Here is a 72,089-nt window from a genome sequence, read left to right on the forward strand (position 1 = left end):
GCAACTCTTTGATAGACTGAACACTGTATCTTAATAGTTGAAAAATATCTTCCCTACCAGGTCCTATTTTGTCAACTCTCAAGTGGCTTATATTCCAGAGAAGGACAACGAAAACACTTCAAAGAGACTCTGAAGGCCTTCTTGAAGCACAATGGCACTAACATTAATGACTGGGAGGAGCTTGCTGGCAATCCTGCAAATTGGCAACAACTTGCCAATCAAGTAGCATCACACTTCAAGTCCTAAAGCCTGAATGGTGAGGCAGAGTGGTGGCAGAGGAGAAAAGGAAAGGTAAAAAAATCCTGCACTCTGGATCCCACTCACTCCTGGCATGTCCTGCCTCTCCCCCATGTTGAGGGTTCTGCGTCCAGTCACATAGCGATCCATGGTAGAAACCTACAACCCTGAATGGATACCAACCTTGAATCGAGAGACAGCCACCATCACCAAATGTGATCACCAAATGCAGCTCTGGTCAAACGCTGCCCATGACCTGCCTCCTCTGTATAGTCCAGTGAGGACATTTAGCTTGTGGAGTCATGAAAAGGTTAAAGAATTTAGAAAATGTGTGTAAAGTACTATTATAAATAAAGAAAATAATGGATAAGACAATAATAAAGCCACATAATTCCTGTAAAAATATCTTACTACTGGGCAAATATTTAGATTCCAGTTGATTAACTTACATATCCTACAGACAATATTTAATATCTGTGCATTCTTATAATGCAGTGATCTCATCAAGGGTCAGGTGACATTATGAACTGAGTTAAAAGCTTATGCATTCTGTAACTGTCATCTGAACTGTGAGATGAGATTACAGCCTTGAAATGACACCCATTTTGTTGCTGTCTGTCACTTTTCTGGTAGACTCTGAGAATGGTAATCTCGAAGCTTTAATGTGTGAGTGTGCCTACGTTCAGTGTTCGAAAATTTTTTTTATGCAATCGCTTTGAGTATTTTCTGTTTTAGCTTTTAGACTCACCACCAGGAAATAACAGCTAACTTATATTGTTCGCAATTTGCAATGTATTATGGGACAGCAACACATGCTTTATAATAATGATTGCATTTCTTATAGTATTCCAATTTTACCTTTTCTTTTGCTATTATGGCTTTTGTGGTGGGCAGTAATAAACTGGAAGTTTCAGTTATCTGAGAGTCAAGAATATTTTTTCAAATGGCTTGGAAAATAGGGATGTCTTTATACTTCATGCAAAGCAATATCATGGTTTCTACTCTTAACAGAAAATATGTTAGATTCTGAGATTATATTATATGATGTGATATTAAATTACATTTTGTGATAATTTTCAATTTTTGATATTCAAAAATATAAGGTACATATAAACATGTGTGCATAAAATATATACATATAAGGTACTCTGCTGTTTGGGCCAATATAAAACCATATGGTTAATGTAAATAATAAAATAGTGAAGGATTATTTTATTTATGCCAGGGGCGTTTTTGAAATCTGTCCTACAATGTTTCTAACTTAATCAGTCTGACTGAAATCATGCAATGCTACTTGATAAATGGTCCAAGAAATCCTGACAGAGGATGGTTGGTAAGGTACAAAAAGGTCTGACTATTTTCCCATTAATCATCCTGCATTTGCATACTGGTCAGGTGTATTTCTTCAGAGAAAGAGAAACTGAACTGAACCAATAACAAAAGCTCCTCCTCATGTGTTCAGAAATGCTGATACCATGATGCCTCGCTCAATCGTGTAATAAAGGAGCTGTTCTTAAATTACTCCAGTTAAATTAAGCCTTCAATAGAGGTTGTCTCAGTAAACCTTATACTGCGAGATGATGTAGGATTTACGTAGTCTTTGTAATGACTTGAAAAGAATTTTGTTTAAACTGCAGTCTGGAACCAAAAATAAAGATTATTCTGTTAACATTATTACACTAAACTCATTGGTTGCTAGGAATAATTATTGTATCCAGGATGTCAGGTCGGGGCAAATTGTGGTCAGATGTTACACTGCTGTTTCAGTTGTGAAATTATTGTTAGGTTTAAAACCAGCCAATTGTCAGTCTTCCAAGTAATCTGATTTGGCCGTTTGACAGGTGGGGTAAGTCCATTGCATTAAACAGGTCTGCCTGGCTGGAGCACCTTTCAGACACTTCACTTCACCTGCCGACATGTTCTTTCATCAAATACTGCAATCAACTGCAGCTAATTGGAAGGTGATGACAGCACAAGCAGGCATTCAATTCACACCAACTTCTCTGTCTTGTAGTTTGCTGCAGGTACAATGATCACTGACCCTGCAGGAGAAAGGGCCACTAGTGAGTGAGTCTTGCTTTTAAAAATAAATGCACAAAACTTTATCGCCTGTGCCTGTTCTGAAAAGAGAAGCAGTCAGCAATGTTGCACAAAGAGCCATTTATAAGTGCAGAGTTTCAGTACAAGTTCTGCAGTTCGAATTTAAACAAGAGCATTGAGTTTGGTGGGTATATAGACAGAGCAAATAGCTCCTATTTGGAACACAAGACCATATTAGATTACAGGTAGTTGCTAGCTGCCAGGACTTAATACTTAGTGTAGTTTTCACCTGTTGTTATACATACAGATAATTTTAGCAAGTAATTCCAATAGAAATGTTATATGTGGTTGGACTGAAAGGGAAGCTTTCTTGCTGTTGTGCTTAACTGCTGTTCAATCCATTTTACAGACGGAGGCTTAGTTACAGCAGAGTCCTCAATTCAAAGGTCTGAACAAACCTGCACAAAGCAGTTTATTGTGTTAGAGCATCTATGTTGGGGCTGGAACAAAGGCCAAAAGCTTGCCTTCCACTCTTAAAAAGGTTTTGCATAATGTCATCTGGGGTGTTGATCCAGATTACATGTGTTAGATGACGTAGCATGATTTTTCATAACGACCTTCAATAGCATCCACAGTTGATATGCTTAAGGAAGTGACACACTTTACAAATTGTTAAATATTTAGCACAAATAAAAATTGGAGTTGGATTTATTTGAAAAGAAAATCATTTTTTCTTTAGTCTGATTCCTCTACTTTCTTTTCAATCCAAGTTTTTCTTCATATCTGTGTGACTTCTGTCATGCAGGAATGTTATCATTTAACTTTGTCATATTGAAAAGCAAATATAAGATTTTAGAGGAATTTAAACTGTTTCTTTCTTGCATAGGTAGTGCCTATAGATATTCAAATGTGGGAATATGTTTAGGAAAACTGTGTGAATTTACATTATGCTCAGAGTTTTAGTTTTGGAGTGGGTTTAAAATATTATTAAACACTGATGCTGAAATGATGTTGTGGACAACAGAGCATGAATACATAGCAGAAGAAAGGCAATCAAGCTTAAATGAGATTGTATTATTGTTACCATATGTACTAATATACAGTGAAAAATGTTGTTTTGCCTGCAAGACAGGCAGATTGTACCATGCAAGGTGCATCAGGGTAGCAGAACAGAGTGCAGCATACAGACTTACAGCCATAGGGAAGGTGCAGGGAGAGAGATTAGAATGACCATTTCAGAGGTCCATTCAGAAGTCTGATTATAGTGGGGTCAAATCTGTTCTTGAATCTGTTCGTAAGTATATCAAATTTCTGTATCTTCTGTCTGATGGAAGATGGTGGAAGAGAGTATAACCAAGTTGAGAGAGTTCTTTTGATTATGTTCAGATACCCTCCCAAGGCAGCGGGAAGTATAGATGGAGCCAATGGTGCAAGGCTGGTTTGTGTGATGGACTGGGCTATGCTGATGACTCTCTGGAGTTTCTTGCAGTCTTGGGAAACACTAGTTTCTATAGACCAGTTGCCATGCTGAGCTGTGGTGTATCCAGATGGGATGCTTTCTATGCTGCATTTATAAAGCTTGATAAGAGTGTCTGTGGACATGATGAATTTCCTTGATTTCCTGAGGAAGTAGAGGCATTGTGCTTTCTTGACCATCATGTCAATATGGGTGGACCAGGACCGATTGTGAGGGATCATCACTCCCAGTAACTTGATGCTTTTGACCTTCTTCACCTCAGCACCATTGATGCAGGCAGGACTGTGCCCTCCATTCTGCTTCCTGAAGTCAATGACCAGTTCCTTTGTTTTGCTGATATTGATTGAGGGACTGTTGTCTTTAGACTCAATCTCTTTCCTGTATTCTGTCTTGTCTTTTTTTTGAGATCCAACCTACAATGGTGGTATTGTCAGCAAACTTGAAAATGGATTTGGGGGTGGAGTTTGGCCATACAGTTGTAAGTGCATAAGGAGTATGGTAGGTATCCAAGTACGCAAGTTTGCAGGGCACCGGTGTTGAGGATTTAGTGGAGGAAATGCTGTTGCCTATTCTTGCTGATTACAGTCTATGGATCAGGAAGTCAAAGATCCAGTTACAGAGTGGGGAGCTGAGACCCAGGTCTTGGAGTTTGGTGTTGAGTTTGTTTGGAATTATGGTGTTCAAGGCAGATTTGTAGTCAGTAAGTAGGAACCTGACGTAGGTGTCCTTGTTATCCAGATGTTCCAGGGATGAGTGTATGGCCAGGGAGATGGTGTCTGCCATGGACCTGTTGCACTGTTAGGCAAATTGCAAAGGATCAAGGCAACCTGTTAGGCTGGAGTTGATGTGAGCCATGACTAACCTCTTGAAGCACTTCATAATTATGGAAGTCAGAGCCACCAGGTGGTAGTCATTGAGGCATACTGCACAATGTTTCTTTGGCACTGGGATAATGATAGTCTTTTTTGAAGCAGGTGGGGACTGCAGATTAAGAGAGGTTAATGTTAATCTGTTCAAATGATGAACATTACGATTGACATAGAGGGAAGAATTTCTTATGAAGCAATTTCAGGTGTGTATTCAGAATACTTTATTTTGGTAATGTTAGTGTAGAATATAATAGCCAAAGAATGACAAATTTACTGAGTTTTGTGACATTTTTTGAATGCAGTTTGCAGTGTTATCTATGATATCCCTAGTATTTTCAGCTTTTTGGTGTTTTATATTCTTAATGTTTTGCTTACTAATCATGTATAATTTTGTCATAAGTTATTAAAATCCCATGGTAACTTTTTTTTAATCTCTAATGACTTTTAATACAGATACATTTTGCTTCCTTCTGAGATCCCCAGCATCATAGATATCAATCTTTAACCAATTTGATTCACTCTGTGTGTGACATCAGGAAATGGTTGAAGACACTGGAAATGGTAAGGGCTATGGGCCGTGAGAACAGTCTGCCAATGGTACTGAAGGTGTTTGATCCTGAGCCGGCCGCAGTCCTGGTCAAGCTGTTTCAGTACAGTTATACCACTGGCATCACCCTTACCATGAGAAAAATTGAAGCAAAAACAGGAAGTGCTGAAAGTGCTTTCTTCTAATGAGGAAAGTTGCCCAGGTATGTCCTATCAGCAAAAAGCAAGAAAAATCCAATTCAGTTAGCATCCTATCAGTTTGATTAGATGTTTAGATTCCCTACAGTGTGGAAACAGGCCCTTTGGTCCAACCAGTCCACACTGACCCTCCGAACAGTAACCCACCCAGACCCATCTCCCTCGGACTAATGCACCTAGCACTATGGGCAATTTAGCATGGCCAATTCATCTAACCTGCACATCTTTGGACTGTGGGAGGAAACTGGAGCACTTGGAGGAAACCCACGCAGATACAGGAGAATGTGAAAACTCCACACTCACAGTTACCCGAGGCTGGAATCAAACCTGGGGCCCTGGTGCTGTGAGGCAGCAGTGCTAACCACTGAGCCACCTAATCTATTCTCAATCATTAGCAAAGTGACAGAAGGAATTGTTGACAGTGCTATCAAGCAGCACTTGTAAAGGAATAACCGGCTACCTGACACTCAGTTTGGGTTCAGTCTAGGGACCTCAACTCCTGACCTCGTTATAGTCTTGGCTCAAAAATGGACAAAAGAGCTGAACTCCAGAGGTGAAGTAATAGTGGCTAAGAGAAAGTGATGACTGCAGATGCTGGAGGTCAGAGTTGAAAAGTGTGGCACTGGAAAAGCACAGCTGGTCGGGCCAGCATCTGAGGAGCAGGAGGATTGACCTTTTGGGCATAAGCCATTCATTGGGATTGTGGAGGGAAGAGGGCTGAGAGATAAATAGGAGGGTGGGAATTGGGGTGGGGGAAGATAGCTGGGAAGGTGGTAGATGCAGGTGAGAGGACATAGTGATAGTTTGGAGAGGAGGGTGGAGCAGGATAGGTGGGAAAGAAGATGGATAGGTAGGACAAGTAAAGAGGGTGGTGCCGAGTTGGAGGGGTTGGATCTGGGATGAGGTGGGGGGAGAGAGTGACTATGCTTGATATCAGGGCTGCATTTAACTGAGTGTTGCATCAAGGAGCCCTAGAAAAACTGGAGAGAATTGGAATCAAAGAAAGCTCCCTGCTCATTGGAGTCATATCTGGCATGAAGGAACATGGTTGTAGCTGTTAGAGATCAATCATTCTAACTCCAGGATACCACTGCAGGAATTCTTCAGGTTAATGTCCTAAGTCCAACCATCTTCAACTTATTTTTTCTTCCACAGAAGTTGTGAGCAATCTTCACTGATGAATGCACAATGTTCAAGATGACTCCTCACATACTGAAGCAAACTCTGTCCAAATACAACAAGACCTGGGCAAAATCCAAGCTTATGCTGAAAAGTGGCAAATAGTATTCACACCACACAAATGCCAAGCAATGATCATCTCCATAAGAGACAATCTAATCATCAGCCTTGACTATCAATCCCCATTGAAACCCTCAATATCAACATCCAAGAAACTGAACTTGACTAGTTGAATAGTGGCTAAAAGGGCAGGTCAGAGGCTAGCGATCTACACTTAGTAAATCACCTCCAGACTGTCAACATCCTAGGGCTTTCCATTGACCACAAACTGTACTTGAAATGGAATTAGCCATATAAATATTGTCTCTACAAGGGCAGGCCAGAGACTAAGAATTCCATACCTTCACCACTAAAGCATTGTGGCAGCGGTGTGTACCACCCACAATATACACTTCTATACCTTACAAAACATCCTACAATAGCACTTTTACCATACAGAAGGACAAGTACAGCAGCTATGTCATAGAGTCATAGAGATGTGCAGCATGGAAACAAACCCTTCGGTCCAACCCGTCCATGCCGACCAGATATCCCAACCCAATCTAGTCCCACCTGCCAGCACCCAGCCTATATCCCTCCAAACCCTTCCTATTCATATACCCATCCAAATGCCTCTTAAATGTTGCAATTGTACCAGCCTCCATCATATTCTCTGGCAGCTCATTCCATACACTTACCACCCTCTGCGTGAAAAAGTTGCCCCTTGGGTCTCTTTTACATCTTTCCCCTCTCAACTCTGCCCTCTAGTTCTGGACTCCCTGACCCCAGGGAAAAGACTTTGTCTATTTATCCTATCCATGCCCCTCAAAATTTTGTAAACCTCTATTAAGATCACCCCTCAGCGTCCGACGCTCCAGGGAAAACAGCCCCAGCCTGTTCAGCCTCTCCCTGTAGCTCAGATCCTCCAACCCTGGCAACATCCTTGTAGAAACACAATCAACCCCAAGTTCCCCTCCAAGCCATATACATTCTGATTTGCAACCAGCTCATCATTCCTTCATTCCTACTGGGTCCAAATCCTGGAAATCTCTTCCTCAAAGCATCATGGGTCTGCTTACATCTAAAGGGACTGTAGCAGTTCAGGAAGGCAGCTCACTACCGACCTCTCTAAGGCAATATGGAAAATAAACGCTGTTAGAGCCAACAAATGCCAACATTTCATGAATGAATTAGAAAAAAACAAACCATACTTAAAACAAATATTTATCGTATGCTGAATAATTATAATTTACATGTGATAATATTTGTTTGCTTTTCCATTGCTCCATTTCACAAGATTATTAATTTGTGATAGGATGTGCTTTTAAGCATCTCTGCAGTCTTTTAATGCCTCGAATGCAAAATAGGCATCTTTACCAGACTGTGAACTGTGCATCCTTTTCTGAGAACAAGGGTACGACTTAGTATTGGAAGGATTGATAGTTCCTGAGATGTGACATGGTGGGTGATGTGTGAGTAATTATGGAACTGACATGGACATATGAAGAGGCATGGGGCGTGGTAGGGCATTGGGAAGTGGTGACTGTGCTATGGGGATCAGGTGGGATGAAGGAATGTTAGAGGTGAGATTTAAAGGGCCTAATATTGTTGTAAAATCACTGAGATTCCCATAAAATGAGACTGACCTTCTATAACAAAAACAAAAAAATTGCTGGTAAAGCTCAGCAGGCCTGGCAGCATCTATGGAGATAAATCAGAGTTAATGTTTCGGGTTGAGGGACCCTTCCTCAGAACTTCTCTAAACCCATTTAGTGCTCACCAGACCCTGGTTGGTGTCTACACTCTGCTTCCAGAGTCATTCTGGAGAAGGAGTGAAGATTGCACGTTCGGTCGCACTTTTCATCGAGGTTGGTCAGGAAATTTCACGAATCAAGCTATCTGCCTTGGGAACAATAATCCAACCTCCACTATCTCTGCCTTGGGAACAATAATCCAACCTCCACTATCAGGCTGCCGGTAGTGGAGATTAGATTAGATAAGATTACTTACAGTATGGAAACAGGCCCTTCGGCCCAACAAGTCCACACCGATCTGCCTAAGCGTAACCCACCCATTTCCCTACATTTACCCCTTCACCTAACACTACGGGCAGTTTAGCATGGCCAATTCACCTAACCTGCACATTTTTGGACTGTGGGGGAAAACCGGAGCACCCGGAGGAAACCCACGCAGACACGGGGAGAAAGTGCAAACTCCACACAGGCGGGAATTGAATCCAGGTCTCTGGCGCTGTGAGGCAACAGTGCTAACCACTGAGCCACCGTGCTGCCCACAGATCTTGTGTTCATTTGCTCTGAAATATTGGGGAAAGACTGTTGAAGACCAACAAGAGTCTCATCAAAGGGGTCAAAGCTAATGAAGAGATGATGAGGTTGAGAGCAGTGCATTGTAGCAGAAAACTTCAGTTGCATTGAAGGGAAATTTCCAACCTCAAGGACTTACTTTTCTCCTGCGATCAAAAGACAGGTCAGAGTTTTACTGCTTCAGCTGTCTCACAGCTACCTTGCAAAAGATAAAGAGAAAAATGAGTTACAGTAATTATGTCCTCTTATTAAACTTTTATCTTCCAATAGTTAGTACAGAACAGAATAGTGCCCAGAACAGAACTTGCTGGGAACGATCTTAAGCAAGTATTTTTGGGCAGGATCCCAATGGCTTGTCTCTTGCTGTGCTGAGTGCTGACCTAGTTCTGTATCTCAGCAAACTTTTATTCAACTGAATCCAACATGCCATCTGAACTTGGCAAGAGAAGGTGGGAGCCTAGATACACACTGAGTGTGTACAAGAACTCTCACCACATTGCTAAATTAATGTTTACAATATACTATTGTCATAACTGTGGGTGGCACAGTGGCTAGCACTGCTGCCTTGCAGCGCCTGGGACCCGGGTTTGATTCCAGCCTCGGGTGACTGTCTGTGTGGAGTTTGCACGTTCTCCCCGTGTCTGCGTGGGTTTCCTCCAGGTGTTCTGGTTTCCTCCCACAGTCCAAAGATGTGCAGGCCAGGTGAATTGGCCATGCCAAATTGCCCATAGTGATAGGTGCATTTTAGTAGGGAGTAGGTGAATGGATCTGGGTGGGTTACTCTTCAGAGGGTCAGTGTGGACTTGTTGGGCTGAAGGGCCAGTTTCCACACTGTAGGTAATCTAATCTAATCAAAAAAACTACTTTCCTGTTTCAGAGCCTGACATTTTGGAAGAATGCACATACAGCAAATAGTGCTGAATTGTCATATTTACCAGCGCAGTCACTGGAGAGAGCAGAAAATTCAGCAATCTTCCATTTTTTTTCTTTCCCTCCGTAGTGTTCTCTCCTGAAATAATTGACCTAGAAATCTGGCCCACTTTCAGACTATATGCAGCCTTCAAAGCCAGGTATGCGAGGTAAGAAATGCACGCTCATCACGGACTCTGGGGTGTACTGCCCATTGGAGTGCGAAAAGTGCAAAAATATCACCTTGCAGTAATCACATCTGAAACAGGAATCAGGACCTGTGTGCAGGCAAATAAAAGGCCGACATAGATTCCACTGCAATACCATCCTTGCTCTGAGCCAATGTCACTGAACTGGTAATCCAGAGACTGAGGCTAATGCTAACATGGGCTTATATCCCACTTTGGCAGATGCAGAAATCTTAATCAAAGTACATCTGGAATAAAAAGCTAACCTAACAGTGACAATGTAACCATTGTTGATTGTTGTAAAGCCGACCTGGTTCACCCATGCCCTCAAGAGAAGGAAATCTGTCGTTACTGTCTGTCCTGATCCACATGTCACTCTAAACCTCAGGATGCCTCTCAAATGCCCTCTGAAGTTGCCATAACAAGTCAGTCAGCTCAGACAGCAATTGGGAATGGGCAAAAAAATGCTGGTCAAGCCAGTTACACCCACGTCCCAAGAATGAATACAAAGAAAGTCACCACTGTCATCCAGCCATATTCACTGAATGAATTGAAAGAAAATCTCGCCCTCCGATCAACCATCCTCTCCCGTTTCCTGCTTGACTGCTTCCCATTTACCCAAGAGGTGATGCTAGAACCTTTATGGAGAAAGTGAGGACTGCAGATGCTGGCAATTAGGGCGGCATGGTGGCCCAGTGGTTAGCATTGCTGCCTCATAGCACCAAGATCTCAGGTTCGATTCCAGCCTTGGGCAACTATCTGTGTGGAGTTTGCCCTTTCTCCCCGTGTCTGCGTGGGTTTCCTCCCACAGTCCAAAGCAGGTCAGCTGAATTGGCCATGCTAAATTGCCCATAGTGTTAGGTGCATCATTCAGAGGGAAATGGGTCTGGGTGGGTTACTCTCCGGAGGGTCGGTGTGGACTGGTTTCCACACTGTAGGGAATCTAATCTGATTTGAGAGTGTGGCACTAGAAAAGTGCAGCTGGTCAGGCAGCACCCGAGGAGCAGGAGAATGGACATTTCAGGTATAAGTTCTTCATGAGGGATGAGGCTTGTGGGCCGGGGGGGAGGCTGAGAGATAAATGCTTTTCCCATCCATCCGCTGCACCCTATCGCATTCTCAGCTACCTTCCCCCCCAGCCCCGAGGCCTGAAAGGATCCTTCCACCTTTGACAGAAAGTTACCTGCACCTCCACCAATGTCATCTACTATATCCATTGCACCTGATGTGGTCTCCACTACATCAGGGAGACTAGACGCCAACTTGCAGATTGTTTCAGGGAACATCTCTGGGACACCCACACTAACCAACTTAACCACCCTGTGGCTGAATACGTCAACTCCTTCTCCCATTCCGGCAATGACATGTGGGTCCTGGGCCTCCTCCATCGACAAACCTTAACCACCTGAGGCCTGTAGGAAAAACGCATCATCTTCCGCGTTGGGACCTTACAACCACACGGGATTGATGTGGATTTCACCAGTTTCCTCAGCCCCCCCACCCCCACCCCCACCCCCACATTATCCCAGTCCCAAACCTCCAAATTGGCACCGCCCTCTTGACCTGTCCATCGCCTTTCCCATCTATCCATTCCACCCACCTCTCCAACCTATCACCTTCATCCCCAACTTCATGTACCTATCATATTCACAGCTACTCCCCCCCCCAGCCCCAGCCCCCTCCTATTTATCTCTCAGCCACCCGGACCACAAGCCTCATTCCTGATGAAGGACTTATGCCCAAAACGTTGATTCTCCTGCTCCTCGGATGCTGCCTGACCAGCTGTGCTTTTCCAGCACCACACTCCTACCCACAAAAAAGCCATTATGCTAAACACACTTTCCATAGACTGGTGAGGTCACAACTGCTGTGGTTCCATTATATTGCAGAAGGCTGGAGAACCTTAACCAGTCAGTTCCTACTCCTTTTACAGCAGATCTCAATCTCAAATTCAATTAACAATTAACTCAGCGTGCATTGCAGTAGAAGGCTGAGTGGGCAAATGCATGGTATGTTATCCACTTTCGTAGCAAAAATGGGAAGGGTCATTATTATTTGAATGACTATAAATGGAGAAAGGGAATGTTGAACAAGAACTGGATGTCCTCAAATACCAGTCACTGAAAATAAGTGCACAGGGATGGCAGTAAAGGAGGCAAACTATGTGTTGGCCTTGAGAACGAAAAGGATTTGAGTACAGGAACTGTTTTGCTGCAGTTATACTGGCAATGGTGAGGCCACACCTGAATATTGAGTGCAGTTTTGGTCTCATTATCTGAGGAAGCACGTTCTTGCTACAGAGGCAGTGTGCCACAAAGGTTCACCAAATTGATTCCTTGGATAGCAGGACTAACGAATGAGGAGTGATTGAGTTGATTAGTCTCGTATTCACTAGAGTTCAGAAGACTGAGGGGGGCATAAAATTCTAACAGGACTAGACAGGTTAGATGGAGGAAGATGTTCCCGATGCAAGGGGAGTCCCGAATCAGGGGTCATAGTTTCAAGATAAAGGACAAACCTTTCAGTACTGAGATGAACAGAAATTTCTTCATCCAGAGAGTGGTGAGCCCATTGAAGTCACTACCACGGAAAGTGGTTAAAGCCACAACATTATAAGTTTTCAAGCAGGAGGTAGATCTAGCTCTTGTGGCTAAAACGGATCAAGGGATTTAGCAGGACAGTGGGATTAGGGTATTGAGCTCCATTGAGCTACAATTTTTCACATAGCTTTTGCACATATGCATCCTTAAGTTAGAGATGCCACATTTGTTTTGAAAGAACTCAAAATTACAGAATTTCACATTTTCTTTGTTCCTAGTCAGCTGATTATTCCTTTGTTGACATGTTTAAAACTGTTCTCCTTCCTTCTAGGCTGCCTCTCTTTTTCCATTTTCAGAATCCTTCCCTCCCCACCTTCTCTCTCTTCAGTCTTCCTTCCTCTGTTTCTCTCAGTTTCATCCCTTCCAGCCTTCCCCACACTCCTTGCACCTTTTTTCATTTTTATCCAATACCCCAGTTAACCCCTACCCCTCTCCCCCTTCAAAGCCTCTTCCTTTCTATCAAGAATCTTTCAGCCTTTTCTCACCCCAGACCTCATTCCACCTTAACTCTTCCCCAAGTCTCATCCTAAACTCCTGTCCCATTTCTCTCTGTACCTGTCTACTCTGAGTATGTTCTTCTTATCTCATATTGTATATCACTTTGATGTTATTCCTTGCATTCGTCAATCATAAATATTAGACACAGGAACAGGAGTAGGCCATTCAGTCCATCATGCCTTCTCCGCCATTCAATATGATTCAAGCTGATAGAAAACATCAATATATTTTACACACCCCATCCCCACTTATACCAAACAAGTTAAATTAATGTTCTGTGTTATATTAAGGAATGTTTGAATCTCAGTGGGCAACAAACACAGATGAATCAGACTCAAGTCTAGCTAATTCTGTCAACGTTTGACAATTTCCAGTACTGCTACTTAACAGATTTCAAAGTGAGAAATACTGAGTGATCTTTCTCCTCCATCTGGGTCAGGGAAGTGGACCTTCCTTAACTGCCTGAGTTAACAACCAATTCAGACCACTCCAAAAACTGACTGTTTCTGATTCTGAGATAAAAACAGAAACCGTTGTGATAACCATTCATCAGAACAGAAAGGTCATGACCTGAAAGATTAACTCTGCTTCTCACTCCCTAGATGTCACATGGCATGTTAAGTATTTATGTCATATTCTGGCTTATTTCAGGTTTCTACCATTGACAGCATTTTGTATTTGCCTTCTGATTCTGTTCTCACCCTTTGTTACATTTGGCAGTACATTTGGTTATTGAATCATCAAAAGCTATTATGTCAGGATCAAGTTAGGTTTTTAAGTTGATTATGATAGTTTCTACTAGAAAGCAGCTGAGATTTGCTCCATTAGGTTAAATTAAATCGGCACCATTTCCTGGGCTAGATTATAATCTGACTTGACAGTGTCTATAGGAGAAAATGCTGCATTTGCAATGCAGTGTTGTCAAAATGCTTATTAAACTAATTCTGCAAAATGAAGAACAAAATAATTCCCCAGAAAGTACTTATTCAATGATAATTATGATCAAATCAGTGGAAAGGTAGCTGATTATGGTCTTTGATGGCATTTCCCATTTCTTGTGTTTCTAATCGAGCTAAATCACAGGGTCTTGTACATCTGATTATTTTGGTAGTGCAATCAATTTGTCTGGTCCTTGGCTAACGTTGCATGGAAAATACATTCTCATTGTCCTATTTTGGGTGTGAAAGAACCACTTACCAGTAAGGTAAGTTCTTTATTTTAAACTCACAATGATTTAGCAACATATCATCACTTTTTCACTGAATGAATGTTTCTACGTACAAGTTTTTTTCCAAATAACATTCAATACGATGAGAAATTACTGCCATAATGTTTTGTAAATCAGCAATTAGAGCAATTCACATTTATGTCGCACCTTTAACAAAATAAAGTGTCACAAAATGCTTTGCAGGTAGAGAATTAGACTAAAATTCATATCAAGCCAAAGAAGCACACATTAGGACAGAGGAGCAAAGGCTTTCTAAACTTTTCATGAAATTCTCAAAGTGAGGAGAACAAGTTAGGACAGGTTTGTGGAAGAAATTCCAAAGATTAGAGCCCAGACAGCTGAAGGCATGGGCACCGGGAAAAGACGGGACTGCACAAAACGTAGCAAGTGGAGCAAAGCAGAGTTCTTGGAGGATTGAAGAAAGTTGGAGAATTAAAGAGTGGCAATCCCATTTCCAGAAAGGATGTGAACTTTAACGTTGAGGTATTGGTAGACCAGAAGCCAGTGGGGACAAGCAGGCACAGTGGTGAGTGGTATCATAAACAATGAGAAATAACATTATCTTGTGGTTCAGTCTGACATGAAATTCTGTTCAAGAATGTGAAGTGCTCAGGATCTTCAGAAGTGACTATTCAATGAAATTTTCAACTTTGTAGGCATGTGTAGCAACTTTATGAAAATCTATTGATTAAGTAGTATGTTCAAAAAGCAACCAGTAACAGCCTGATTATTTGAGTTGCTACTTTATTGTGTCAATACATTAAGGTCCAGCCAGTGGAAGGGCAATCCTCACATAATGTAAAAACTTCTGTAGAATTTTGTATTTGAAAAAAAGGTTGTCTGGCACCAATTTAGGGATTCTAGTGTAAGATCGCTTGTCAACAACGTTTGTGTACAAAGGCTGAATGCACTAATTTGGCATAATGTTTTATTCAGTTCATTTCAAGCTAATCAATGTGTGTTAATAACGTACACAGAAATATAGTGGGAGCATAGTTTATGTGCTACTGTGCACTATGTGTTTCAAAGGTCTATCCAATTCTAGCAGGTAGTCATATTATTATTAAAAAGGCAGATGAGTCTGACTATGATGAATACACAGCTGACTATGGTCATCTTAGCAACTAATATTTCTCAGCCAACAGTTGGACCTCTACCACACTGACTGAATCCAGCCCATTTGATTGTGATTAGTAAGATGTTCAGTTTTATCTGTGTGGATATTTTGTTTCAATTCAATAGGTGGGGTGGATAAGGTTTCACAATCTCAAGTTATGTAAACACAATAGTAAGTTAAATATTAGGAAACTGTTTTGTTTGTTGAAAAAAACAGACTGCTGGCACGGGTGTAGTGTCTGTCGATTCACTGAATTATTTCAAACGAGAGCTGGACCTGCTTCAAGCTGAGATGGAGAATCACATCATAAAGAGGGTCAGTTCCCAACAACCTGAAGCAGAGGATCAGAGATTGTTTTCCAGATTTTGTTTTCCTCATTGCCCTGGGTTTTTGTTTGGTTTTCATCTCCGCCCAGGAAATTGGGATGAGATAGATTGTGATTCACAAGAAGCCACAGTTGTGAAGGATAGCCCAGATAGAGAAAGTGGTAGATGCAAGTACAGTTACAACATTTAAAAGACATTTAGACAGGTAGATGAATGGGAAAGGTTTGGAAGGATATGAGCCAAGCATGGGCAAATAGGACTACTTTAGTTTGGGAAACTTGGTTGGGATAAATGTGTTGGACTGAAGAGTCTGTTCCCATGTTGTATGACTCTATGACACTAATACTCTAAACATACTCAAAAACTGTCCCCACTGCCCTTCCAGGGTAGAAAATTCCAAAGGTTCACGATCCTCTGAGTAAAAATAAAACTTCCTCACAGAAGTCTTAGTTGGATCCCTTTACTTTTAAATAGTGCCCGGTTCCCAACCATGGAAATGTTCTCATTTGCATTTAATCTGTCTATCCCTTTAGGATTTTTGTTGACTTTGATGAGATCACCTCATTCTTTGAAATGCTAAAGAATATAGTCCCAGTTTGTCCAATGTGTCTTTATAGGTATCCTGGGGACAAGTCTGGTGAACCTTTTCTTACAATAGAGAGAGTGCAATAACATCTTTCCCGGGATAAGGAGACCAAAACTGCACACACAACTCTCGGTGAGAAAGTATGAAAAGATACAGTAGAGTTATAAAACCAGCCATGATGGTGCTCGGAAACCAAATGTATTGTAAATATTCGGCAGGTCTGTTAAGATGGTGGAAAGTGCAATCTACTGCTCTGAACCTACCTGGACAAAGCAGCTGAATTCCAGAGGTGAGATGGATTAGCTGGCTGAGACATCAAGGCCGCTTTAGATCATGTGTACCATCAAGAAGCTCTATCAAAACTGGAGTCAATAAGGCAAGGGGGTCTATGCACTGGTTGAAGAAATACCTGGTACACAGGAAGATTTTGCTTTTTTTTTGGAGGTCAGTATTCTTGAAACAGGTGTTGGGCCATCATGTTACAGCTGTACAAGACAATGGTAAGGCCACATTTGGAGTACACATACTATTCTGGTTGCCTTGCTATCAGAAGGATGTTACTAAATTGGAAAAGCTGCAAAAGTGGTTGTTAAGGATGTCACCAAGACACATGCACACCTTTTCACTAAAATTAAAACATTTCCCAGGATCTTTGCATGCTCAGAATGATGTGGACTACGACAAAAATTTGGGAGAATCATGTGAAAAGTCCAATGAGGCCATTCTCGATGTCAGGAGCAACAAGTTGAATTTTCCAACTGAGTTTCAGATGTCGAAATGAAAGTCTCTCTAATGAGGAGCGAGATGCCTTTTCACGGGGATTGTTACCTCTCATTACTGTCTAATCTCACCTCATTGCTAGGCAGATTTCTATTTCACCAGATAGAAACTAGACACCTAGAAATCTTGACATGTCAGTCAGAGTGGGGACCTGATGGTTCAGCTAACAGCTTGCTCCTTCAAACTACTGGCACGTGCTAACCTCTCTGCGCCATCATGGTACATCTCCGAGTAAGTAGCAGTGTGGAATACACTGGTAATTATAATTGGAATGATGTTGTAAGGACACTCTGCATTCTTTTACAGGCATCAGCTCATGGATTGGACCAGGCTACATCTCAAGGCCGTTATACACTTTTCTAATGATCACTCCCTTAGTACCCACCTGGATGAGACGATGCAGGGCTAGTAGTGTGGGGCAACTGACCGGGTGAGAGCAAATGAGGGAAGGTGTTGCAGGCAATAATGGAAGAGGTGGAGGATGAATGAAAGGTGAGTGCAATGGCAAAGATAGTATGAGTGTGAGGTGACAGAGATAAGATGTTGGCACTTACCCCGGTAGAGCAGAGAAGGTCACTGATCTTTGGATGGCTATGCTGGACATTTATCTGGTCATCTAAGGCCATACTGACCTGGGGTGGAAATCTCAGACCAGATTGGCAGAGTCTGATACATCTTCCTCTGACGGTTCTGTGGGAAGTTGACATCCAGCAGAAACTGCAGAGCCCTGCCCATAATGTGGGGGGCATTTATTTCCCCTTATCCCCTGCCATATCTGGGGCAAAAGTCACAAATCATACAGGCAGCTCCAAACTGCCAGTGTTTGACCGGGTGAACTACTTTCTTCTGAAGATGGCGGCAGTGCTAGTAATCCTGGAATATCCCAGTGTTGATGGGTGCTTCTGCTTATGGCAAGTGGGAGAGTTAAACTAAGATTTAATGAAAGGAGTGATGTTCCTAGTTAATGAAACAATTTGGGGACGATTGAGTGAGGAAACCTTGCAGAGAGAAACCCTTCAATAAATTCAACAAAAATGACACTTTGCCAGAACATAATGCAAGTCAGTCCAATGAAAAGGACGTGGCCCTAGATTTCTTACATCAAATAATCCAAGCAAATGTTCTTCAGGGATTTCTTGAGGAATACTGGAAGTGCATACCCGTTTCCTGGTGTAAGTGTATTAATCGCTTATTACTTTCTAGGTGCTGTGATTATAAAGATTTTGTCTCCCTAGATCAATATTTTATGTAGACTAGGCAGCCAGTTAAAGATTCTTCTTAAAGTCATCACACATTAAAATTGCTTGAATCTAGTAAGTTCTAAAGCTTACTGCAATCACTGAGGTGTGAGCCATTTGGTCTACTATTCAGCAGCCAAGCTATTCATACTCTGGGACCACAGAAGCCCACGGGAAGTGGCAGGTCAACTATAAATTAAAAGAGAAAACAGTATTTTAATATTTAGGTGGTAATTGTTTAAACTTAGGCTATTACCAGCCATGTAATTGAACTATTCAACCCAATGGAGGTTTCCTACCTAATGTACTTGTGAGTCCATAGAGCTTTTGTCAGTTCTACACTTCACAGTCCATCTCAGTCAGACTCTAAGTACAGTGCAATCTCAGTAGATGAATATCATAATCAGTCATAATCCTTTCCGTACAGACAATTTCAATGCTCTTTTCCCATTCATTTCCATTTCAGATGAGCATTAATCCAAACAAACATAATCCAACATTATTTGTGATCGCACACTTATATATGTTAAATTGATGTGTTGTGTTTATAGAAGGTGAATATTACAAATCTGCTTTATCAACATTCAGCAGGACAATGGAAAGGAAGATGGGAAAATACAGAGAATGAAAAATATCAGAAGCTCGTGGTGAGAAAGCTGCAATTTTAATGAGTGATGACTTTAAGAAGAATCTTTAACTGGCTGCCTAGTCTACATATACATTTTCCCCTCAAATCTTCAGTAGTTTCGACATGGGTAGGTATACGGTCAACATGGGCATAGGAATTTCCAAAGTTATGGGGTGGGCCTGGGGCCAAAGTGAACACCTTGATAGTGAAATGAAGGGTCTCAATGGGGAGGGGAGGAGCTGAAACATCATAGGCACTGCACGGATAGCAACTCAAAACTCCCATTTTGAACAGAGATAAGACAACATTTTTTTCTGCTTTTTGTCATTTTTATAAATGATTTGGATGTGAACATAGGAGGTATGGTTAGCAAATTTGCAGATTACACCAAAATTGAAGGTATTATGGACAGTGAAGAAGGTTACCTCAGTGTAAGGTTACTTCAGATCAAATGGGCCAATGGGCTGAGGAGTGGCAGATGGAGTTTAATTTAGATAACTGTTAGGTGCTGCATTTTGGAAAAGCAAATCAGGGCAGGACTTATACACTTAGTGGTAAGGTTCTGCGGGGTGTTGCTGAACAAAGAGACCTTGGAGTGCAGTTTCATAGTTCCTTGAAAGTGGAGTTGCTGGTAGACAGGATAGTGAAGAAGTGCATTGAGATTAGGTGTTACAATGTCATATTGCAGCTGTGCAAGACATTGGTAAGACCACTGCTGGAACATTGCATGCAATTCTGGTCTCCCTACTTTAGGATATTGTGAAACTTGAAAGGATTCAAAAAAGCTTTACAAGGATATAGCCAGAGTTGGATGGTTTGAGCTATAGGGAAAGGCTGAACAGGCTGTGGCTGTTTTCCTTGGAGTGCCAGGGGCTGAGGGTGACCTTATAGAGGTTTATAAAGTCATGAGGGGCATGGATAAGGTAATTAAGCAAGGTATTTTCTCTGGGGTAGGGGAGTCTAAAACTAGAGGGCATAGGTTTAAGGTAGGAGGACAAAAATTTAAAAGAGACCTAAGAAGCAACTTTTTCATGCAGAGGGTGGAGTGCATATGGAATGAGCTGCCAGAGGAGGTGGTGAAGGCTGGTACAATTCTACCATTTAAAAGGCATCTGTATGGGTATATGAATGGAAGGGTTTAGAGGGATATGGGCCAAATGCTGGCTAATGGGACTGGGTTTATTTAGGATATCTGGTCAGCAGAGACATGTTGAACCGAAGGGCCTGTTTCCATGCTGTATATCTCTGTGACTCTGAAGATGTGAGTCTTTTGATTCCCTTCCTCAAAAGGCAGTGGATGCAGAATCTTTAAATATTTTTTAGGCAGTGGTTGAGAGGATGAAAAACTATTGGGGAAGCACAGGAATGTTGGGCTGAGGTTAAAAACAGATTAGCTGTGATTTTATTGAATGGTGGAGGAGGTTCAAATGGCTTACATTCACATTCCTTATTTGTGTGTAAATGGAACATGATGAAAGGGGGATATACGTGCATCACACATACAGCCTGCTAGGTACTCACACTGAAATGAAGTTGGAGTGTTGCTATGATGAATTGAAAGTCAACTGCTGAATAAGTATACAAAATGGCCACCTACTCACGCAGAACGGCTGGACTATGTGATTTTTCTTTCTTTGGGGATGGAGTAAATCTTTTCAAATTCAAGCCATTGCAGTAACCAAGTTTCCACTCCTTCAGTAATGCCATCCACCAGGCTTCAATTCATCCATCAGCATCAAGTCATTGTCCAAGCATGCGCATTCAGATTTATGGCCTCCAGCCATCATGACCATGACATTCTGTGCATTAATTACCTTCTTGTCATGCTAGCTAACCAGATATATTGGTCAGTGTGATCGCTTGTTAATCGGGAAGTTGATGGTTCGAGGCCAGTCAGGAATGAAGTGTTCGGTGTTTTCAGCATGGATGTGTTGGACTGGAAGGCCTGTGTCCGTATTGTACGCCTCCTGACATTTTCATTTCACAAGTGCATTCTGTCGCTAATGCTGGAAGAGAACCCTTTGCAGCTGTCTCATTTGGACGCTGAAATGTAAGTATACAAGGACATAGTCTGTGATGTAGAAGGGACTTTTTTTTTGGAGGGGATTAGGTTTAAATGGTGACTTGCTGGTAAAATTCTAATCCCCAGTTGTAACCTGAAAACTTTGTTTGCACAGCATCTTCCTTTTCTTTGGCAGTTCCCTGGGATCGAAGATCACTTTCTTTCACCCCAGCTTAGTGTGCCCTGAGGTGACTAAATAGATCAATTTTGGAAAACTTGCTAGAAGTAAGGCAGCTGGTCTTTGCTCAAATGGGATGTTCAGTTTTCTGCATGCTCCTTCCGCAGTTTGTGCTTATTCTCCATTTGGTAGACAAGCAGGAGGTTGGAAGAACAAAGCCTCCTGCTTGACTTCCTTAGAGACCAGTAGCTGCAGGCTTTTTTTTTGTCTCTATTCTCCATGTGGGGACTCATTTTGCTACTGCATTTTGCAGGGAGGTTTTGAAGATATATCTAACATTCCCCCTGCCTTTTCGATAATCAATTGCCATGATGAATATAAGATTGGAGAGCTTATTTGATAGCTTTGTTAGGCACATGGTCAAGAGGCCCACACAAAGTGGCTGACTGATCGAAACTGGCAATGTTAGCCTTAGAGAGGTCACTGATATTGGAGCACTGATTTAGCCAGTGGATTTGGTCATTTAAGAAATAGTGTTCGAAACAAAGATTCAAACCTAGTATCAAGCAAGTGTTATTAACCCTTCTGTATGTGTTGGAGACATTGACAATGGACAACAGACACATTAAATCCTTTGTGCAATGTATACTTGGACAAGGTGATATATCTCAGAATTTCTTATCAAAGCAATAACATCAATCTCCTTGAGAAGCCTGTAGGCCACACTGTGTGAGGGCATAAAATGAGGCTTCATTGTGATGGATGTGAAGGCTTAGAAGTTCCTTCAATAACATGGTATTATCTTTGACATTCCCCACAGATTATCTACTCGTATATATCTACATATAAATAATTTAGAATTCTCCATCACTGGAGTCCGTAATATGGCTGCAAAGACAGCACAGGAAGAGACAACAATTGCTACTTTGTCAGCAAGCCCAGCTAGAACAGCAACTTCCCAGAGGGAGAAACAGCATGTGAAGAAACAAAGGAGAATGATAAGAACCCACATCTACAGATTTCAGTGTTATTTCTTCAACTATCTGAAGGGTAGAGCAGTCACTGACTAAGGATGCCCCAATGCATCATGACTGAACCGTCTCATTTTCTGGAATAAGACTTGTATTCAAAAAGACTGGCTAGTTATCCCATCCCATTGGCCATCAAGCTCATGGCTGCCTTGAATTTCTATGCCAGCGGCTCCTTTCAAGGAGCATCTCGTAATCCTCAACCCAGAGCACTGCTCTTCATATCCTTTCTCCTGTGATGGTGAGAGTCAAGCAACTTGGGAAGTGAGATTTATTGCTAACTTTCCTCAGGCTAAGGTCACAATTGGCTGCCACTGCATGATTTCGAGAGAGCCCTATCATTAATCTGTAGAATTTATCAAAGAGAAGGTTTCCACTCCACCAATCCTGAAAGGACATCTGACCATCAATGCCGCAGTTTGGAGATATATGGCTGATAGCTCAGGAAATGCCAGAACACTTGCGTATGAACAACGGACATGATCCTGCCTCTGTCCAGGACCCTCAGGCCGTACTGCGATGGTGTTGGGAGGCAAGGAGTATCTCCTCTAATGGCTGATGACTTCTTGATGAAACTCTCACATTGATGCAGACAGAAGTACAACACTATTCATTCTTCTCTCAAGGCCACAAAGTAATCGACCATAGGCCTCCTTAAGGCTTCAATCGTTGACCTATTCTGGTGATGGCTTGCAGTATACGACCAGAAAGAGTGAGCCACATCATTTTGACATTGTGTTCTTCACAACTGGGGCTGACAAAGGAGGGATCCTTAGGGTGTAGCTGAATTGGGAGTTTGACAGCAATCATCTGATGGTGAGACTGAGGATCGGAGCATTGACCAGGAGGGTCATTCAAGAGACATAGTGATGCATCATCGTCCTGAAATCCAATTTCAGGCTGAATGCATTAGGTTTGGATGTCTTTTAATTGCTTAACTTTGTGTTGGTTATCTGGCAAACAGCCCCTGCTTCATGTAAAGGACGTGTGGATCTTGTTACTTTTGCAGTCCATGACCTTTCATGTTGCTAATTAAATGTCTTATTATCCAACTAATTGTACACTTGATATCTTTGGGAAATCCACCTTTCAGGTATCTACACATTACATGTTTCACTGACCATTAGGCAAAAAAAGGGCAGTCAATGAGGTACAGTGTTAACATTTCAGGATGCTGGAATTAGGCAACTCTTGTGCTTTCTGTCAGGAAATAATATCCAAGTGTTGGCCAGTGAAGTTTCCCCGATAGCTACAGATTGAGAGTAACCCTGAGTAATCTCCTTTGACACTTCCATCATCAGGTCACCTTCAATGCTTCTGAGTGCATGTGGACTGCTAAATTTCCCTGAACTGCTTGAGCATAGTATCACAAATTCTCTATACTGTGGAAGCAGGCCACTCAGCCTATCGGGTGTGTACCGACTTTCCGAAGAGCATCCCACCCAAACCCACCCCCTATCCTATCTCTGTAATCCTGCATTTCTCATGGCTGGTCCACCTAGCCTGCACATCCCTGGATACTATGCACAATTTAGTAAGGCAAATCCACCTAACCTGCACATCTTTGGACTGCAGGAGGAAACCAGAGCATCCAGAGGAAACTCCAAGTAGACAGTCACCCGACAGAGGAATCGAGCCCAGGTTCCTAGTGCTGTGAGGCAGCAGTGCTAACCACAGAACCACCATGTCATCCTAGAAGCATCCTCTCGTATTTCTTGTAATGTGAAGATAGTAAGAACTACAGATGCTGGAGAGTCAGGGTGGATAAAGAGTGGAGCTGAAACAGGAGCTGGAAAAGGTAGGTTAAGCAGAATCAGTGGGCGGGGGGGGGTCGATGTTTCAGGTCAGAACCTGGTGAAAAGTCCAAACCCAAAACAATGACTCCCCTTCTCTTCTGTTGCTACTTAACCTGCAATGCTTTCTCCAGCTCCACTTTCTCTTGTGAGGCTACAAAAGCAAGCATTAAATCTGATAGAAGTAGATGGAAGGTTGGTCGGAGGCAATTTATGAGGTGCTGAGGTGTCCCCAGTGAGTAAGATGTGCCAAGGACAGGAAGGATTAGCAGTTTGGGAGGATAAAGTTGGTGAGAGCCATTGAGTGAACACGATTCATATAATCACAAGAGATGCAGCCCTTGACCCTTTGTGAGTGGTGTGTGCGGTGGCTGAGTTAGCATGAGTGTGAGGTTCCAGAGAGAAGATGATGGCATTTACCCTGATATAGAGCACATAAGATCATTTTCCCTCTTCGTGTAAACACTTTATCCAGGACACAGTGCTGACCTGAGCTGCGATTTTATGTCTAGGTTGGCTGGGTGGGATGGCGTAGCGTTCTGTTGCAGTCTCCAAGGGAAAAGGTGTATCCTTCTCTCCACCAGCAACACCTCCAGACTCCTGCCCTCAAAGCAGGGGGTGAGATTTGCTTTGCTCTGAACAATGCCTTGAATGTTGAAGCTCGAGCCTCAAGCAGAGAGTGAGGCCCAGTTCCCAGCTTGCAGAGTGTCAGAGATGATGTGCAGCTGGGCTTTCACTATGGCACCAGAGGTGTGAAAGCCGGAAAGTGCCGGCTGTGGCAATCACTTACGCATCTCCGGATGTGCAATTCCCCGAGAATGTGGTGCATATTTAATGAGGATACAGCGGAGAATTGCAGGAGAAAAGTCAATCTGAGCCATGGGAGACCAGATGCCATGAATCTCACTTCACAAAACACTTCTGACTGAAAATGAGAAAACTCTGCAGAAGAGTCTTAATCGTATTGTTTTCCTGCCATCACAAAGCAACATTGACACAAAAGTTTGCAATGCGGGGTTCACAGAGTGAGTCATCCAAACTATTCTGTATCTAGTGGTTACGTCTGTCTTGATAGAGTTGTTTGTGCCCCCTTGTATAATAAGGCTTTTCAAAAATTCAGTGCTTGCAGATCTAAAGAAGAAAGTTCACTTTTCTGTGCTGTGCAAGACATTTCTTCTGGGCCACACAGATGCTGAATGCTTGCTTGAAATGCATTTAAATTCAGCAGATAGATATTAATTCATTGGTGCCAATCAGGGTGTGCTGCTGTGAAATACAATGCCCATGATTTATACAATTGTGAGATTCTAATTTATCTGAATGTGGCTTTTGCTGCACACCTGGATTCAGTTACTGTTAAACGATAAGTGCTGTGAGAAAATTCATTTGTCTCTGTAAGGAAATGTGCTAATGATGTTTTGGATGATTATGTAGAATATATAATGTATTCAGAGGTGCCATTGTAAGGCTTACAAGATGAATAGTATAGTGTTTGATTTTTCCAGTGAAGGTGTGAATATGTGGATGCTATCAGCCTTCTTGTAATGTGCCTACCAGCCATTTATCATGTGTATGGCAGTCAATGAGTGTCAACTAATTTATAATGAAGGACATCATGGGATAAATTTCATAAGCCATTGCTTTCAACATAGAGCCTTGTTTGACAAGGGATGGGGCATTGACCCAGCACTCAACATGCGTTCTTCTTAACTTTGCATTTGTTGAAAAACTGGGAGGGCAACCAGTCAGGCACATGCTATGCCCGATTGTCCAATGTTTCTTCCAGTTGAGTGAAGTTCAGTGTGAGTAGAACTAAACCACATTATTTATCCTTGCAGCAAGCCTGTTGATGTACTTTTATTGAATTTAGCTTTAGTTACATTGGTACAAAAGAAATGCAAGCAGTGCAGAGATCGTAAAGGGAAACAATATACTACAATGAAGTTTTTTAAAAAATTCTATTGTCTACAGAAAATAAATTTTGCTTGTGGAAATGTGCAAATAAAAGACAGAAGAAATTGAGATACAAAAAAGAAAGACATGATGATGCATCTGAACAGGACAGTTAGTTAGGTCACAGCTCGAATACTGAATGTAGTTTGGAGATCCCATTATCAAAACCACACAGGAGCAATAAAAAAGGTGAAATGCGATACATCTGAACAACACCAGAGATAAAAGAGTATAGTTATGATGAGACTCTTGCAAAACTGCAAGTTTAATTTATTGGGGCAATAAAGGATAAGGAGGACTTGATTCAAAGCTCTGAAATTTTAGAAAGCAGTTGAAATGAGTGGCAAGAAATTTGGGTTCTACACGGCATGTATTTTGTTCCACCAAATTACTGCTGGATTTACTGAGATTCATGAGTCACACAATCGAGAATAGGTACAAATATTACAACAGGTTGTTTCAATCCAAATGGTATTCTCTCAATAGGTCTCTGAATTAATATTACAACTTTTAAAAGATTATTCTCTTTTATGAAATGCATTCCTGTATAGGGTTTTTTTTGACAATGCATTGTCATTTGGTATAAAATCAAGCACCCACCATAGATGTAGGCTGCCAGATTATCAGGAAGAAGACTTTACCTGCTGTTTATTTATATTTGTGTTCAATGCACAGCCGACTGGTGTCTGCAGTAACTAATGGGCATCATAGCTGCAGTTTAGAATTACAGATTATAGAAGGAAGCCATTGAGCCCATCATGTCAATGCTACCACTTTGAAAGTTTTCCAAGTTGTTCCACTGTCTTGATCTTAGTCCATAGGCCTATAATGTCTTCATTAGTTGCCTTACAGATCTTGCTTATTTCAGTGAAGGGTGTTTGATGAGCCAAACAATATGGCATTCAAATTATTCTCAGATGTTAAACTTAGAAATTGCAAAAGCAGCAAAGCAACTTGATTTCAGGCATTTGATTTGTTCTGATGAACAATGTCACAAAACTGTCTCCTGCTAAATGATTAGAGCTTTGTACATTGATCCTGCAAGTCTATTCTAGACAGACGCTCAGTGATAATATTATTAGTGCAACTGAAAACAATATATTCCATTAAATCAAGATATCCCTGGCTCCCAAGCTGATTTTTATGTAAAGGAATTTAGATCCTTCTGTGATGGGTGTGTTTGGGTGTTTTGTGGGTCTATTTGGTTGTGACAATATCCTTCCTCACTTCATAACACAATTACCCGATGACAGTTATCCTGTGTCATGGTTGAAATGTCTTTAACTCCAGTCCCTTTTTTAAAATAACATGTAAGTGACACTGTGATTGTAGGATAGCATACAAACCACTTGAAACTCGGTTAAAAGTCACACACCATCAGGTTATAGTCCAACAGGTTTATTGGAAGCACTAGCTTTCAGAGCAGCGCTTGGACTATAACCTGGTGTTGTGTGATTTTGTAACTTTGTACACCCCAGTCCAACATCGGCACCTCCAAATTACTTGAAACTCTGTATTGTTGGAGATGTCTCCCTGTTTACTCATAGAGACTACCTTCCTGCCAATGTAAATAAAGATTGCTTGACATTTGAAAGAGAGATCCGGTGTTAACCGTTGTTTTAAAATACTCCATTATATAAGTAATTGAGAAATCAAATAGAAAGAATATGGAATGTGTCGAACTTTGGGAAAGAAATCACAGCAAAAGTGATTTTCCTTTGATCAATGTGAAATACTTTCTCATTGAAATGGGAGATCAATCAGATTGGGTGCACTGGCAAGGTTGACATTGATTAGCTGATACTAAGCTTTCTTTTGGGCTTTGGCAACTACCGTTAAGACATCATGGGGTATTCAGTATGTCAGCATACCATGCTCTGATAAAAATAATTCCAGTTTGCATGTGGTAATCACTGATGACACTTTTGATTTTTTTAATGTGGGTAATGTAGTGTTTATCATGTATCCAGAAAAGAATGACTGCATATCTTTTTCTTTCTTTTTTAATTATTACCCCAAAATATGCCACAAGGTTGTGTTCCACGAAATGAAAGGTTAGTACTACTTACCACTAAAATCTCTCAAAGTTGGATTCAGACCACAAATCTATGGGGTCCAATGTCACCCAATAATAGCTTAATTTTGTCAGAAATAATGCTTTCACAGAGTTGAAATTAATTCAGTTGATTTTATTTGTGACATTGAAGTCAATCCAATCAATATGAAACTGATCTAGATTAGTGTGCCCTTTCATGTTTGTCTTTTTCTAAGCTAGGTATTTTCTCTTGTTTTCTCCATCCGGATTCATTCAGCTAGGTACAGTGAATTCGAGCTGATGACAAATTCATATGTGTGGCCATTTGTTTAGGAAGGCTACATTAAAAGCTAAGGTGAAAATATTGCTGCTTTCTTCTTTGCCTTTTACAGCTTGCTTTGTGCTCACTGTTGCACCAGATGATCTTGAGATCAGGAAGCCATCATTGTATGGAAGGCCCTAATGGGTATCTTATTCCTTAGTTTGCAAACAGCAGTGAGGAATCTTGCTCACTGTCAGTGTATGTTGGGTTATGCCAATCCATGATTTTGTATCGTTGAAATCAATAGCTCAAATTGAGCGAATGATAGACCTTTGATTTCCCAAAATGAGTGTTCCATTACCAGAAAGTGCTTACAAAATTGACCTGGGAATGCAGAGCAGGTCTGAATTTTTTTTTGTGGGATCCTATTTTTACAACAATTTTAATAAACAAGTTCTAGCCTTGTCTCCATTGTCCTGTTGTTTTTCCTGACAAGAAAATCATCATAGATTTCTCAATTAGGTTACCAGTTAAAATTTTGTTCAAGGCTTGAAGATGTCATTGAGTCTTGTTATTTGTTTGCTTATTTCAAAAAGAGTTAAGGATGTTTCTCATGGCATCTTTGCTTTCCACTCAGCAGATAGCAAGAATATTGCAAAACAACAGTGGGCAAGTATCCTGACCAATATTAATTGTTTCCCTCGGCCGTGTGGGTACTGCAGATGTTGGAGATTAGAATCAAGATTAGAGTGGTGCTGGAAAAGCAAAGCACATCACATTTCCTGATGAAAGGCTTTTGCCCAAAATGTCGATTTTCCTGCTCCTCGGATGCTGCCTGACCTGCTGTGCTTTTCCAGCACCACACTAATCTTTATTTGCCTCCCTACCAGGTTTTTGTATCAAGTAGTCAGTTTTAATAGATGTTAGATCAGAGATATAAATGCCATGTAAAAAGAATACCTAGATCAGGTACTGTGTTCAATGCAAAAATATCTACCCATTTATTCAAAATGTATATTAGAAATTTAATTTTTCCCTCAAAAGGTTAAATGAAATAAAACCGACATGTGGTATGTACTCATTGTGCAATAATTAGTCAATTAATTGATTGTTAATTAGAATAATTGCAGGCTTTGCATTAAGATTCCCTAATTCCCAACTCCTTTTTTGTGCTGAGCTACTATTTTTGAAGTATTAACATTGAATGTGCAACTTTATTCATTACTGACACCGCATTCTTGTAAATTTGCACTTTTCGTTGTCCTAGAATTGCATCTTGGTAAGTACTAATATAATGTTCATTTTCAGCAGCTAATAGCAATGAATAATACTATTTAGCAGTTAGACAAAGTAATGTATGTTCATTACAGAAATTATTTCAGTCCGTTGGATGGTTGGATTGTGGTGCAGAATGATACCAACAGCATGGGTTCAGTTCCTGCATCAGCTGAGGTTATCTTCAAGATCTTGCTTTCTCAACTCCACCCTCCCTGGAGGTGTGATGACCCTCAGGTTAAAAACCCCACCAGTTCTCTCTCTCTCTCTCTCTCTCTCGCTCGAATGACAGAGTATCCTGATGGTCCTCTGTGACTGCGCAACTCTACCTTACTATTATGTTGAAACACAGATTTCTTTTTGTCAGTCTTGTACTGAGTGCTCAACAAGCCAAGGATATTACACTATGAAGCTGCAATTTTATCGCAGCTCAAGTATAATATCATTTACATGCACAGGAAAGCTTTCATCATGCTGTCCCAACAAGAAGAGACTCAGTTAATTGAGGTGCTGAGACAAGATTATAGACAGTGAGAGTGAAGATTGTAAAAGCTTCAATCATGACCAAAAGACTGAGATTGAATTACAAAATTAAAGCACTTTGGATGAGTTGTTCATATTTAAATGGCTTCAAGCTTGTTTGTTAATTCTGTTCTGTCAGGATTTCCTTGTTGAAATAAGTGCAGTGATGTTTATATAAGAGATTTAATGATTTTTGATATAACTTGCAGCTGGTTTATAAAGAAATAATTATCACTTGTTTATTTAGATATAATAATTTGGATATATATAGACTCTATACAATGTTAGGCAATGATCAGCAATATTACAGTAAAAGCCAACGCAACCTCCCAACGAATGGTATCAAATGAACTTTTGAGTTGATGGACCTAGATGTTAATTCTGAATATCATTATGGCTCCAGAAATATATCAGTACAATAGATATAAACCTGTTCATGATGTAACACATCCCCACTGCTATCAGTCTTTAGAATTCTGACACTTTATCCTGGTGTCTTGACCAATATTTATCCTTCAATCAACGTCACTAAAGACAATTTATTTTAAAAACAAAATTATTATTATTGTTGTTAGTGCAAACTCATTTCATGAAGACTGGAGTCAGGGTTCCTATGTTACAATGGTGACTAACTTCCGAAATATATAATTGGCTGAAAAGTGTTTTGGGATGCCTTGAGCATGTGAAAGATGCAGTGTTAATTCAACTCTTCTTCACTTACATTTCTGATGCAAAACCAAAATCAGAACAGTTTTTTGTTAGAACCACAAATAAATTCTCGCAGCTTTGTTTTTCAGAAAAGATTTAAGGATGTTGCCTAGTTTGGAGGGTTTGAGCTGTAGGGAGAGGCTGATTAGGCAAGGGCTATTTTCCTGGAGCATCGGAGGCTGAAGGGATGACCGAATAGAGGTTTATAAAGTCATGAGGGGCATGGATAGGGTGAGTAGCCAAGGTCTTTTTCCCAGGGTAGGGAATTGTAAAACTAGAGGGCCTGGTTTTAAGTTGAGAGTGGAAAAAGGTACATGATGGGCAACTTTTTCACACACACGGTGGTGCACGTATGGAACGAGCTGCCACAGAAAGCAGTGGAGGTGGGTACAATTATGACATTTAAAAGGTATCTGGATGAGTATATGAATAGGAAGGGTTTAGAGAGATATGGGCCAAATGCTGGCAAATGGGACTAGATCAGTTTAGGATACCTGGTCAACATGGACGAGTTGGTCCGAAGGGTCTGTTTCTGCGCTGTATAGTTCTATGGCTTTATGACATTTTGCTGTTTGCATTGCATGCTGAAACATAAATTTCACGGACATGTGTAGCAGAATAAAGTTAACAGCCATGTCACGTCCCTAGTATGTACTGATATTGAATAATTTTATAAGTAAGCGCTCTTAATTTGAAAAATTGTGTTGATTAATAATCCTAACACATTGATTTTTGACATAAATCATTTGAATTTGTTTTCAGTTTTTCAGAAGGCAATTGTCGGTTTTAGAATTGGTAGCACAACATTTTTAAAGGCTTTGTAAGATTGTTTTATTATTTGACTTAACTACAATGCAGTTAGTGAATAAGTATACAAGTTGTCCTCACTTAACATGATTTCAAATATTGCTGTTTTGCCATAACTTTACTTCACTACTCAATTCCAATACCATGACTGATTCACAATAACATGATTTTTATTGATCATTGATATGCTGACAAATGTTTAAGCAATGTTAGAGTTAACATTTAATAGATGATTGATCTTTCTTCCCATCTCAAGAAGCGTATTGTTTCGTTTCTAAGTCTTTATGGATAGCGGTCTAACTCATCCAGCTGTGTCTGAAATTTAGAATTAGAATTAAGTTTATTGTCACATGAGTGCAGTGAAAAATTTGCAAAAGAACCCAGATACAGATTCTTAGAAATAAATTTGAAAAATAAAGAAATAAGAAGTTCACCATTACAGTCATTCCAAGCAGAGAAGACGGAGCCAGACCTCACTAGGCCTCACCTCCAGACCTCACTAGGCCTCACCTCTAGACTATGCTAGGCTTCACGTCCAGACCTCATCAGGCCTCATATCTAGACCATTCTGGGCCTCACCTCCAGACCTCACGAGGCCTCACCTCCAGACTATGCTGGGCCTCATCTCCAGACCTCACCAGGCCTCACCTCTAGACTATGCTAGGCTTCACGTCCAGACCTCATCAGGCCTCACCTCCAGACCATGTTGGGCCTTACCTCCAGACCATGCTGGGCCTCACTTCCAGGCCTCACCTCTAGACCATGCTGGGCCTCACCTCTAGACCATGCTGGGCCTCACTTCCAGGCCTCACCTCCAGACTGCGCTGGCTTCACATTGGATTCACCTCTAGGCCGGGGGTCCGCTCTGGATTCACCTAGAGGCTGGGAATCCACTCTGGATTCACCTAGAGGTTTGGGGGTTCGGTCTGGATTCACCTCGAGGCCAGGAGTCTGCTCTGGATTCACCTCGAGGCCAGGAGTCTGCTCTGGATTCACCTTGAGGCCGTGCTGGGCCTCACCTCCAGACCTCACTGGGCTTCACCTCCAGACTGCACCAGGCCTCACTGGTCCTCACATCCAGACCGCACAGGGCATCTCCTCCAGACTGTATTGGCTTTACCTTGAGGCCAGGAGTCTGCTCTGGATTCACCTCGAGGCCAGGAGTCTGCTCTGGATTCACCTCAAAGTTGGGAGTCCATGCTGAATTCACCACGGACATTACTGATGCAGCCCAAGGTTGGGAGGCAAGACGAAAATTGAAAAAAAAACACAAGAAAGTGAATAAAGGAAAATAAGCAGATGGAGCGGATGAGTCCTACTCCCGCCGCCATCTTGGACAAGTTTTTATTTCTATCTTCACTGTTTTCTCCATTTCACTTGTAGTTTCATAACTGGTTCCAAATTTCTCATGTAATGTTAATTATCTTTATTACAAATGTCCAATAAAGGATGACAACAAGGGCTGGCCACTTTCAGCCATGATCAGTTTCATCCCCTATTGGTGGGAATGAAGGCAGTATTTTTCAATGTATTATAAAAAGAGGAGCAACGGCAGGAAGATCCACTCCTTTAAAAAGGATGGCCAATTGGCCTGGTTAACATCTGGGAACATAATCTAAACACTGATATGGGTTTCTGTGTGAATATGTGTTTACAGTAATATAGTCTCACTTAGTGCAGTTATTTTCAGGAATGTGACTCTTGCATTATTTGAGAATTACCTATGTTCCTGTCACAACAGAGTTAAAGATCATTTCTTGGACAAATTATCTTGGCAACATTTTATTGTGAGTTGAGAGTGTGGTGCTGGAAAAGTACAGCCAGCCAGGCAGCATCCGAGGAGCAGGAGAATTGACGTTTCTGGCATTAGCCCTTCTTCAGGAAGGTTCCTGATAGAGTGCTTATGCATGAAATGTCAATTCTCCTGCTCCTCGGATGCTGCCTGACTCGCTGTGCTTTTCAAGCACCACACTTTCGACTCTAACCTCCAGCGTCTGGAGTCCTCACTTTCTCCTAACATTTTATTGTGCAAATAGAAATACCTAGTATAATATTTTGAATTTTCTTTTATCCTCTTCATGTTTTGAGATGCATTTCCAGCATTTTCTATCATTTTTTCAATATTTAAAGTTTATTTTCTTCTCTTAATCACCTCTTGCGTTTTACTGTTACCCAAAGCCTTGCATCTTGTTGCACTATTTTCCATAACTAGGTGCCAATAGGTGAGGTCATTACTCATTTTGCTCAGGAAATGACTTTTTTTTTTTACATTTGTCCTTAAAGACTGTGTTTATTGTCCATCCTTGCATGCCCTTGAAAAGGTGGTGGTGAACTACCTTCATAAACCCCAGCAGTCTACGCAGAGTGAATACACCCTCAGTGGTGTCAAAGAAGTAGATTTAGGATTTTGACCTAGTGGTAGTGAAAAAAAGTGGTGATTTTATCAGGATTGGGATTGACAGAGAGGAAGTTTTGGTGATGTCCCACTTAGCCTGTTCCCTTTGTTCTTCTAAACAGTTGAGATCTCAGGTTTGGGAAATGCTGTCAAAGGAATCTTGGCAAATTGCTGTAGTAGATCTTGTCCATATGTAACAGTAACAGGAGGAATATAAATGTGAGGTGGTAGATGAAGCTGATTTACAACTGATTTTAGTTTCAGTCTCATTTTCCTGAAATTTGATAGCATTGCTGGAAAATCTTTCTAGCATTAAATTTAGTTATTGATTTGGGGAGTGGCTGCAGTGAATTATTTGATTAGTATCATCTTTGTGCTGAGAGACAAGAACCAGTGAAATCAACATCACAGTTTTCTTAAAAAACTATCTATTGAGTTTAAATTGCTTTATCTTATGTCTCATTTGTCTCCAATCAACATATTCTGACAAATTTTCTGTTACCTTCACTGGTTCCACTGTTTCAGTTCATGAATTTTTAGATGCACAATTTATTTCTACTTATGTGTAACATTCTGATATACTGCAATGTGTAAAGCTGTAAGTGACCAAAACAGAAATTGCTGGGAAAACTCAGCAGATCTGTAAACAATAGGGGCTCTCACTGAATATCATGAGAGGCAGTACAGCGGAGAAAGAGGCTGTCAGTGTGAAGTATTTATCTTGTTTGTGTATCTGACTAAATGTTTTTTTTCTCCGAGTGCTCTCCTACATTTGGAAAATGGTCATTAGTTGCCGATCTGCTCTGTGAAGCTGGCATCTGTGACGAACGAATAAACTCCATGGGGTTTCCTTTAAAAAGAGAGAGACAAATGGGATGATGGAACATCAACGGCACACTGTTGCAGCATGCAGATCTGTTCTGTAAATTCCCACACTGCAGAATTGCGAAAACCAACTCTAGTTATTGGAGCCTGCAAATTTCTTGGGAACAAGGTGGATGGGGAATGGCAAGAATAAGGAAAACTGGAACGGAGAACCATGTTGATGCCACTTTTGTCTGACTATAAATAGCTGATTCAGCTTTGATAGAGACCTGATAACAACTTGTTTTCTTGTTGTCGTGGGTACACTGAGTGTATGGCCTGGGAAGTCACTTGGAAAGGAATTTAAAAGGGCCTCATGTCTTTAGAAATGGAGTTCATGGGATAGTTAGCTAATACAACAAGATGATATGCCATCCCATGTTAGCCATAATTTTTAAATTAAGTAACACTCTAGAGCCCACAAAAGTATGTGTTCAAATCTGAGAGACAGATATTCTGGGGATGGTTTGTCTCACAGCACCTCAGTTCCCCTGAACAGTCAATTCCTCCTTAGTCAACTAAATGAGAATGTAAATAAGCCTTTTAATTAAATAGACAATGTTCACTTCAAACAAACAAATCTAGTTGTTTCCAAATCAAAGGTGTTTCTAATGGTTATACTGGTTGTGACAAGGAAAATTTCATTTAATAATCAAGAGAGAGAGATGCTGGTACAAAATAGCCAAATTGGCTAAAAGAAATGAAGGAACAGAGAATATAAGATTTTTGTTATCATTTTGGGTAAAATACAAACAATAATTTTCTTTTGTGCTACATCTCATTAAAAATCGTTTAAAAAGTTTACTACTCACATTTCTTTGGCACATTTTCCCCAGCCACACAAGCAGAAACAACAAACAAGATGATCAACAACAAATCTTATATTGATTAAAAACACATTCTTTATACGAGCTGATAATATGTTAGATTACTGCCTATTTTTCCTACTTTATTGGAGTTCAGTTATTTGTTAAACAGTTTTTCTGCCTGATTGCCAGAGCAAGAATCCTGACACCCCTGATCCTTCCTGCCAAGAACATTAAGTATCCAAAAGTGATAAAGCTTCAATTTGCTAGACCATTAGACTAATTACTGAAATAATTAAGTAACTACTTGATTAGAACTAATGGGTACCTAATTATCCAGGAAAAAGTATCAGGTGGTTAATTAATAGAGTAGAGTTGATGCTATATGACTTGAAACCCAACAGCAAGAAGTAAAATAGAAATGAGACAAACAAAAGTTATCTTAAACCTCATTAAATAGAGCAACTTCATTCAGTTGAGTTCAAAATAGAGCTTCACTTCTTTTTTCAGAAAATGCAGTGTCAGTGACACAGTTACTTGTTTAATTTTACAGGCAATATGAAGTCAAAGCCTTGCGCAAGGCCTGGACTGCATCCAAATTCACTTCAGTAAACAGAAATGATTTCTGATTAGCAGTTCCCAGCAGAGGTTTACTGTATCACCAGACACAAAATATTCACAAGTACTGTAATAGAGTTGGCAAATTATTGAATGTTTAAAAAAAAAGTATTGATTGATTAATTAAAGTGTAATCAATACACCACAACGTCAACGTAGTCACTGTGATCCCTGATATAACAGGCTTGTGGCTGTGCTGCCTAACATGAAGATAAAGGCGTTGTGCTTTGCAGAAGTTCACAACTGAAAAATAGCAGCAACCTACAATTACCAGCAAAGGTAATTAACTGAATCTAAGCTCTTTTAGTCAGTCTGTAACAAGGATGATTCAATGACCACACTTGCCATTTAGATTCTTTAAGTGCTAGCGGACTCTTTGAGAGTCACTAGGCAGTGAGTTTATGTTTTAGGGCCATTGGAAGAACAAATGACCAGCTGACCTTCAAAATGTCCATTGCCTTTCTTCAAGTCCTTTATCCATGACTTATCATTTTATTTCAACTCCTCTACTCTCTTGGGTCTGAAAAAAGCGCAGTGCTTCCCTTTTAATTACACAGCAGCAGGACCAAACACTTTAGACAATTAAATAGATGAGTCAATTAATCAAAAAAGGCATCGAAATCAATATAATACAGTTGCTGTTTTATATAGCATTAATATTTTTGGTATCTACAAAAATTCTCATTTATACAGTTTTTTATTGTAGTTTGTCTCTTCAGTCCCTATAGTGATAATGTAAGTAGAAGCACTATACATTTTTAAAAGTGTATGTATTAAATACATAATTATATTTTAGCAAAATTAGCAGTAAATGAAAAAAAGATTAAACCACATACTTATCATACGAAACCAAAATGTCTTGCACGCTGTAATTTAGTCATTAAAATAAATATTTTGATATCCTTAGTATGTAATAATAAATATTTTCAATGTTTAAATATTGTTAATCAAATAATTTATTCACAAGTAAATATGGTATCTTACTGTTTCTTACTGCATTGTATTAATAACTTTTTATTACTACATAACAATAATCTGCATTTTTTAAAAACCATTAATACTTTGGCAAAGAATAAAGAACAGGTGGTCTAATCATTCTGAGTTCCAAAATATAGAGATTAAAATGTCAAACAAAAATAAACCAGAGAAGTTTAAATTTTACATCCAAGAAGCAAATAGGTGTTTAAATCTTGAACCTCGAAACAAGATAGGAATGGAAATGGCTTATGAACATGAATCAACCATTGAAGGGAGAAAATGAGTTTGGTTCTGTTTAATACATACTGTGAGTGTGTTTGTGAAGAATTCATTGTCAAATTGAAAGGAAGATCCAAGACAAAAACTAAAATCCAGGTCTGTTCTCAGGAAATGTAATGGAATTAAATGAAGACCAGTTATTAGGTTTAAAGAGGAAGTCAGAAGAATATATCAGGAAGGCAACATTTCAGTTTTGGTGGTGTGATATTTATTCATTCATAGACCAGCACCCTAGAGAACACAGGCTCACATCCTTACATGTAACATTGTGAAACAACATCCAATAGATCTCAATAAATATGTAGGCTGATGACGTGAAAAAAATGATCATTAAAAATTGTCATAAAACTTAACTGGTGCATTTAAGTCCTTCAGGGAAGGGAATCCAGCATTCATACCCAATCTGGCCTACCAACTGAATATAGTTCCATAAAATCCTGTTTACACTGCAGGAAGCTAACGTACCGGTCAGTTTAAAAAAAACCCACTTTGAACAATTGTCACCACCTTGACGGGGCAACCAGGAAAGGACAGTAATGCAGCCCATATCAAAAGATTTTCCTTTTAGTTTTGCTGAGTTAATTGATTTCATTCACCTGAAGATGTTGAAAAACTCTGAGGACATTTTTACAATATGGCAAAACACAGAGCAGACAAAATATTCCAACCACTTTTGTGACCAAAGGAATTCTTTCTTGATCGTGAGGTTTATGTTTTATGTGCTTGAGTTATTTGTCATTCTTACCTTTCACTAGATTTCTATGAAGTATTGATTTTGCTCCCTTAGTGACCAGAAAACTCCAGATGTAACTTGCCAATTGCTATTTCATGTTTCAGAACCATATGTTGTCAATGTTATGTGAACTCAAATTGCTGTAGAGTTATGTTGTTAGTGAAGTACATTGAAAGAAAACTCTTTTAAGTGATCTTGTGTTTGAATAGCGATTAAGAAGAATTTTAAATTTTCCATTATGTTTTATGAAGTTATTTTCTGAGTTGAATGTCTCTCATCTAAAGGGGATTAAAACCTTCTCTGTTTGTTGCTTTTAATAAAAAAAATTTCTTCCTTAAAATGTCACATACAGAACATTGTCTGTCTGATGTTGTTTCTTCAGGGTAGTTAAACTATAATTGCAATTGGACTATACAATCATGATCCTGGGATGGTTGCATGTTAATATCAATAGGAAGGCTTGGCAAAAAAGGAAACTGAATGTATTTCTAAAGAAAGATGAGAGAATGATTTGGATGTTAAGATAGTAGATAAATAAAGAAAAAGGCGATAATTTTTGGATTGATAAAGAATCTTCAAAGCCAGGAAAATCTCAGGGTAATCGGTTAAATTTTGCCAAATCAGATTATCTTAGCTTGGTGATGGTATCATTAAGGAGTCAGAAAGGGTGTGTGCAAAGATGTTGGTTGACAACAGGATTGCACTATGCTGTGATGACCTCAATGCCTTCTTCTGACCCCTCTGAGTACAGCAACTCTCTGACATTCACTACCTACATTCACACTAACAGAGTCATGGGGACAATGTGATGGAGTGCCGTCAGCAGCTGTGAAATCGCAACCAAGCAAGAGTTTGATTTCAACACAGAAAGAAGAAATGAAAGTCTCTGCATGATGTGAAATGAGTTTGGGGAGTCTCAACACAGGCCCCACTTGGGGCATAATTGAGCATTCATTACTGAGCTAATTCAGGAGTGCTTTAGAATGGCAAATAGATATACTTCTGTACACAGGGTTAAGACACATTGTTCAGCAGTGTAAGGAGTTCCACTGTGCATTTAGCCTCTGGTACATCTGATGTAGCAGTGCTCCAGGCTGGCATTGCATTGCCACATAAATTAACCCAAAAAGGAGAGTAAAAGAAAACAAGCGAATGTAAAAGAGGATGCAAAATGGTACCGATTTAGGAAAGGGGAAATGAGGTAGTGGCAGGAATGACATTGAGAAGGATCAAGGAATGGGCTGGTGGGAAATAATTATTTCAAATCCACGGAAAAAAGATTGAACTTTGATAACTGTAAGTTAAAACATTAGATTACTTTTGAGAAAATGGCTACAAATATTGTGGCTGTTGGTGCTGTTAAAACCTTTTGGCTAATGGTGACCATCAAAAGCAGTGGACAGGGAACCCAATGAATAGAATGTGTTCTGGTCTACAGCTTGGACAATGTAACTTATGGTGCAGAGCAAAAAAAAAAGCTTCCACATGTAAAAAACTAAATGCAAACATGAACAGTGCTGCTATAAGATTGGATCTTATAAATGTTTTAATATTTTCTTTGGTAATATTAAAATTTAAATCACAAGAATTAGTCACTGTATCTGTATTTGACAGAAATTAAATAAAACGTGAGTTGAATGATCGAGAGCAATGACAATAAAAACATAGCATTACTTTTTATTAATGATCAGAATAAACTGAAATATGAACAAAGTACCAAACTTATAGCATATTAAGTGACATGGTGCAGACTGGTCATTAAAAATTAATTAAATTTAATAAAGTAAATCTAAATTATTAGAATGATTAAGATAATATGTGATTTTCTAATTTGTTATTCAATTGTAATTGTTGTGAGATGGACGGCTGACAAGAGCGTACATTAAGCAAAACATAACATGGTTTGGACCATTTTGAAATAATAATATCAGAGAATGCAAAGAATGTGATGCTTTTGATCTACAGGCATTTTATTAATGTTCATATAACATCAGCCTCAAGGTTGGTCATAAATTAAAGTAGAGAATGGAGGTATAAATTTTTATGAGAATGAGTCATACATTATGTGCTTAAAAATGAAAGAATTACTGTGATTCCAATCGGGTCTGGAATTGTTTAAAATCCATATTTATTCAAGCTGGTTATGAGCAGGTTTATACTGTGATACAAGAAATGAGCTGTCCTTTCGAGCCAATGGGGAGCCTTCATCTGAGCTACAAGCTGACACAGATAACCTGCTGAATCTAATCAGTGAATCAGCAGAGGCTGCTTTTGTATTCATTCCTGTGTAGTATTCACATTGTGTATTGGGGAACACTACCAACACAGATAAGAGAAGGAGAGAAAAGCTTCAAAATGCATTCCTCACTATTCCACTGAGAGTGTTCTGTAAAGTATTAACAAGATGGAAATTAGGGACCAAGTTAAGTTGTCGCCTTTGCTTCGGTCAGGCTACTGCTTAAAGCACTTTTGATGTCAAGATCATCTAAAAATAGCTCTCTCCCTCTGAAAATTTGAAGGGCCAAGACTGGCTCTGTTGCCTCTCCTTTGACAACTGGATGAGGTCTCAATTAAAGTGAATGAAGCTTACAATGTACATTATTTCTGATACACAGAAAACCCAGTGGAAACTCCTTTGAATTTTGAATCGCTATGGAAAGGCCAACTGAAGTGTTCTGTTTTATTCCTCCCACAGTCCACAAGCAGTTGAGAAATGACATTAAAAGGGTCAAGAACTGCTTGTGTTAAAAGGGCAGCCTTATGAAGATTGCAGGGGTAAGAAAGAGAATACACAAAAAAAAGCAAAATAAGTGTGAAAGATTTTGTTTGTTATTTTGTTTAAATTTCTTTTGCAATTTCTTGCACCAAAACAGTATATTACAGTGCAGCAATGTCTAACCTGTCATAAACAAAGTAATGGTAAAAATATTAGTCTGTTGATGTTTATTGTTTTCGGTGAATCACAATACTATATGCCCCTTATATAAGTACTTATACTTCTAAAGTCTAGCTACTTTAAGAAGAATATTCCTGCATTATTGGGTGTGATGTTGCAATGTTGAAATAATGTTAGGGCACGTTAACCACTCTGAGCATGATTTGGAGATGCCAGTGTTGGACTGGGGTGTACAAAGTTAAAAATCACACAACACCAGGTTATAGTCCAACAGGTCTAATTGGAAGCACACTAGCTTTCGGAGCGACGCTCCTCCACTACCACCTGATGAAGGAGCGTCGCTCCGAAAGCTAGTGTGCTTCCAATTAGACCTGTTGGACTATAACCTGGTGTTGTGTGATTTTTAACTTTGTACACTGAGCATGTGGGACGTCCAGATTTTTCAATGGTTTACATTTTGCTTCTGGAACTCTTAGATTAAATATGGCATGAATTTAATGCACAGCAAAGCTGCTTTTACAGCAATGTTTCTCAATCCCAGTGTCAGTAGAACAAGTAACATTTCCATTTTCCTGAACAGCCTTCGTCACTTGTAAGTAGAATTTGCAATTTGCGAACAACAATCAACAAGTGTTGGCCCTCCAGTGATTTTTTTAGTGAGGGGAATGACACAATAAAATGTCTTGGAGGATAAATCTTTAGGACAAGTCCAGATTTATACTTTAGGAAGACATTCAATTAACTGCCAGAAGAACTGAAAGATGGCTTCTATTTCCTCATTGCTTTTTCCCTTCATTAAGGATGAAGAGCTACTGGAAGTGTGTGTTAAAAAAATTGTCATGGGAAATTGGTTTGGGTTTCTAATTAAAATTCCATTGTAAATAACTGACAACAAACAATTGCTGCTTCATCAACTTACAGATCATGACCAACCAAACCTTTGAAAAGCACAGAGTTAACAGAACTTATTAGATTCGTACTGACAAAGGAGTACAGCGCTGCTCTGAAAGCCCTGTGGTAGTGTTGGCTGGAAGGTTTAGGTTCAAATCCTAATGCTGACTGGACATCAGATTATCATCACTTGAGTGAGTATCTGACTAATTCCGGGTGCTCCAGTTTCCTCCCACAATTCAAAGGTGTGCAGGTCAGGTGAATGGGCCAAGCTAAATTGCCCATCATGTTAGGTGCATTAGTCGGGGTTGGAGGGGGCAGGAAATGGGTCTGGGTGGATTACTCTTCGAAGGTTCGGTGTGGACTTATTGGGCCGAAGGGTCTGTTTCCATACTGTAAGAAATATAATCTAATCTAATTTCTAGTTTAATAAATGAAATGTACACATTAAAACACTGTCATCGAGTGCCTCACTTTTGGATTCTGGAAGCTGAGGGTCGATCTAAGTTGTACCTTTTGTTTCTTAACCATTAGTGCCAATTGTGGGCAAATATACATAAAGAAATATCTGCACTCCCAAACAAAACCCTTTAATGAATGCAGCAAAGGATAAAAAGACATTAGTTTGCAAAATAGCAATTAGTTATCATGCCCCTTGTCTCTGCAACTCTACAAACTCCTCAGTGTAAAATTCTGCCTCCTAAAAGCGGAAGAAAAATCCATGGTAGGTAAAAGGATGATAATGGGCAGAATTTTACACTGAGGGGTTTGCAGAGTTGGTAACCTACCTACTGTCTTCCCATCTTCCCTGACCTGTCCCAAGTTTACATGTCCACCCAGTGCATCATTTGAGACAGCCAAATATCATTCACCTAATAACCACTTCCTCTCCAGCCTCCTTTTGAAGCTGGAGGGAGGACCTAAGGGAGTGGGAAGCCCAACAGGTCACCCTTGATCAGGCCTCCGTCCCTCTCGCGGGCCCGCTGCTCAGTTCTCAAAATGTCCCAACTGCAAATGGCTCTTCCCTCTGTCCCGTCACCTCACTGCCTCCATCAAAGAGCCCAAAATCTCTGTCTGCACATGTCTCCAGAAAGTGAAGCACAAGGGGGATAAATAGGGAAACTGAACGGAATACGTTACATTAGAAGATATGATAGCACAAATATGACCAAGTTCGATGAGATAAAACACATATGCGTACCCCCCACCATGATAAAAGAAGGATCCTCGGATGTGGAGGCATTTGAAAAATGCCTTCTGCTTTTGTAGTGCTGTAATCAATAGAATATTCTATAGTCAGTCTGTAGTGGTGGGAGGGTTGTGGATGGGGACTATACAGTTTGATTCACTGAGGGTTCCTTTTGGTTTCCCTAGGATCCAGTATTTTTGGAGCACTGGGTGTGTTCCGAGTCCTGATAGTACTGGAGACAAATGTTCCAGCTTTCTACACCACTGGGCAGCTAGATTTGAACATCACTATGTAGATGTACCTGAGGTCTGTTACAAGCAGGAGGGAGGCTTCATAGGATCCTGTTAGACAGGGACGTTCATATTTTGCAGTAATGGGATTGACAGAAGCAGGTAACTGATGAAATAGGGGAGAAGCAGACTGACCAATACATCTTTCTTATAGTCATACCTAGAACCACTCCCAGATGTTTAGGTGCATCCATGATGTGCATTGTTTGATGCTGTATTTACCTAATGTATTACTTGTTAGTCAGCATTAATATTAAATTGGAGATAGTAAACTGCAGATGCTGGAAAGTCAGAGTCAATAAGGTGTGGAGCTGGAAAAAGCAAAGCAGGTCAAACACCATGAGAGTTGACATTTCAGGCAGGATCCTGCATGATCAGCTTTAGTATTAAGTTAACTGTGGAACTATGAAGCTCATCACAGGGTCATTATCTATCTCCATTCTTCAACATGAATATACCTAGTACATGTCAAATGTTGCATTAGTAACAACTGGGAGCTTGTGTTAAGTGTTGTCATCAATCCTCCTTTCTGTATTTTTTTTATATAAATGAACAGTAACCAAGATAAACCCCTCAATGAGTCTTAATATTTTAATCAACTTGTCCAAGCATGAACCCAGGCCTTCTGGCCCAGAGGCAGAGACTGTACCATTGCACCATGACTCCAAATGCTCCTTTCAATGCTCAGTCAAAGGGTAGCAGTGGTAGAGGATAAACTACTTTGCCATCTTAATACAAAAACACACTTGTCTTGATAATGATGCAGTATGTATTGCTGTTGTGCAATAAACAAGCTACATTGAATGGTTAGACATAATTACAAAGCCTATGGGAGATAGAGACAACGCATCATCTCCATTGTAACCTTGTGCTAGACCATTGTTCACTTCCCAAAGACAGCGTGACATTATTAAATTGGATGGATCTTAACACAGCTTCAACATTAATCCTTTCAGAACTATTATTTTAGCAATATCTTTTCCCAAGCCTTTTTTTTCCATCATTAAATCATATACATTCAGGTATAATGCTACACTTACACTCACTAATATTCCATCTCCCACTAGTCTCTGAATTCACAAGCTCAGTGGTCTGGAGGTTTCACAATTCTTTCAGAATACATTCCCTTTGAACTTGGAAGACCAGTTGCTTTATTTTAAAGGTTGATTTGAATCTGATTCTTGTGTAAAAGATTTCTCTGCTTGAGGATCTTTGATCTATTGAATGTTCTTCAGAAAATGTCAATCCATCCAAAACCGAAGGTATTTCTTACCTTCTCTGGGAAACCTTTAATCTCCTGAATTCCTTTTCTAGACAATCTCTTCCATGTCGAATCATGTAGTTGCCCATAATATTATTTATGGAACTTTTAATCTCAAGAATGTCCATTATGGAATCTAGCTGCTCTATTGAAACAAATATTCTGTTTCTTGTGGAATCCTGGATTTTAAGATAATTTCTTTTTCACTGTGTCCTTGAATCATTGGATGTTGGTCTGGTTTCCATGGAGTTGGAAGCAACACATCCACAGTTTGTGAAGCAAATCTTTACCTTCAATCTGCTGATACATCTGGGTTAAGCTCTTTACCTCAACATGTTGATTGGTTTGCACATCTCCAGTTGAGCTCTGTGACTGTCTTCTTGGGGGCTAGATATCTTCACATCATCAGTGATGATACTGACAATCATTCTCTGAAGGACAAAGGATTGAAATGTTTTCTCTTGAACTGGTGTCAGCTCATCATCCAGCACTAAAGACAAATCTGATGTATCAAATTGTTCAGCAGGCTGGTTTGCTGTCTGTACAGCTTCAGTTCAGATTCGTCATTGAGTTCAAGCGGACTGTACATCTCATTCTTGTTCTCAGTATTTGTTTCTTGGAGCAACCTTTTCTGAATTTTGTCTTCAGAATTTTCTGCAGTGATGATAGAAATGGAAAACATTTCCGGCAGTCCTGCAACGTGTGTAACATTTTTCCTGTTGACAGTGTGAAAAAAATTATCTTATGTCAATTTAGGTAATCTCAACAGATTCTTGCCTCTATTTGAGGTCTGCCATGATTGTAGGGAACTCAATGGAATCTTCCGATTTTGTTTTGTTCAACCTACAATGTCAATTTCTGTAGTACTGAGTATAATAGCAAAATTGCATGTTATCTTGTGATTTTAGCTTTTAGGTTTGAAGCAACTTTTAAATTGTAAGAATTGCTTTCTCCAAGATGTCCAATTCTATGTTCTATTTAGCCCATCCCTCGTACTGATTCTTGCAGGTAGCAATATTTTTTCTGTCATGTCACATTGTTTTTAATTTAAAGTTTTTTTTAATCTCAAAACTGTTATAATCCCCTTGCCTTGAAGAATTTTATGTCAGAAAATTGTACTGCCATTTCATTTTTTGACTCTGCTTTAAACTCTGCAATGTGAGAAAAACTGTATTCTTTTCCATCTTTCAAGCTTTAGTTCCATTAAATAGTAATGCTATATAATTGTACAGCTTCCTGGGTGTTTCCACAAACCTTTGCAGTCAAAATCAAAGTTCCTCACTTTTTGCAGGCAAAATTGATCATTTCCCACCTTTCATGGTGTAATAAACAATGTCCATTCCTCCTTACAACTTTTCAATTAAAGTATTGTGTCTGCAGCATGAATAAAATCTTCCCATCAGGACTGTGTTACAGGTTTTACATTCTTACCATGGCCTCAAAAATCTTCTAACGATCTTCTGTGAGACCTCGATTGCTTTAGCTATTAAATTGTTACCCTTGTTGTCTTAATTCTGCATTGCCACATTCCTAGTGCTATAAACTCACCATAAAGTGCTTTTATTGCCCTTGGTTTCCCCCTATTGCTACCATGTCTCATGCTGTCCAATCACTATGGCTGCAACACTCGTTGTGAACTGTCGGCAAACCGTTTTGTATTTTTAGTCTGTTTTTGTGCTTTTCTTTTAAAGTATTTCCTCTTTGTCCAACACAGATTTTTAACTTTATGCAATAAGATCCAATGTTGATTGATGTACCCAAGATGAATTACAAATGACAATGACCACACCTCAATAAACTGCTTCAATAGGCAGGAAGTGGCAGCTAAAGGTAGCCCAAATGTTTCCTCGCCTCACCAAAGTAGTAATTTAGCTGCTCTGGCATGTGAAGATCCAAGTGGACCAAATGGATGAGACCATCCAAGGTTCGACTGTCTTGAAAGCAGGTCAGCATTGTGTTGTGGATTACATAGAACTTAGTAAGATACAAAAGATATCCTGGTCACCCATTGAGTCTAAATCTATCTCTCACTGTCCAGAAATATTTCTTCACTGGACCAAGATACGTCAAAATGAGTAAGTAGACCATGTCCAACTCTCCCACACTGTAATTCAACTTGGGTACATCAATCTTTCTATCATTTGTCACCCATCAACTTTCTGTCATAACTTCTGCAAGTGGTACAGCCGCAGGTATGGATTCACTGGGAGCGATAGCCAGGAAACTACACACAGGCAATTGTTCTGCTTTGAAATGGATCCAAAGGAAATTTTATGTCCAGCCAAGTGGCAGACATGACCTTGGTTTAATGCCTCGTCTGAAAGACAGAATTTGGGAAGCAGTATTTTAAGAGGCAGACAGATGACTAGGCAGGGAATAGGGGGATATGGATCATGTGTAAGTAGATGAGATTATTTAAGAATGGCATCACGATTGACACAGACACGGTGGGCTAAAGGGCCTGTTCCGACTCTGTACTGTGCTGTGTTTTATGTTCCTGAGTCGGTTTGGAAGTTCTCAGTCAATGAGTAGCCACTCCCTCCATCACTGAGCAGTGCATACCATCTACGAGAAGCACTCAAGAAATTCATCAAGGCTCTTTAGAAGTACCTTCCAAACCCACAACCGCTATCTTCTAGAAAGTGACAACAGCAGCTGATTCACAGGAACACCTCCCCCACCAAGTTCCCCTCCCAACTACTCACTATTCTAACTTGGAAATATGTCTCTGTTCCTGGAACATCCTCTCTGATGGCATTGTGGGTCTACCTGCAGCATGTGGAGTGCAGCAGTTCAAGATGGCAGCTCACCATCAGCTTCTCAAGGGCGATTAGGGGTGGGCAATAAATGTTGGCCCACAGTCTGTGAATGAAGCAGTTATTTTTTTTTTAAAGTTATATAGCAAGGAACTAAAGATGCAAAAATGAGATGGTCCACCAAACTGAAATAATTGCACCATGACAAGTTTACGTAGACAGTTTCCTTTATAACCAAGGGCATTGGAATGGAAAATGGAAAATGTTGTCACAAAAGTGTGATGGAAGGGCAGCACAGGAAATGCATAGGTGTGAATTTTCAATACTATAAATAGATATAGTTACCCCTCTGTGCACCATTCAGAATCAGAGATTGATCACAAGACTGTAATTAAAAATTCAAATATTGTATTCACTCATTGTAATTTGTGATAAATTTATTTCTTCTTTCTATTACCAAGGAGCCACATAAAATGCCCATCAATCAGGAAGAAATCACTAGGTGAGCATTTACATTGTAATTATTGCTAGAAGTAGAAAATCTTTCAACAATGATGGTAACAATGATGATGAGATGGCACAATGGCTCAGTCCTGATGAAGGACTTTTATCCGAAACATTGATTTTCCTATTCCTCGGATGCTGCCTGACCTGCTGTGCTTTTCCAGTACTACTCTAATCTTGACAATGGTTCAGTGGTTAGCACTGCTGCCTCACAGCGCCAGGGACCTGGGTTTGATTCCAACCTCTGGCGACTATCTGTATGGCATTTGCACATTCTGCTCGTGTCTGCATAAGTTTCCTCTGGGTGCTCTGGTTTCTTTCCACTGTCCAAAGATGTGCAGCTTAGATGGATTGGACATGCTAAATTGCCCATATAGTCAAGGGATATGCAAGCTATGTGGGTTAGCCATGGGAAATGCAGGGTTATAGGGTAGGGGGTGGAAAGGTTAGTGTGGACTTGATTGGCCAAATGGCCTGCTTTCACACTGTAGGGATTCTATAAATTATTATTGTCCACCTGAAGCACGAGGTAGACTCTAGGAATCCAATCCAATCTCATACCACTGATCATGTATTTGCAATCAAGTTATGGGCAAACATTTGAACTATGTAAATAAAGACCAGAAGAACTGCAGATGCTGAAAATCAGAAACAAAAACAGAAATTGCTGGAAAATTTCAGCAGGTCTGGCAGCATCTGTGAAGAGAAATCAGAGTTAACGTTTCAGGTCGAGTGACCCTTCCTCATTGGACCCAAAACATTAACTCTGATTTCTCTCCACAGATGCAGTCAGACCCGTTGTGTTTTTCTCTCTATTTCTGTTTTAGAATTTGAACTACCTTGTTAAATGAAGGTAAAATCACTGATGTATTTACAATGATCAATTTACTCTCAATTTTAAAGTGTGTATGTTTTAAAATCTTCCAAATACTTTCCCTCCTCACTTGTAAAATGCCTGAGAATTGTAAGATGACCACCAAACCATCTTCCCCTCCACAGTGCTGCCTGACCAGCTGATATTTATTCCCAGAATGTCTGATTTTTATCTCCGAATTTCAGCATCTGAAGTATTATACTTTGATGTTGCACCACATTAATGGCATTAAGACAGCTCATAAGTCTTGTTTTAGTCAGGCTGATGGTGGCCTTATCACCTACTGTTGGCTTCATTGTTCTAAGTCGAAAAGTCTAGGATATGTATTTGTGCTCGTCATTTCTTTTGAAAGGTTGGATCAAATGAAACAGCACCATTTATAGTGGAAAACAGCAGATGAATTATAGGTTAATTTAGCTTCCACTTACTGCTCTAAATGGGGTAGAAGATTAGTACCAAATTCACAGTTTCTGATTTCAGCAAGATGAGTAGATCAGTTTTTTTAGGCCAACAGCAATAGTAATGTGTTAATGGCTTTTAATGGCTACAGTTTAAACATGCTTACAACAAAGTTACAATGTGTGAATTGCTCTGAGGTTCAACTTAATGGTGTCTGTGCTTTCTATTGTGAAGGGAAAATCACCCAAAAGCTGTGTTAAAATCATTTTCGAAGTGTTGTGTCTGGGAAAATGAAAATGCAGCATTTGTGTCATGTGGGAAGTGTTAGAATGGGAGCTTTGACAATAAATCAGTGCTCCCTGTGTTCTTTAAGATTTAAAACTACCTTTTTTTCCCTGAAATATGCATGAAGAACGACCAAAATTATGATTGCACCACATAAACTGGTCTTAAGTATGTATAGTATTCAATTATGTACATTATAGTAACAGGCTGAAAATACTGAAGGCTTCAGGGCAGCAATGTCTTGTTGCAAAGAAATCATGACTGTTTGAGGGTGTCAATCATTCTTTTAGAAGAACTACAAAGCTGTAGAACTAAATGATAACAAAAAAAAAACTGGAGTTGCTCTGCACCCTATTAACGTTATAAATTCACAATCATGCTTCTTGAATGACTGATGAATGATTTTATTGTCATGTGTACTTTACAGTGAGAAAATCAGTAAAATATAATGAAACACTTTTCTACTGTCGTCACAATCTGGAGCGAATTAAATAATTTTAAGAATAAAAAAAGAAATAGAAAGATATTTTAAAGAGAGTCCATCAGTCCTGAGCCAGCTCATCATCAATGACACCTGTGCCATCAACCCTCCTCTACCACCTTTCCGCTGTCTATACCAGACCTGATCAACATTGAAATGGTGGCTGAATTGTTAATAAGCCATATTTAATTTTGGCTGGTACCTTTTACTTGGCTCACATGTAATGCTATGTTGTTATTCTCAAAAATGACATTAGTTCATCCACAACTGGATTAATACAATCTTAAATTCTTTTATATCACCTGACACTTGTAAATGTAATTGTATCTATGAACATACTTTAACTATTGTACTTTTCAATAATCTGTTGTGGAACCTGATGAGCATGAATGAACAATGAAGTGATGCGAATATCACAGCTGCAGTTGGTTATGTAAGTTTTCTTTCTCATTTACGTCTTAACATGTCATCCACAAAAAAAAATCTGTACTTTTGGAAGCAGCAAGTCATTTGAATATGTTTTTTTTCCAGCTTGTACCTACTTACTGATTAATTGAAAAGTATTATTACTGGTAATGGACCACTGATTCTTTATTCTTTGTTTTTATTCCCTTTGATGAAAACTAGGCCTGAAACAGGTGATGGCTCTATGGACTCACTGCTTGAGAGATGAGCACATTAAAATACTCCCCTTACATAGTAATGTTATAACAAAATGAAATTAAAGGATGCTTCTTCTAAATAAAATGGCTGCTTTAAATCCATTACAGAACTGGGCAAGAATTTTTCACATCAGCTAATTCTTTTTTCGTTTGTTCTATGCTGGTTGTAGCTTAACATTTTTGTAAGCAGTTGTAAGGAGAGACCGCCATAATCCCCTGCTTGGATTGCTATAAGGAAATCCCCTCTGCCCCCTAAAAAGAGATTGATTTACGTTATGCTAAGATGAAAGGGGATTGAATGCCATTTTCATTTAAAAAAAATATACTTTAAGAATTGTGTGAACCTCAGTGTGCTGTCTGTAGATCTCTGCGTGCAGTTTCTGAGTAAGAGGGATGTGATTCTGAATCCACTGCATCTGCTGCTGTGCAGCATGCTGCTATAGAAACAGGGTCAGGCTGCAGGGTACTGAGACACAATAGTAATGTCCTTAGTGTAGTTCCACCTTGGCAGCCCAACAAATTAGGTGCTTTTGTTTAAAGTGAAGGCTTTTTAAGTTTAAAGTTTGTGAAACAATAATTTGCAATAGTGTACTTTCTATTACCAACAACATTGTTATGATGTATCACAATTCCCACTTATTATCACAAAAATAACCTAAGTTTGGGCTGGTCACCCATGACTAATTTTTATTTTTCTTCCTTGCCCATTTCTCCTCCTCTTGAAGGTATTGGGGTATATTTCCACAGACTCTACATGCCCCCAGTTCTGCCCATCTGATTATACTTCATGTGCAAGTTTCGTCAGTGCATCTCCTAATGGCATTTTGACCTTTGGAACCACACTGCTGGACCTGATCCTATGCTCACTGGGTAAATATCTGTGCATACTGACATTGGCTCCGAATCCAGAGTGAGAGAACTGACTTACTCATCCCTTCACAACCTCAGGACACTGGTACCAACATTCACATACATATTTAACACCAACCTGGCTGTTTTCAGTTTTCTATTCTTAGATTGCAAATGAAAATACATTGGATCTGAACATCCTTGTTTACACTGTCGCTCTACCTGAATAGCTGCCATCTTCCCTTATCTGTGTGCCATATGCTCCTACTGTTATTGTCAAGATTGATGCAAAATGTTGGTTACAAACAATACAGGTGGTGTGAAGTTAAAAGTGACTCTATAGTTATTAAGTATGTAAACATATTTTAAACAAGATGTAGTGAGAAATACAAACGATTAAAAGTGCAAATTCTATGCTTGAACGATCTCCATTGCTTGAGAATATAGCACTGTTTGGATAAGTATTTGCTTTGGATCTGTTAATATCAGCACCTCTTAATCTTTGGTAACAACAACTTGTAACAAACGGCACCTTTAACCATAATCTACATCTGGACCGACTTCACAGTTAGCCAAATGGAAATCAATGTCAAACGAGAGAGAACAAATTGTTAGGAATGACTGAAAGCTTGTTCAAAAAGATGCATTTTGAGGAGCTTTTAAGGAGCACAAGGTACAAAGCTTATGGAGGTATTTCCAGAGTTGAACCTATTTGTTTTGCACCACGAAAAGGGACAGTAAGGGAAAACTTAATTAAATGCACAGTCATGTGATTCAGCACAGCACAACCCTACTTAGCTCATTTTATTTGCTCAATTATTTTGCTGTTTTTGTGAAGTTTTCATGGTTTTACATAACCATGATACATCTGTACACTAAATGTATGTTTTACTACGACAAATAAGGTAGTTGATTTAACACAGTGATGAACAGAAAACCAACTTATTATATTAACATCTGATTCTATTTGTACAAAAGCCCTAAATGAACAACTTTGGCAAAATAATCACTTTTTAATTGACACTTTTTGAAAAATAAGAGAGCTCTTCAACTTATTTTAAGGCCATGACTCCTTCTCAATCCGTTTTTAATTTTAACTGGATCAATAGATATTCAAACTCTTATAAAAACGCTGGGTGATTAAGTTGTTCAACACCAGCTGCTTACGCCTGTCAGGCCCATCTATCTATCAGCCTAATTTAGTGGTGTCTGCTTATCTCAGGTGCGGCATGTGTTGAAAGAGCATAACGGCAGTCTGTGACAGTTAATAAACTCTAACATTAAAATCTCCATGCTTGTCATTTCCAGCACATCCTTTGTGTTAATGCTTTATGACACAACCCTAGAGATGGGCATAAGATGCCAGGCCCTTTTGGCCTGATCTTTTTTTTGACATGCAAAAAAGATAAATGGGGAGAAATAATGGCACTCAGGCTACAACCCATTCCTCTCCTACAACATCTCACGGAGAATAAGCCAGACACTTTTTATGTATAATTAAATCGAGTTGGCTTTCTGTAGGTATGCAGATTCTGAGAAATGATGTATGGTGCAATAGTCTGGTAGGGGCTGATTTGATGTAAATGAAACTAATTAAGGAAATGTCAAACATAATTAATAAAACAGGTTTAAGTTGCAAAACATTGTCAGCTGAATGAATGAGGATGCAATCCTTCCCATTGTTTCTGCTTTATTTAGAGCATTCAATTAGGTCACATATCTCTCTGAAGTGCTTTTTCCACCTCACCTCCTCTTAGCCTATTCCCAGAGTGGGGGAAAATAAATTTGCCTGTCTGTCTGGTGACTGAAAAAAATTAATTGCCAAAACCTCATCCTGTCCAAGTATTACATTCTAGTTGCAGGACATTAACATAACCAATTTGCGTGAACTAACTGGTGACTACTTAATAGAGCGCCTGACCGCTGATAAGCCTCAGCTGCAGCACATTAACATTTTCATAATATAAAAATATTATAGTTGTATGATTTGGCAATGGCCATTCATTATTGATAAGAACAAAGGTTTTATAAATTACAAAGGAGTGCATGACCTATAATTACGGTGAGCAAATTAGGGTGTGCTGTGAAGTCAGTTACATTTCCCTAGAAGTAATGATGCTAGGGACCTTTCTCTCCCTTGGGATTATAAAAATAATGGATTCCCCTACTGCTGCAGATGGGGTTGTGAATGAGCCAAGGTTGTCATCTTGGACAGTGTTTATACAGGCTCCAGCTCATAGTTCCAAGCCCCAGTGAGCTCCAATCCCTCACCCAGTTTGTTGTTAGGGGGAGGGACACAGAACACATATGCCCCTTTATTCAATTTAAACAAGAATATCTGCACATAATATATTATACTCAAAAGCAGTAATCGTAGGCAAATTAACAAGAGCAGGCTACTGTAAAAATGAAGTATCTTAGCATTAAAGGATTCACTATTCATGAGCAGAGCTGCAAAGTACTACTGAATGCTGCAATTTGCTATGAAAGCAGACCACTTTTACTGTATTGTCATTAAGCACCAATTCTTTCAAAAATGAAAAGCAGTCAGAGGATTAAATATTTAATTTTTCAGTAATGGGTGGAAATGAATTAATAAGAAAGCAAGCATTATTGCTGAAAACTGTTAATAAAGTGCCTACCTTGTTATGTTGTTGGTCTTGGACTCAGCAAAAAATGTGACTGGAGGGTATTAGCACACTATTTTGTCAGACTGAAGCCTTGATATCACCCACCATTTACCCAAATCTGCAATTTAGCGAGGCACAGTTTAATGAGGGGTAGGCTATTGGACAGGACATGAGACACAGCTCCTCAGTAATGAGACCTTCAACAAAGTCATTCTTGTCTTAGATTAACTAACACCTAGTGACAAAAGTATTTTATTATCTTTCACTGTGAGTATTGTATAAAATTCAACACTGTCCTTCTCTCAAGCAGGCTCTTTCAAATTGACCGTGTTATTGAATCTAGAAAACAGCTTTTACACATAATCTTTGCTTTGTCACATAGACCCGGTTCCTCCTCCCCATCTGAGTGTTTGCTGCTGTCAGGTATCGATGGGCCATGCGATAGTTAATGATCTCATGGGGTATTGTTATCAAATGGAGTCGACACTGAAGAATATTTCCAATTAAAAACTGTAGCATGCTTTTAATATAGATCCTAAAATTGAATACTATGTCTACTTTGAGCATGTTTCTTCATGATATTTTAAGTTGTCTGACATTTTAAAAAATTATGTACCTTTTTTCTTAAATGAAAGTATTTCAAACAAATTACTAGTAATATAATTATTTATGCCTAAAAATAACTATACAGATAACATGTTATTTGCACATTCTAATTTTAGATACAGCCCTGGACACTTGTACATTTTATTGGCAAATAGTAAAATCTTTGTGGTCTCTCAGGGGTTTAACCTGTGGCTCAGCTCACATTTTAGATAAAATCATGTAGTACGGCTTCTTGTTGCAACAGTTGAATGATAGCTCAGCATTGCCCCAGTAAAGCTCCATCTGGGGTTCTATCAATGTGTGTAATACCATGAGAAAAATAATAATAGAAACTTAGAAAACCTCCTCATTATTTATTATTTTGAAAATATTCAAATCAGCCAAGCAATTGAACTAACCATTCAGTGCAACATTTTAAGTACTCCTAAAGTGTATTCTACAGAGAGATCTGCTTGTTATGTTTAATACATCAATGTGTCCCACACTATTATTTGTTTGATCCTTTATTTAGTTTAATCCAAATAATAGTTTTCTCTACCCCCACCAACAACCCCCACCTTTTTCATTCCCATTGTTATCTAAAGTGAACGATTTTGCATTAAAGAAGTGAGGGTTGTCGAGTTAATTTTTTGGGATCCAAGCCCTAACCATAGGTGACAGAGCCTGTTGGTCATTTATCTAATTGTGCTATGCAGATAAGAATTAATTAGTCTTATTATTTTTCTCATTTTGGATGGCTTTCCCATCTGGATGGTATAAATTCCTCTGTGCAGGTGATTAATTGCTGGGACTGTTGCTGGCTGCTATAGATGCTTGTACAAATAACCGCCAAATTGACAAAATTTCTGATGGCCACGCTCAAGATCATACTGAATAATCTGTAAAACTTCACTGTTAACTCCATGATGTGTCTAACTTTCTGCAATTAAATTGCACCAAGATTGACCTAAGTGTGTCCAGAAGCAAAATCTAACAAAGCAGCCTGAAGCCTAAGAATGTGAATTGTAGTCAGCTACGTGACAAAATTGCATTTTTGTCCAGTATTACAGGCATTAGGATTATATCTCACCAGCTGAAGAAGTATAGTTGGATTTTTGGACAGATTAAAATTACATTTCTTGTTTCTTTTTGGAGCGTCTTTCCCGATCATATTGTTCGGCAAGATCAGTTTACTTATGTAAATTCTTTTGAAGTAATCAAGGCTCCATGATTGTGGGGCGGAGGAGTGGGGAGACGTGGTGAGCCACTAGCAAAGGGAAAAGGACAACATGTGATTTCTAGTTGCTGAATGGCTCGCACAGTGGCTCAGTGGCTAGCACTGCTGCCTCACAGCGCCAGGGAACTGGGTTTGATCCCACCCCTGGCTGACTGTGTGGAGTTTGCACATTCTCTCCATGTATGGGTGGGTTTCCTCTGGGCGCTCTGGTTTCCTACCACCGTCTAAAGATGTACAGGTTAGGTGGATTGGCCATGCTAAATTGCCCATAGTGTCCAGGGATAGGCAGGTTAGGTAGATTAGTCATGAGAAATGCTGGGTTGCAGGGATTGGGTGGGATGCTCTTTGGAGGGCTGTATAGGCTGAATGGCTGATTCCACACTTTAGGGATTCTATGAATAGGTCTAGTCTATTGTGGACAATTTACATATCCACTGTAATAGTCACATGACTTTTTAAATAATCTTGTTCTCGTCCTTATACGCACATTAAGGTTGATGGAGTAAGGGAGTAATCTAAGATTATTAAAACTCATTCTATTTTAAATTTTGTTGGAAAGAAGTGACCTCAGTTACTCATCTCTGGACTGGAATTAGCCTCAAGACTCTAAATGTAAAGAGCTGTATTTCCCATTTCTTACCAAAAAAGACTTGAAAGAAGTCACCTATTGGAATGCACAATAAGCCAATTTCCCTCAATGTGTTTAAACAGCTACCATTAGATAATTTGAATCATGGGTTTTAGTATTTCATTCTGGAATGGACAATACATTAAACTCTTTATTAATTTTGATTGATATATGGTAAAGAGATTGTTACTGAATCATTAACAAGTAACGTCTTTGTTTTAGTAACATTGTCATTTCCATCAGTTTGTTCCCATTCACTTCCCGTCCATGTTTAGAAAGAAACCGCCCTACACCCAATTTTGTTTTTAAAATAAACATTATCCCACGAGTAATCCAGAACCAGGAGGAGAATAGAATGGTGGGAGGCCAGGATGGGAGGGAACCTGAATTTCATGGAAGGATCTGTATAAGATGATCTCCAGGTTTCCTGCTCAAGGCAAGCCATATTCAGGCAGGCTCCTGGGCAGAATATAACTGGAGGTGGTAAGGTTGAGTTTAATATTGTGAAGTGATGGGATGGGGCTGATGTTGGAGGTGTTGGCTTGGAAAGAAGCTTGGTTACAGAGGGCAGTGTCTCCTCTCCAAGCCACCCAGTCCTCAAGCAGTGCCATAGAATTTTTAATTCATGAATCCACCATCAACACCTTTCAATTGTCATTTATAACCCATTGACCTGTCAACACTAAAAGCAGAAGTGGAAGCCTGGATTCAGTTTTGCAGTTTTTTTATCGTTATGACTAAAGTGGATTTTAATTAAACCTTTCCCCTTATATTTCCCTTTAAAATGTTTCAATGATTCACTGTAGAAAAATAAAATTCATGACCCTGTACAGGAGACTCAATGCATCTTCAAGTCTTAAATCCTTTTATATCCCTGACTGGCAATGCGATGGCACACAACACTGTTGGTTATGATTAGAAGGAACATTTTCTACTCGGCAGAACGTATGCTTAGGAATTCAGTAGATGTCTGTTGGAAAGTTAAAGGTGGAAATTTATGATGGAATTTTCCTAGTTCCTGAACTATGTGAGCAATGACGAATCAGCTGGGAAAAGAAGGCAGAAGAGACGTTGGAGTGCAGGTTCATAGCTCCTTGAAAGTGGAGTCGCAGGTAGATAGGATAGTGAAGGTGTTTGGTATGCTTTCCTTTATTGGTCAGAGTACCGAGTACAGGAGTTGGGAGGTTATGTTGAGGCTGTACAGGACATTGGTTAGGTCACTCTTGGAATACTGCATGCAATTCTGGTCTCCTTCCTAATGGAAAGATGTTGTGAAACTTGAAAGGGTTCAGAAAAAATTTACAAGGATGTTGCCAGGGTTGGAGATTTGAGCTACAGGGAGAGGCTGAACAGGCTGGGGCTGTTTTCTTTGGAGTGTCGGAGGCTGAGGTGTGACCTTATAGAGGTTTATCCTGGGGTCAAGGAGTCCAGAACTAGAGGGCATAGCTTTAGTTTGAGAGGGGAAAGATATGAAAGAGACCTAAGGTGCAACTTTTTCATGCAGAAGGTGGTATGTGTATGGAGTGAGCTGCCAGAGGAAGTGGTGGAGGCTGGTACAATTGCAACATTTAAGAGGCATTTGGATGGGTATATGAATAGGAAGGGTTTGGAGGGATAGGGGGCTGGGTGCTAGCAGGTGGGACTAGATTGGGTTGGGATATCTGGTCGGCATGGACAGGTTGGACCGAAGGGTCTGTTTCCATGCTGCACAAAAATAAAATCAGAAAATTTAAATTCTTGACATCAAGTGGAAACGACTTGATTTTTCTACCCAAGTTTTGAATGTTGAGATGAGAATCTCGTGTGTAAGCAGTGAGTAGCCAAATTACATGTATAAACATCTCATTCTTGCCTCATTTATACACAGTTTGTTATTTTACAAAGCAGTGGAGGGAAGATAGTGACAATGCCTGTCATGAAAGTCTGATTGGAGGCCCAGAGATGCAAGCTTTCTCCACCTTGGCCAGCATTCACCCCACATCTCAGAGTATGCTCTGTGGGCAGTGACTTCATGCATTCTTCCTCCATGGAGGTTGGCATCAGACACTCTACAGCTTCACCACATCTTCATGACACATCTCAACTCATTTAGAATAGAGTTCTCCATTTCAATGCTGCATGATAGTGTATTCTGACACCTTGTATTCAAATGGTGCTATCAGGCCACTTGCACACAGGGACAGACACCCATCTCTGTGTCAAAGCAAAACACCCACCTTGTTCCCTTTGCCACTACTTGGACACTCACAGCATCTTTGCTTTGCTGTGGGCAGCACTGTTGCTCAGTGGTTAGCATAGAAGTCTCACAGCGCCAGGGACCTGGGCTCAATTCCAGCCTTGACCGACTGTCTGTGTGGAGTTTGCACATTCTTCCTTTGTCTGTGTGGGTTTCCTCCAGTTGCTCGGTTTCCTCCCACAATCCAAAGATGTATATGCTAGGTGCATTGGCCAGGCTAAATTGCCCATAGTGTTCAGGGATGTGTAGGTTGGGTGCATTAGTCAGGGGTAAATGTATGTGAATGTGTCTGGGTAGTTTACTCTTTGGACTGTCGGTGTGGACTTGTTGGGCCAATGCTGGAGATCAGAATCAAAATGTGTGGTGCTGGAAAAGCACAGCCAGTCAGGCAGCATCCAAGGGGCAAGAGAGTTGATGTTTTGATCATAAGCTTTTCATCAGGAATGTGTCCATAAGTGCTGTTTTCATTTCCATTTGGCTTCATGTTGTTCCACCAACTATTTTTAAGCAATTTTGGGTTGCCAGTTCAGTTATGATCCCACGGTTGTTGAATATTTGAAAACAAAAAGCGATTTTAGATTTCAGGTTTTAAATTTTATTGCTTTGCGTACTCAAGTACAGTGTCATCACACATGGCACTATCTTAGGTACCAAACTACTGAGTTACAAAAAAAGCTTAGGTGCAAAGTAGCAAGAGAAACAAGGGTTAAAAAGTTAAGCATTATTTAATAGAATAGTAGGAAAATAAAGAATTAGGTTATGGTTTATATTGAAGTCTTTTGTGGTTTAAACGAGAAAAATAAAGGAATAAGCCAAGAGTTCAACAGATTGTGATGAGCCCTCTGTTTCTCTTGCTCTCTTGGAGACCTCAGCTGTCTGTTCTCGAAGCAGTTGCCACGGATACTGTCACAGCTGCTGAAACTTCTGCCTCTTCATTCTCCCCTGGTGCCTTGGGAACTTGCCCGGGCGGAATCCACTCGCATGCCGAGCTGAAATACAACCATGAACCACCGTGACACCAGTACTGGGACCTGGCAGGAGCTGCCGAGTGATCAGGCCAGGATCGGCCAGGAGCCAAGGAGAGACCAAACTGAGAGACATAGGAGACCAGGCTGGGACCCGTCAGGAGGTGCCAAGGGAACAGGCTGGGAGCCACCACGTTGCTGAGAGACTAGGCCCGGGACTCACTGGGAGCCATCAAGAAATCAGGTTCAAACTCATTGAGAGACTAAAAGGGGAGAAAAAAAGCAGGAAACTGAAAATATGGAGGAGCTCCAGTTGGAGCATCCTACTTTGCCACCATCTTAACTGGATTTCTACAAATGGACATTGGGTCCAAGTTTTCTCCTCATTTTTCTTCACGTGTTCCTAAGTGTCATAATGGACTTGAAACATTAATTCTGCTTCTCTCTCCACAGATGCTGCCAGACCTACTGAGTTTCTCTAGCAATGCCTGTTTGTAGTTTAGAACTAAGAGTGAGATTAGACGTTTAGTTGAATAGCATTCAAATAACATGGCTGTTGTTAGCGTGATTAGGAAGGCAACTTGTGCAATAAATTCCAGTAATTACATCATCCCAACACTGCTTCTAGCTGTTGTTGACAATCTGTGATTTCCAGTAATATATAGTTGATCAATACTGAATATCTGTATCAATATTTAGCAATACCCAAGGATAGTTGGTATTATTACAATAATTTGCAAAATCGTAATTGCAAACCACAAATGAATTCCTTGCAAATTATAAGTTTCAGTTCATTTTTGTGAACATTTAGCAACAGATTCCACTTACAACAGAATAGAGAATCCTTGTTGAAATCCTTCAAGACCTTGCCTCATTTGTCACCTATATGTCACATTACACAGCTTTGAACTGGTTGGCAAGAGTGACATTTACAGTTTTAAAATGAAAGCACATCATTTTCACTAATTTGACACACAAATGTAATAACTATTTACCTTGAGGAAGACAGAGAGTTAGCTTCTTGTGAATCTTGCCATTTGGCACTTATTTTCTCAGTCTGTCAAACAGGATGGGATTAATGGGACAGTTTGTTCAACAAATCACATTAGCTGAAAGCAGACAGGGCAAAGAAAAAGGAATGGCAGAAAGATCCTTGGAGCACTTTACTGATTTAGAGCAGCAGTATGACTGAAGATCTGTGTAAATAAAACATACTTGCATGTGACATTTACAGAAGTATATTGTGCAGAGAGAACCGTAATTGCATCCTACAGCTCAGATTTTTTTTTAGAGGAATACTTACCGTCAGTGGGGAGTGAAACAAAGTTGCTAAAAGATTAGCCCTGTAACTTTGTTTTCTTAGTTACATTTACTTCAGAAACTGCCGGTTGAAAGTTGAACCCTTTCCATAACTAATAAATGAGCTTGCATTCCCATATTTGAAATTAGTAGCTCCAGCAAGCAACATTTTAAAAGAGAAATATGCATTCACATGATATGGATATGCTAACATTTATTGCTCAGCCCTAATTGTCCTTGAGAAGGTTGTACTGAGCTGTCTTCCTCAACTGCTGAAGTCTAGACCCATAGTACTATTCTAAAGGCATTGCAGGATTTTCAAGAAACTTCAAGGAGAAGGAATTTCTTTAATACATTCATAAGACATGGGCATCATTGGCTGGGCCAGCATTTATTGCTCATCCTTTGATAAGGGATTCCTTTGAGAATTAATTGAGATTCATTTGAATGAATGAGAAGGTGGTGCTCAGCAACTTTCTTCAAACTTGCAGTCCATTTGTTGCTAGTAGAATTAAATGTCATTATGGAGGCAGTTGGAGGATTTTGACCTAGCAACACTGAAGGAACAGAGATTTATTTCTGAGTCAGGGTGGTGAGCGACTTTGGGGTGGGGGGGAGCTTACAGATGGTGGTGTTCCCATGTATTCTTGTCTTTGTCCTTCTGAATGGAAGTGGTTGTTGGTTTGGAAGGTGCTGTCTAAGAAGTCTTAGTGGGTTTCCACTGTGCATCTTGCAGATGATACACACTGCTGCTAATGAGTTTCTACGGTGGAGGGATTTATAGTGTGTAGATGTGGTGCCAGACAAGTGGGCTGCTTTGTCCTGGATGGTGTCAAGCTTCTTGAGTGTTGTTAGAGCTGCACCCATTCCAGGCAAGTTCCATCACACTCCTAACTTGTGCCTTGTAGATGGTGGCTATGCTCTGGGGAGTCATAAGGTGAGTTAATTGCCACAGTATTCTTAACATCTGACCTACTCTTGTAAGCAATGTATTTACATGGTGAGTCCAATTTCTGCTCAGTGGTAACCCCAGTATGTTGATAGTGGGGGGTTCAGTGATGGTAACACAATTGAATGTCAAGGGGTGCTGGTTAAATAATCTCTTACTGGAGATGGTCATTACCTGGGATTTGTGTGGTGCTAATGTTACTTGCTACTTTACAGCACAAGGCTGGATATTGTCCAGGTATTGCTGGATTTGGACACAGACTGCTTCGGTCTCTGAGAAGATGTGAATGGTACAGAACATTATGCAATCATCTGTGAACATCCCAACTTCTGACCTTATGGTGGAGGGAAGGTCTTTTTTTAACCAGTCCTCTAGTACTTCTCTGGCAACTGAAATGTACCATGTCAGTGCTAGATCCCATGAAGGCTCTCCACTCTCCTGAGTTAAAAATTGGTTCTTTTTCCTTTGAAATCCTTAGTATTATTGTGTACCTGGTCATAGAGTCATAGAGATGTACAGCACGGAAACAGAGCCTTTGTCCATGCTGACCTGATATCCTAACCTAATCTGGTCAAATTTGTCAGCACTTGGCCAATATCCCGTCTAGACATATACCCATCCAGATACCTTTTAAATGTTGTAATTGTACCAGCTGCCACCCCTTCATCTGGCAGCTCATTCCATACATGCACCACTGTCTGTGTTTAAAAAGTTGCCCCTTAGGTCCCTTTTATATCTTTCCCCTTGCACCCTGAATCTATGCCCTCTAGTTATAGACTTCCCCACCCTAGGGAAAAGACCTTGTCTGTTCATCCTATCCATGCCCCTCTTGATTTTATAAACCTCTATAAGGTCACCCCTCAGGCCTCTGATACCCAGAGAAAACAGCTCCAGCCTGTTCAGCCTCTCCCTTATAGCTCAAATCCTGACAACATCCTTGACAATCTTTTCTGAACTCTTCTGAGGTTCACAACATCCTTCCGATAGGAAGGAGACCAGAATTGCACGTCTAAGTACTCCACAGAGTGGGATGTCTTAGGTAGAGAGGGGTCTTTCCTATAAAGAGGTAAACTTGCAGCATACTGTGTTGGGAATCAGGTTAAATTTCCCTTTGCCACTTTACATATTATATGAGGCTGATGTTTATGATTTCTGCCATTTTTCCTGACTACTGGGCCCTGCCTGTTCTAATGATGGCTGTGGGTCCTACCACTGGAATCTGGGTGTTCTGAGGTTGACTTACAGCTGTGGCTGTCTCCACAGTGTTCTGCTGGTTTTGTCTGTTATTTGGAGTCTGTCTGCTGTGTGTTCAGTTCTTTGCCTACCCCTGAGGTCTGTCTGCTCTGCGTTTGTTGGTTCTCACTATTTCCTTTCTTCTGGCCTATTGCCTGAGACTGCTCTGATCTGATTTGCTAGGTACATTTCCCTTTTTTGCCTGACTTGCTTCTTTTCGCCTGTCCCACTTTAGTGTTGGAACGTAGCTGCTTACCTTTGTTTACAATTTAACAACAGTGCTTGGCACAAAATGCATTATTCTCATTGTCTAGAGGAAAGATTTCCAGGTTTCACTGTTCCCATGTTGTAAGTGCACTTACAAGACAAGAAGCAAGCCTTTGTAACCAGAACCATTTATTGATCCATATACAAATGGGCAGATCAGTGAGAATTCTCTGCACAACCATCTTAGAGAAAGACATTCTAAGACATTGTAATGTAATGGAACAATTAGCTATTGTGATTACACAAGATCAGCCAGGTGGACCTCATAGAATATGAGTTCCCTGATTGGGGATGTTAATCTAGTTCAATCAGGGAGCCCTGTCTGACAGGTATAAACAGGCATGCTGCCGATTGCTTGCCCCTCTTCCGTGGTGATGTTACAGCCTGGGTGTCTCTGGAGAAGGAGCACGTGGTGTCCATCAACACCCTGGAATTGTTCAGGGAGAGGTGGGCACTGCAGGGAGTGGGGCGTATTATTTCCCCGTCCAATTCTATTTTGATTTAACCCCTGCCCTGCCCTTCACTGTTTGATCTCGCAGCATTGCCCTTTGATGTGAAGGGCACTGCTTGTCACTGGTCACTTGGGTGTTTTCATTGCTTCCTGGTGGTGGAAACTGAATAAAGATTCGTGCACCTTGTGTCCTTCACTGTATCTCATACCTGCACGCACACACCATGGGTGCTGGGGAAAAAAATAAGCACTACCGCAATTGGGTTGTGTGGGGCCACACGGTTGCTCAGTGGTTAGCACTGCTGCCTCACATCGCCACGGTCCCAGGTTCGATTCCAGCCTTGGGCAACTGTCTGTGTGGTGTTTGCACATTCTCCCCGTGTCCGGTTTCCTCCCACAGTCCAAAGATGTGCAGGTCAGGTGAATTGGCCATGCTAAATTGCCTGTCGTGTTATGTGCTTTAGTCAGAGGGAAATGGGTCTGGATGGGTTACTCTTCGGAGGGTCAGTGTGGACTGGTTGGGCCAAAGGGCCTGTTTCTACACTGTAGGGAATCTAATCTAATCAAATAAGAAAAAAAAATAAAAAAAATAAACAGGCATGTTAGAGTCATACAGTCATAGAGCTCTACAGCATGGAAACAGACACTTTGGCACAAACAGGTCCATGCTGACTGAAATGTCCATCCACATTAACCCCATTTCCTTACACTTGGCCCATATCCTTCTAAACCTTTACTATCCATATATTTATCCAAATGCCTTTTCAATGCTGTTAATGTACCCGCCACCACCACTTCCACTGGCAGCTTATTTCAAATGCGTACCATCCTCTGTGTTAAAAATGTTGCCCCTCAGGTTCCGTTTTACTCTTTCCCCTGTAACCTTAAACTGATGCCCTTTAGTCCTCAATTCCCCAACCCTGGGAAAAAGACTGAGTGCATGCCTCTCATGATTTTATACACTTCCGTAAGATTCCCCCCTCAGTCTCTTACGCTCTTAAGAAAAAAAGTCCTCGACGTTCTAGTTTGTCCAACCTCTCCCTATAACTTGGACAGAGATTCAGTTTGCTCTGAGAACTGGCTCTGAGGAAGCCAAACCAGTGTCAACTACCAAGCACGTGTAAATCAAGGGTGACTTAGTGACAGGATACCGACCTCTGTGAAGTTATTTCACAGGTAATATCACCAGCTGTCCTATTGTTTGGTTGTTGCCCATGTACCACAAAGACCATAAGTTTAAAATTGTTACTAGGAGAATGAGAAGAGGAGTTGGAGTCATGTTTAACATGGAGGAATTTTGAGCAGGGGAAGCTTTTTCTCAGGGAGTGATTGAGCCAAACATCATTGTATATTTTAAAAGAAAACTTAATAAAGATCTGAAACAAAAGGGCACAAGGACAAAGACACACTGGAATTAGTTTTAGATTACTCCATCAAGGAGTGGGCACAGATGACCTCCTTCTACTTCCACTTCCCTGTGGTAATTCACTTTTTTGTTCACAGCAATGGGGCTTTGCAATAGTAAAGGAACAGGCAAAGAGAAAAATAGTTCCATTTCACCAACAGAATAATACACTGTTTTTATATACATGAGTCTAACAGTCCGATCAGTATAAAACTTGCTTGAGGTCTATTTTGTGCCAGCAAAGCAATCCACTGGTAGAGGGCAAAAGCACTGCCTGATGGCACTAACGAGGAACCCCAGGCATTGTGGTAATCAACCCTCAATGGACATCATACGCCTGTTTTCTCCTTTAATAATTATCGTTGTTAAGTTCCATTTATTACACTTTGTCTTCTTGTGGCAACTTGTGAATCTCCTGTGGCAATCCCGTGTCAGTCACCCTGTGAGAGGTTGTTTCTTGACAGCTGAGGGGGAATATCCGCACTATGTAGGCATCATGAGTGCCACCTGGAAAGAGGGGAGTACCCCTAAGAACTGCCTCTGGAAGTCAAATTAAGGGAGTTGCAACCCGTCACTGTGAGATAGACTTTTCCTCCTGCAGGGCATTTGTACCTTATTCTCATGTTATCTCCCATAATGTAAGAGCTAGATGTGGATAACAAACAGAGGTTGATTGCAGCTCCTGGGATATGCATATATTATATTCACAGGCACTTCAGTGTCTGCATTAAAGTTAAATTGTTCAGTTCCAAACAGACATATGCTCTATCAGCATGTCATGCTTCAAGTGACCCCAGCTAAAATAGAGTCTGTTCCTTTTATATTCTCAGATTATGAGCTATGATACAACGATAATATCATGAACATGCCTCTTATAGTTATACTGCTTACTAACTGTGAGCTATAACACAAGTTGGGCAATAACAGAGCGCAATATTTCATGTTCCTTGAAGAGACAGGCTCTTCGCAGGAGCCTTGATGTGCCCAACAAAAGTGGCATGGTCTTGTGATAATAATACCGTGACTTGAAAATCTAGGGGCATTTCCCACCAGATCCTGGGGAACAAGATGACATCACTAGCAAAGGCCAACAGTGAGCCTGTGACCTGCTTTGTGCAGGAATGCACATTGATCATGATGCAAATATTTTCAGGTGTTGCCCGAAATAAACCTGTGCATTAACATTCAGAGCTGTAAGCATTTAAAGAGTCATATGATCATAATGTCAGCTATGGGTTTGCACTGGTTCATAGCTCCTTGCAGATATAAAATTGCCATAGTCCCAGAGAGCCACAGGACTGCTCTCCCATTAGAGAGAGACAGCTGGTGATTAGTTTAACCTGAGGGTAACCACGTCTCAAGTGAGGAGTGAGGTTGAAAAGGCACAACCTTTACAGTAACCTCAGCTGGGAATTGAGCCCACACTGTTGGCACTGCTCTACAGCTTTCCAGCCAACTGAAATAACTGACTCACTCCATCTTGCAGATAAAGCTCCTTGTGATAAGTGCATTTTACTCTTAAACTTCTTGTCATTGAAATTGAGGTAACACACTCAGGAATTATGGATCCACCGAGCAGATGACAGCAGTACATAGGACGTAGAAGCAGATATAGGCCATTTGAGCATACTCCACCATTCAATAGATCATAGCTGATCCCGTTGTCTTCTCATCTCCACTTCTCTTTCTGTAATCATAATTTTTGACTCCCATTTTCTATCAAAAACCTATCTAACTTTGACTGAACAAATTCAAAGATCCAACTTTCCCTACCTTCTGGGAAAGAGAAAGCCATCCAAGATATGGTAATGCTCTGAAAGAAAAAAAGAACTCCTCATCTCTGCTTAAATCTAGTCTACTGTATTCACAATACGCTCACAATGTGGTTACCTCTACATTGGAGAACTGAAACTGGGCATCCACTTTGCAGAATACATACATCCTGTCTGCAAAAATGACCCTGAGCTTCCAGTTGCCTGCCATTTCAACAGACCACCTTGTTCCCTGGCCAACATCTCCAGCGAAGCTCAGCACAAACTGCAAGAACACTTTGGTTGCAACTTCCACTTGGGGACCCTGCAGCCTTCAGGACTCAGAATCAAGTCCAATAATTTCCAGGCCTGAGCACCTTCTCCCATGTCCTTACCACAGCCCCCACACACTAGATCTTGTCATCAATGGGTTGCCAATGCAACCGTCCCATTGTCAGCCACTAATGGTCCCCCAATAGCAACTCTTGATTCCCCAGATGACCTTTACCCATTCCTTTGTCTAACTGACTGTGTTTCTCTCTCTCCAGCCTCCATCTCAACCTATTGTTTACTCTTCCCCTCTCCCTACCTTCAGCATAGATACCAAACTTTGCCCAGAAGAAGGAAAACTGGACCTGAAATGTTAACTCTGTTTTCTCTTCACAGATGCTGCCAGACCTGTTGAGTTTTTCCGGCTATTTCTCTTTGTGTTATAGACTGTATCTTTGGCCAGCTGTTAGGAGACCCAGAAAAAAAATGGCAATAAAATGGCTAAAAGAGTCAACGCAGTTAGTTCTATAGCCTGTTTAGCATTTTCTGCCATGCTGTATCAAACCAAAAATGGCTGTGGAATTCACCTGATGATTTACACCTTGGAGACATCACTGAAATTTTAGAAACATAAGAGGATTGGATGGAACAGATTTCATTACAGTATTCAAAATGGTTATAGATAACGGAATGAAACACAGAAAAAAGATGAATGCTGAAGTCACGTTTGGTACAACAAGTATTCTTTCTGAGCCTTGTCACCCTATGAAATAGATTACTAATGGATGTAGTAAATGCACAATGCTTAACCATTGAACATGAGTGAACCAAACACTAGAGTGTACAGGTGTTGGTGGCTTAATTCCTATAGTGATGTCTTATGGTTATTCAGTGTTTCATGAAGATTGTTTACTTACTTTATGGAGTTGGGAAACCATCCCCTGGCATTTTTAACTCAGGATTTTCACTCTGTTCCTTTGGCTTCCCCCATCAGTTGTCATTCTTAACATCATCTGAGAACAGATAATATTTGGGGAATGTAGAAAATCGCAACAGCAATAGGCCATTCGGCCCCTTGAGTTTGCTCTGCCATTCGCTTAGATCATAATATTTCCCCAGCATTTTTCTGCCCTGTATAAGCCATCATGTCTCTAACATAGAAAGTTCACCAACTACCTTCTCTAGGGCTATTAGTCATAGGCAATAAATTCTGGCTGAGCCAACAAGTCCCCATCTAATGAATGAATTAAACCATCTACTAATCTCTGTCTGGAACTTGTCCAACAATTGACCTTCCACAACTCTCTGGGGTAGTGAATGCCAAAGATCCATACCTTCTGAATGATAGAATTCCACCACGTCTCAGACTTAAATGGTCTATTGCTTATCTGAGACTGTTCTCTGCTTCTAGACTCCCCAGCCTTGAGAAATATCCTTCTTTCATTGGTCTGCCCTGTTGGGCCTGAAAAAATTTTACACACTTCAAAGATTTCTCATTCTTCTAAAGTCCAGAAAATATGAGCCTGGTCTTCTCAATCTCTACAAACAGAACAATACTGCCATCCCAGGAATCAGACTGGTGAACATTCCATGCATTTACTGAATGACCACTGTTTCTTTCCTGAATCATGTGACTTGAAGGGGTGAATAAATCTCTCTCTTTCCACTCCAAAGCTTTCTACAGCTGAGTTTAAATTGTTAAAAAGTATGCACTTTACAACTTATTATTGGCCAGACCATATGCATGAAACTATGAAGAAGGAAGCAGCCATATTTCTTGAGGTAATCAAAATTAAGGAGTTAGTTTTATTGTCACCTCACTCTGTACAAAAGTAAAAAGGTGAAGTTGCCATGGTTACAGAGGACCATAGAGCTGCTGTCTCTGTAGAGAGAGACAACTGCTGGTGGTTCAATTGAGGAGCACCACACCTCAGGCAAGGGGAGAGGTTGAGAAGGAGAGTTCTTCATGGTAACCTCAGTTGGTGTCAGAAATGTACCCACTCTGTTAGCATCAATCTGCATTGTAAACCAGCTGTCCATCCAACTGAGTTAATCAGCCGACAAACATGGAAATATAATTCAAAAGTAAAACCCATTCTAAAGTCTAAAAAATTAGCAAAGTATGTGGCCGAATTGTAAAACAAACCACAGTTCTTTGGTGAAAGAATTATTTGTACCAATATTGATTTCAAAGTTTTAGCAAGAGATTGTTGTTGAACTGGTTCAATTATTCGCCTGGATGTGGTGGCATGGAGCAGATTTCCATGTTTTTGAAGATTTCAGTTTGCAGTTGGTTTAGTCTCGAGGATGATCACTTACTGGGCACAGCACGGCCAATTTGTGAGAGGGAGAGATGTTACATCCTGTGACGAGTTCTTCTTGTAACTAGATGGTACTGTTTACAGTAGCAAAAACTACACATTTAACGGTCCATTGTCAGTGTTCCCCAGTTAGCCTGTGATGTGCAAGTTGTTTGGGGAGAGGAGTTCAATATTCCTCTTTTCATAATAATGTTCATGGGATGGTCTTTTGAGTTCCAGCAATATCTGTAATAAAGAAGTTTCAAACCCCAGATATATTCGAAGGATCATAATGTGAGCTAAACAGTCCAGCTAGTGAATTTTAAGTCCAGGTAAGTAGCATTGGAGAACCGTTTGTGGATGTGGTAGACAGTTATTTAAACATTCCTTTGTGAATTCCTGCTGAGTCTGACAATTTGCAGGTCATGTGACTTTGGCAGCCATTTTAAAGTGCCCTTTCTTTTCCATCTATTTTTCTCTCAACCCAAATTCCAAAGCTTTTTAGTTAGTCAGTAAGATTTAAAGATTAAAAGTCTATATTTTATATCAACTGACAGTAGGAAGACCAAAACTTTGTTGAATAGTGCCCCGGATACTGTCTCATAATTCTCTATACCACAAGATATTTTTACTCCTGTACTTAAAATATATTGCAGTAACATTTGCCTTCCTAATTGCTTGCTGGAGCTGCATGTCAACTTTCAGTGACCCATGAACACAGACACCCAGATCCCTTTGGACATCACTTTTCTCAATCTCTCTCATTTAAGAAATACCAAATACTCAAGCTAACTTCCTGCTTTCCTTCTAATTCATAAATTTTTAAAAAAATCTTCAGTTTAGATGCAAACAAACTACCTCAACTTCGACAGTAATCACAGAATACTAGCATAGAGTGAAAAAGTCTGGGCTAATAAATTTAATGATGTCATTTCACTCATTTTAAAAATGTAAAATTAAAAACTGACTTATGTACTGTAATCAAGAAATGGAATGCAACTGCTAAGAGTTGAGATAAGACTAGAGTATGTTGTAAATCGGGTTAATACACTGGAGTTACCTTGGTGACGGGAAATAATTTCCCATTGCTCTATTCTTCAGAAGCTTTACTTGTGGTTAGTTACTTACCTTGTGACACTGAATGAATTGAATAGAGTTCATGATATGGTGAATCATACTTTGTGGAGTCGACTGACTCAAATGGCTGGAAATCCTACTCTTGAGCCAGGTGTTCCAAACAGAGAAGAGAAAGCTTCTGAATTAATGTTCAACCTTATTAACATTTCTAGGCATCTAATTCTGTTCGATAAAGGCTGGTGTAATTCCACCTTGAGATGGCCGGTTAGTTTAGTGTGACAGATAGTACAACCAGCTGCATTCCATTAAAATAAATACAGAAGAAAAGCGTGTGAAATGAATAAAGTAAGGTTCCTTTTTATTTGGAGTACCATCTTACTATATTCAGTAATTGAATATCTGTGAAAATGTGTTTCAAGTTTGATATGTTTTGCATTCAATTCTGTCCGAGCTTCACAAGAAAAAAAAAGCCATGTTATGCGGCAAACTTTCAATGGAAAAAGCCATTCCATCAAAATTCTGAATTATAAAGTTGTGCTACGGCAAGGACTGAAAGCACAATCTTTATCTTCTATCGCAGAACTTCCCTTGTGTGTGTGTGGGAGTTTCTGTGTCATTGATTGAATATTGCAGTGGGACTGAAGACTGCCGACAGGAAACCTGTATTACCAACCCATTAAAATACTTCTTTTGAGTGCAGCACACCAGCAGTACGCTGGTGGGCTTTTCATTGGTGCCGTGCATACAGCCACAGCCTCCTATCTCTTCCTGTGCACGGCCAGCAGTAAAAGTTGTGACCTCGCGTCCTCAGGAAACTGTCTCTACACCAGCGATGGCAAAAATATTTGTTGGAGAGCCATTGCCCGACACGCGCTCACACTGCGCTGAAAAAACAAAAGGGGGATGTCTGAATCAAATATGAGGAAATGAATTTGTGAGGTGCAGGCACCAATGGGACCAGGTCTCCATCCCTCAGCCCATTGTTAAGAGAGGAAAAACATGAGATCCTACACATCCTGCGCCTTTCCGTCAGCAGATCTACTAGAATAATAAACACCACTGCAATATGAAAGCTGCTTCACTTTTGTTTAGTATAATATTTTTGCAAAACCTGTCAGGATTTTAACGGATGAGGGTTGGGGGATTTAGGCCAATGCTACAATTGTTGAATCATCTGGAATTATTTTTCTTTCACACCCTATCATAGGATAGAGTTTGTTATTGTT

At 40.1% G+C, this 72,089-nt stretch overlaps 2 long non-coding RNA genes across 2 annotated transcripts; both read left to right on the plus strand.

The window, feature by feature from the left end:
- The first annotated feature begins 2,198 nt into the window (after positions 1 to 2,198).
- On the plus strand, positions 2,199 to 19,124 carry LOC122540830. Its single transcript, XR_006309430.1, has 5 exons — positions 2,199 to 2,300; positions 16,393 to 16,493; positions 16,580 to 16,650; positions 17,448 to 17,633; positions 18,968 to 19,124. It is a non-coding gene; the product is annotated as an uncharacterized LOC122540830 (long non-coding RNA).
- A 21,706-nt stretch (positions 19,125 to 40,830) lies between these two features.
- LOC122540831 lies at positions 40,831 to 51,807 on the plus strand. Its single transcript, XR_006309431.1, has 3 exons — positions 40,831 to 41,018; positions 47,988 to 48,028; positions 51,479 to 51,807. It is a non-coding gene; the product is annotated as an uncharacterized LOC122540831 (long non-coding RNA).
- Positions 51,808 to 72,089: the final 20,282 nt, after the last annotated feature.

This window comes from Chiloscyllium plagiosum, chromosome 36 (genome assembly GCF_004010195.1).
Source record: "Chiloscyllium plagiosum isolate BGI_BamShark_2017 chromosome 36, ASM401019v2, whole genome shotgun sequence".
Lineage (NCBI taxonomy): Eukaryota > Metazoa > Chordata > Chondrichthyes > Orectolobiformes > Hemiscylliidae > Chiloscyllium > Chiloscyllium plagiosum.